Genomic DNA, 68308 nt, shown 5'->3' with positions numbered 1-68308 from the left:
AAATTGTTCCTCATGGCCAACCTGAACCTCCCCTGGGGCAGCTTGAGGCTGTTTCCTGCTATCTTGTCACCTGTTTCTTCATGAGAAGAGGCCAACCCCCACCTCACTCCAACTCCTTGTGGTAGAGGACTTGCAGAGAGCAGTGAGGTCTCCCTCAGCCTCCTCCAGGCTGAGCACCCCCAGCTCCCTCAGCTGCTCCTCCCAAGACCCTTCCCCAGCTCTGTTGCCCTTCTCTGGACCAGCTCCAGCCTCTCACTGTCCTGCTGGGAGTGAGGAGCCCAGAGCTGACCCCAGGATTCCAGCTGTGGCCTCCCCAGAGCCCAGCCCAGGAGGCTGAACCCTGCTGTGCTCTGCTGCCCACACTGCTCCTGCTCCAGGCCAGGCTGCTGGCAGCCTCCTTGGCCCCCTGTGCCCCCCGTCCCAGAGCCTTGGCCAGGTCCTTGCTGTCCTGTTCCCCTCCACCTCTGCAGGGTGACCTCTCCCCTCCAGCCCCACTGCCTCTCTTGCTGAGCTGAGGAGATGCTGGGTGCTGGGTGCCTGTCCCTGCCACCTGTGCCCCTGCCACCAGCTGGGGCCTGGGGCTTTGCTTTCCATGTTTGGTGGTGGCTTGAAAGAGAGACCAGGCTGGGACAAAGCCCTCAGAGCCCTCACCCTGCTCAGAGCCCTCAGAGCCCTCAACCCCCTTAGAGCCCTCATCCCCCTCAGAGCCCTCAGAGCCCTCACCCTGCTCAGAGCCCTCACCTTCCACCTCAAAACCCTCACCCACAAGACCCTCAACCTCAAGACCCTCACCCTCAAAGCCCTCATCACCTCCAAAGCCCTCACCCCCTCAAAGCCCTCACTCCTCCCTCAAAGTCCTCATCCTCAAAGCCTTCATCCCCCTCAAAGCCCTCATAGACCTCATCCCCCTCAGAGCCCTCACACTCCTCAAAGCCCTCACCCTCCACCTCAAAACCCTCACCCACAAGACCCTCACCCCCAAAGCCCTCATCACCTCCAAAGCCCTCACCCTCCTCAAATCCCTCACCCCCTCAAAGCCCTCACTCCTCCCTCAAAGTCCTCACCCTCAAAGCCCTCACCCCCTGCCTCCCCTCAAAGCCCTCACCCCCTGCCTCCCCTCAAAGCCCTCATCCCCCTCAAAGCCCTCCCCCCCCCCAAAGCCCAGATCTCCATTGCTCCAAGGGTGGACTGAGCTTCCTGTGTCCTCCCTTGGAAGCTCCATCAGAGCCAGGAGGCAGCACCATGGCCTGCAGCCATGCTGGGCTCCAGTGGCCACCCAGCAGGAGCTCTTCAACTCCTCCTGTCCTGAGGGCTTGAGCTTGCCCAGGGTGGGATCTGCTGCAGGCTGCTGAGGATCTCCCTGCACCCAGCAGGAGGGCTTGGAATGAGCCAAGAGCTCTGTCCTGGCTGTAGCTGCTGCTGCTTCCCCATGGGGGTGCAAAAGGGACCAGCTCAGGAGGGGCCACAAATCACCCCCAGAAGCCTCTGTCCTGCTGTTTGTCCTCTGCTCCCAGGCCCTGAGCCCCACACAGCACAAGGATGTGGCTGGGTGGGGGCCTCAGCAGGGTCCCCATGGCTCTGAGAGCCCTCAGTGGTAAACACCTCCCCAGAGTCCTCTTTCCTGCCAGCTGCAAGCACAGCCTGGCACAGGCTGCTGCCCAGGGCAGCTGCTGGGCTGAGGGAGCTCCAGGGCTGGGGGAGGAGGTGGCTGCATCCCAGCTCTGCACCCCGACAGCAATGGGAACCAAAACCCACCCAGAGCCAGGGCAGGTGTCCAGCCCTGAGCCTCCCTGGCCCTGAGCTCCTGCAGGAAGCAGGGCTGGAGGTGGTGGCTGCAAAGTGAAGACCTGGGTGAAGGTCCTCACCTGGCCCTGGGGCTTGCCCCTGGTGCATGTCTCACAGGAGCTTAGAACTGCTTGGGTTGGAAAAGACCTTCAAGACCTGAGGTCTGCCTGGAGCCTTCTCCAGACTGAGCAGCCCCAGCTCTCAGCCTGGCCCCACAGGGGAGGTTCTGCAGCCCTCTAGGCATCCCCATGGCCTCCTCTGGAGCCTCTCCAGCAGCTCCAGGTCCTTCTTGTGCTGGGGGCCCCAGAGCTGGACACAGCAGCCCAGGTGGGCTCTGAGCAGAGGGCAGAATCCCCTCCCTGTGCTGCTGCTCTCCCTGCCCTGGCTGCAGCCCAGCTCCTGGCTGCACTGTGCTGTAGTTTGTCTCTCTGGCCATGTCTGGGGCAGTCTGAGGGCATCCTGGGGTTGCAGAGGTCATGTTTAGTCCCCTGTGGGTGGGAATGGGCAAGGACCTTGTACATGAGCACCCAGAGCCAGGGCAGGTGTCCAGCCCTGAGCCTCCCAGGGTCCTTCCTGGCCCTGCTCCAGCCAGGGCTGAGCAGGAAGCAGGGCTGGAGGTGGTGGCTGCAAAGTGAAGACCTGGGTGAAGGTCCTCACCTGGCCCTGGGGCCTGCCCCTGGTGCATGTCTCACAGGAGCTTAGAGTTGCTTGGGTTGGAGAAGACCTCCAAGATCCTCCAGTCCAACCAGTCTCTAACTCTGCCAGGCCTGGTGCCCAGCCATGGCCCTCAGCACCACAGCTCTGCCTCCTCTGAACACCCCCAGGGATGGGCATTCCACCAGCTCCCTGGGCAGCCTGGGCCTGGCTTTGAGAACCCTTCCAGGGGAGAACTTTCTTCTGATGTCCAACCTAAACCTGCCCTGGTGGCCATTTCCACTTCTCCTACCCCCTGCCCCTTGGGAGCAGAGCCCAACCCCCCCTGGCTCCAGCCTGCTCTCAGGGAGCTGTGGAGAGCCATGAGGTCTCCTCTCAGCCTCCTCTTCTCCAGGCTGAACACCCCCAGCTCCCTCACAGGATTTGTGCCCCAGACCCCTCACCCCTCTGACACCAGCCTGAGCCTTGAAGTTGCCAGCTGTGCCCTTGCTGGGTGCCTGCCAGGTGCCAGCAGCCCTTGCAGGGCCATCAGAGCATCTTCTGCCCAAGGTCCTGCTGCACATCAGCCATGAAGAGCTGCTCACAAACCCAGGCCAAGCTCTGAGCACATCCAGGCAGCTCTGTCCTCCTTCTCCCCTCTGTGAAGCTGCCCCAGGCTCTGAGGGGATAGCCTGGAGACAGGTCCCCAGCTGAGGGTCTCACAGGGGGATGCACTGTGCCTGGGTCCCCCTCCCATGTCTCAACCTCCTGTTCTGCAGCTCCCTCAGCTGCTCCTCCCCAGCCCTGTCCCCCAGACCCTTCCCCATCTCCAGTGCCCTTCCTGGGATCACAGCCCACGGTTGCTGCCTACCTGTGAGCAGAGCCATGAGCCAGAGGTTCAGCTGGAGCCCCCAGAGCCTCATGCAGAGTTCAGTCATGTTCCAAGGTGGGCAGTGTGGGGACCTGCAGCTGCCACCCCCTCGCTGCTGCCAAGCCCTGGGGCAGCCCTGACCTCCTGCCTCGAGCCAGCAGCCCCCTGTGGCCCCGGGGAGGCCTCCTTCCTGCTCATGTAAATCCTCCTCCCGGGGACTTCCCCCCGGGGCAAGGTTTTGAATGTGGTGCAGACGCTGGGGCAGGCACCCGGGCCCCAGCCAGCCTCATGTGCCCAGCCTGTGCCCCTCCTGGGGCTGTGGTATGGTGGAGAGCAGCCAGGCAGAGAGGGACCTGGGGGCAGTGGTGGGCAGCAGCTGAACAGGAGCCAGCAGTGTGCCCAGGGGGCCAACAAGGCCAAGGGCATCCTGGCCTGCAGCAGGAAGAGTGTGGCCAGCAGGAGCAGGGAAGTCCTTGTGCCCTGTGCTCAGCACTGCTGAGGCCACACCTGGAGTCCTGTGTCCAGTTCTGGGCTCCTCAGGTTAGGAAAGAGGTTGAGCTGCTGGAAGGTGTCCAGAGAAGGGCAGGAAAGATGGGGAGGGGTCTGGGGCACAGCCCTGGGAGGAGAGGCTGAGGGAGCTGGGGTTGCTTAGCCTGCAGAAGAGGAGGCTCAGGGGAGACCTTCTTGCTCTCTGCAACTGCCTGCAGGGAGGTTGGAGCCAGGTGGGGGTTGGGCTCTTCTGCCAGGCAAGCAGCAGCAGAACAAGAGGACACAGTCTCAAGCTGTGCCAGGGGAGGTTCAGGCTGGAGGTGAGGAAGAAATTCTTCCCAGCAAGAGAGATTGGCCACTGGGATGTGCTGCCCAGGGAGGTGGTGGAGTCACTGGGACAGGTGAAAGAGCAGTCCCAGGAGGTAGGGAGAGGATGGGAGAGGTGAAAGCAGTCCCAGGGGGGAAGGAGAGGATGGGAGAGGTGAAAGCAGCCCCAGGGGGGAAGGAGAGGATGGGAGAGGTGAAAGCAGTCCCAGGGGGGAAGGAGAGGATGGGAGAGGTGAAAGCAGCCCCAGGGGGGAAGGAGAGGATGGGAGAGGTGAAAGCAGCCCCAGGGGGGAAGGAGAGGATGGGAGAGGTGAAAGCAGCCCCAGGGGGGAAGGAGAGGCTGGGAGAGGTGAAAGCAGCCCCAGGGGGGAAGGAGAGGCTGGGAGAGGTGAAAGCAGCCCTGGGGGGAAGGAGAGGCTGGGCCAGCTGTCCTCTGCCGCTGGAGCTGTACCCTGGGCTGATGCTGCAGAGCCCCTGCTGCCAGCACCTCTGGGCCGGGCAGGAGCGATGGGGGCTGCCCGTGTGCGTGGTGGGCAGCAGGGCTGCTGGAGGGGCCTGGGGAGGCCCTGGGAGCAGGGCACTAACTGAAGAGGCTTTGCTGTGACAGCGGCCAAGTTGCTCCCTGCCCGTGGGCTCCTCAGCACCCATGGGCTGGCACAGACCTGGTGCAGAGGGGCTCCATCTGCCCTCGGAGAGCCCTGCTCTCGCAGCAGGGCGGAGGGAGACCTGGTGGTCTGGCAGGGAGGGTCCCCTGGGCCACCCCGGGCCGCCCAGCCCGGGCGCTGCGGTGCCCTGCGGGCAGGGCAGGGCTGGTGCCAGGCGGCTGCGGCCGTCCCCAGCCCATTGCTATTCAGCAGGGCTTGGGTTTCAGCGCTGCCCTTTGCGCGCCGCGGCAGGACGGGGCCGGGGCTGCTGCTGCCTCCTCCCTCCAGCCGCTGCCTGCGTGGGGCCAGGCTGCTCGCCCGGGTCACGCCGGCCCCGGGACGAGCTGTTCCCGGCAGGCAGAGCCGCAGCCCCCGGCCGGGCCCTGCGGGGGCCCTCGGGGACGTCAGCAGCCCCCAGGCTGCTTCCCCCTGCGGCTGCGCTGACGCAGAAACCTCCTGCGCCGGCTGCTGCCTTCTGCCCCCGCTGCAGAGCTGCCCCTGGGGGGCTCCGGCCCCTCAGAGCCTGGCGTTTGGCGCCTCAGGGGGGGCTGCACCTCCTCCAAGCCCACCTCTGCCCTCGGCTGAACCTGCAGCAGCACCTCCGGGAGCTTGGGCTCATTGCTGTGAGGCTGCAAGAGGCTTGCTGGGGAGAGGATGGGATGGGATGGGATGGGATGGGATGGGATGGGATGGGATGGGATGGGATGGGATGGGATGGGATGGGATGGGATGGACCAGGTTGGAAGAGACCTTTGAGATCACCAAGTCCAACCTCTCCCCCAGCACCATCTGAGCAACTCAACCATGGCACCAAGGGCCTCAGCCAGGCTCTTCCTGAACACCTCCAGGGATGGGGACTCCACCACCTCCCTGGGCAGCACATCCCCAGGGCCAATCTCTCTTGCTGGGAAGAATTTCTTCCCAACATCCAGCCTAAACCTCCCCTGGCACAGCTTGAGACTGTGTCCTCTTGTTCTGCTGCTGCTTGCCTGGCAGAAGAGACCAACCCCCACCTGGCTACAACCTCCCTGCAGGGAGTTGCAGAGAGCAAGAAGGTCTCCCCTGAGCCTCCTCTTCTGCAGGCTAAGCAACCCCAGCTCCCTCAGCCTCTCCTCCCAGGGCTGTGCCCCAGACCCCTCCCCAGCTTTCTTGCCCTTCTCTGGACACCTTCCAGCAACGTTTCCTGCTCTGAGGGGCAGAGCAGAAGCTCTGGGTGCCAGGGCTGGGCTGGTGGTGCCAGGGCTGGGCTGGTGGTGCCAGGGGCAGGGAGGCTTTTGTGCAGGGTGGCACCACCAGGTCCTGCTGAGGATGGCAGGTCCAGCCAAGGCCTTGTGTAGGGACTCTCCATAGCTGCCCTGGAGCTAAGGGAGGGAATGCTCAGGGCAGGCCAAGGGGCAGTGGTTGGAAACTGGAGCAGGGCAGATTGAGGTTGGGCATCAGGAGGAAGCTCTGCAGAGGGAGGCTGGGGAGATGCTGGAACAGGTGGCCCAGGGTGTGCTGGAGGCTCCATCCCTGGAGGCTCAATGTGGCCCTGAGCAAGCTGCTCTGGTTGGGGCTGTCCCTGCTGGCTGCAGGGGGGTTGGACAAGATGCCCTTGGAGGGTCCCTCTCAACCTGTGAAGATTTACCCCCCACCCCCCCAGCAGAAAGCACCAAGCTCTGCAGGCTCATGAGAGACCATGTACAGTTTATTGTAAGAAAGGTACAAAGGCAAAAGGCCTCAGCTCAGAGGGGTCCTGCTCTGGGGCAGCTCCACATCACCCACGACCCCAGCAGCATGGGCTGGGGGCACAACCCGGGCTGGGAAACCACTGAGCCCTGGGAGGGATCCCAGGGACACCACTGAGCCCTGGGAGGGATCCCAGGGAAGCCACTGAGCCCTGGGAGGGATCCCAGGGACACCACTGAGCCCTGGGAGGGATCCCAGGGACACCACTGAGCCATGGGGGGGATCCCAGGGACACCACTGAGCCATGGGAGGGATCCCAGGGAAGCCACTGAGCCCTGGGAGGGATCCCAGGGACACCACTGAGCCATGGGAGGGATCCCAGGGACACCACTGAGCCCTGGGAGGGATCCCAGGGAAGCCACTGAGCCCTGGGAGGGATCCCAGGGAAGCCACTGAGCCCTGGGAGGGATCCCAGGGACACCACTGAGCCCTGGGAGGGATCCCAGGGACACCACTGAGCCATGGGAGGGATCCCAGGGACACCACTGAGCCATGGGGGGGATCCCAGGGACACCACTGAGCCATGGGGGGGATCCCAGGGACACCACTGAGCCATGGGAGGGATCCCAGGGACACCACTGAGCCATGGGAGGGATCCCAGGGACACCACTGAGCCATGGGGGGGATCCCAGGGACACCACTGAGCCATGGGGGGGATCCCAGGGACACCACTGAGCCATGGGAGGGATCCCAGGGACGCCACTGAGCCATGGGGGGGATCCCAGGGACGCCACTGAGCCCTGGGGGGGATCCCAGGGACACCACTGAGCCCTGGGGGGGATCCCAGGGACACCACTGAGCCCTGGGGGGGATCCCAGGGACACCACTGAGCCATGGGAGGGATCCCAGGGACGCCACTGAGCCATGGGAGGGATCCCAGGGACACCACTGAGCCATGGGGGGGATCCCAGGGACACCACTGAGCCCTGGGAGGGATCCCAGGGAAACCACTGAGCCCTGGGGGGGATCCCAGGGAAGCCACTGAGCCCTGGGAGGGATCCCAGGGACGCCACTGAGCCATGGGAGGGATCCCAGGGACACCACTGAGCCATGGGAGGGATCCCAGGGACACCACTGAGCCATGGGAGGGATCCCAGGGAAACCACTGAGCCATGGGAGGGATCCCAGGGAAACCACTGAGCCCTGGGAGGGATCCCAGGGACACCACTGAGCCCTGGAAGGGATCCCAGGGAAGCCACTGAGCCATGGGAGGGATCCCAGGGACACCACTGAGCCATGGGAGGGATCCCAGGGTCACCACTGAGCCCTGGGAGGGATCCCAGAGAGCCCAACCTGTGCCACTGGGTGCTCCCCAGAGAGCCCAACCCCTGCCACTGGGTGCTCCCCTGGGAGCCCAACCTGTGCCACTGGGTGCTCCCCTGAGAGCCCAGCCTGTGCCACTGGGTGCTCCCCAGAGAGCCCAACCCCTGCCACTGGGTGCTCCCCTGAGAGCCCAACCCCTGCCACTGGGTGCTCCCCTGGGAGCCCAACCCCTGCCACTGGGTGCTCCCCTGGGAGCCCAGCCTGTGCCACTGGGTGCTCCCCAGAGCCCCTGGCAGGGCAGGGGTGCTGTGCCAGGCTGTTTTGGGGTGGGGACACTCCATGAAGGTGCTTGAGGGGCCCCCACTGAGGCAGCTCACTGCAGGGACCCCTCAAGCCCCTGCTCCAGCCCCTTGTCTCACCTCCAGTGGGACATTTCCCTCTTGCTGTGGGGCCTGAAGAACCCCAGGAGGGTTTTGCTGTGGGCCCTGGGCACTCTCCATGGGATCCCAGAGTGGTTTGGGTCAGAAGGGAGCTTAGAAGTCACCCAGGGCAACCCCCTGCAGCCAGAGCAGGCTGCTCACAGCCCCAAGCAGCCTGCCCCTGGCCAGGGCTGGGACATCCCCCAGTCCTTGGTGGAGTTTTCCCAACCCTTACCCTTTGCCCATGGCTTTCCTGCCCCAATCCTCTGGCTGAGAGGGGAAGAGAGGTGAAGGAAATCCTCTTTTCCCCTCCCCCCCTTTCCCCCCTCCCCATTCCTAGCCTGGAGACCTGCAGCATTTGGGCTGCCAACATCTGCTGGGAGACCTTGACACCTGCAGCTGAAACCCTGAGAGCAGAAACCTGTGGACACTGCTGGTTTGGCTTTTAAGACATTGATTGCACTTTCTCAGTAGATAACCAAGACAAGAAGGCTGAGGAGGAGGAGGAGAATGAGCAATTAATCACTGCTTAAGGCCTAAAGCTCAGTCAGATCCCCCAAAGCAAGGTGCTAGCTTAAGACATTGGAGTTGGCTGTTGTTGGAATTCCCCTTGGTGGTCGTTTCTCTTGGCTCTCCTCGCCCTGGTTGCTCCTCTGGAGGAAGGAGAGGGCAGGGAAAAGCAAACCAAAGCCCCCAAAACCTCCCTCTCCATCCTGAAATCACAGCAAGAGTTAATTGCTTTGAAGTCCAAGGGCAGCCACCTGCCTTGGTTGGTGGCTGAGGGAGGCCATCCCCATCATGAGGCCATTCCCCATCATGAGGCCATCCCCATCATGAGGCCATTCCCCATCATGAGGTCATTCCCCATCATGAGGCCATCCCCATCATGAGGCCATCCCCATCATGAGGTCATCCCCATCATGAGGTCATTCCCCATCATGAGGCCATCCCCATCATGAGGCCATTCCCCATCATGAGGCCATTCCCCATCATGAGGCCATCCCCATCATGAGGCCATCCCCATCATGAGGCCATTCCCATCATGAGGTCATTCCCCATCATGAGGCCATTCCCCATCATGAGGCCATCCCCATCATGAGGCCATTCCCCATCATGAGGCCATTCCCCATCATGAGGTCATCCCCATCATGAGGCCATCCCCATCATGAGGCCATTCCCCCATCATGAGGCCATCCCCATCATGAGGCCATTCCCCATCATGAGGTCATCCCCATCATGAGGCCATCCCCATCATGAGGCCATTCCCCCATCATGAGGTCATCCCCATCATGAGGCCATTCCCCATCATGAGGTCATCCCCATCATGAGGTCATCCCCATCATGAGGCCATTCCCCATCATGAGGCCATCCCCATCATGAGGCCATTCCCCATCATGAGGCCATTCCCCATCATGAGGCCATCCCCATCATGAGGTCATCCCCATCATGAGGCCATCCCCATCATGAGGCCATCCCCATCATGAGGCCATCCCCATCATGAGGTCATTCCCCCATCATGAGGCCATTCCCCCATCATGAGGCCATCCCCATCATGAGGTCATTCCCATCATGAGGCCATCCCCATCATGAGGTCATTCCCCATCATGAGGTCATTCCCCATCATGAGGTCATTCCCCATCATGAGGCCATTCCCCATCATGAGGCCATCCCCATCATGAGGCCATTCCCCATCATGAGGCCATCCCCATCATGAGGCCATCCCCATCATGAGGCCATTCCCCATCATGAGGCCATCCCCATCATGAGGCCATCCCCATCATGAGGCCATTCCCCATCATGAGGCCATCCCCATCATGAGGCCATTCCCCATCATGAGGCCATCCCCATCATGAGGTCATCCCCATCATGAGGCCATCCCCATCATGAGGCCATCCCCATCATGAGGTCATCCCCATCATGAGGCCATCCCCATCATGAGGCCATCCCCATCATGAGGTCATCCCCATCATGAGGCCATTCCCCATCATGAGGTCATTCCCCATCATGAGGCCATCCCCATCATGAGGCCATTCCCCATCATGAGGTCATCCCCATCATGAGGCCATCCCCATCATGAGGCCATTCCCCATCATGAGGCCATCCCCATCATGAGGCCATCCCCATCATGAGGCCATTCCCCCATCATGAGGCCATCCCCATCATGAGGCCATCCCCATCATGAGGCCATCTCAGGGAGGGAGATGTTTCTCTTTCACCACCACCAGCAGGTTTCACATTGAGTTCTCTTAAGACAAATAGTCACAGAATCATCACAGAATCGTCAGGGTTGGAAGGGACCTTAAAGGGGTTAGGGAAGGGACCTCAAGGCTCAGCCAGCCCCAACCCCCTGCCATGGGCAGGGACACCTCACACCACAGCAGGTTGCCCACAGCCACCTCCAGCCTGGCTGCAAACACCTCCAGGCAGGAGGCTTCCACCACCTCCCTGGGCAAACCTGTGCCAGGCTCTCAGCACCCTCCTGGGGAAGAGCTTCTTCCTGGCATCCAATCTGAACCTCCCCTGGGATCGACTGCCCTGCGGGGAGCTCTGGAAGCCAGGGGGGGCTGCGAGACCCTGCTGCAGGTGTGAAGGAGTCTACCAGCAGGAGCTGAGGTTCGCTCAACGTCTAAGCTCTGGTGAGCTGAGCAGGGAAGAGCTCTCCCAAGGGAGGTGCAAAGGAAGTCCTCTGAGGCCAGGCGAGGGGGCCGGGGCCGTTACACCAGCGACTCCTTGACCACGCGCTCCCTCGTCCCTGGCTCCGGCGTCTCTGAGCCGGGCATGGGGGTGAGGCCCAGGGCGGGGGCCGCCTCCTGCGCCCCTGCCCCGCTGTTCCCATACATCTGCTGCATTTTGGTGGCCAGCAGCCCCGCCTTCTCCGGGGCGCCCTCCCCGGGGGCGTCCTCGGCCGCGCCGTGCCGGTACATGTAGGAGGCCTGCTTCACCGAGCGCCGCAGCAGGTACCTCCGGAAGGCCCTCTGGATCTTGGTGGCGCAGACCTCCTCGTGCTTCCTCTTCAGGGTGGTGGTGATGGGCTCGTAGGACACCTTGGAAGGGTTGGCCGCCATGAACTTCTCCTCCATGGTGGCCTTCAAGGCGTCCATCTCCCCCGAGTCGCCCAGCACCTCCTTCGTCAGGGCGAAGAGGATGTCCAGGCAGTGGATCTTGTCCCCGGCCACCATGGGGAGGTCCATGGTGATCAGCTTGATCTTGTTGGGCTTGGGGATCTTGAGGGGCTCCTGCAGGGTGTCCACGAAGTCGGAGAGGGTGCTGTAGGCGATGAACTGGGTGGCGTCGGGGTCGAACTTCTCCCAGGTCTCGTAGAACATCTCGAAGTCGTCCTCGCAGAGGGGCTCGCCGCTCTCCTCCGTGGCCACGCTGAAGTTCTCCAGGATGATGGCGATGTACATGTTGACCACGATCAGGAAGGAGATGATGATGTAGCTGCAGAAGAAGAAGATGCCCACCGAGGGGTTGCCGCAGTCGCCCCGCAGGGGGCTGCCGGGGTGCTCCAGGTGGGGGTCGCAGTCGGGGGGCCCGCTGTTGAGGATGGGGCTGAGCAGCCCGTCCCAGCCGGCCGAGGTGGTGATCTGGAAGAGGCAGATCATGCTGTTGCCGAAGGTCTCGAAGTTGAAGATGTCGTCGATGCCGGCCTCGTGCTTGACGTAGGCGAAGTTGGACATGCCGAAGATGGAGTAGATGAACATCACCAGGAAGAGCAGCAGGCCGATGTTGAACAGGGCAGGCAGGGACATCATCAGGGCGAAGAGCAGCGTGCGGATGCCCTTGGCCCCGCGGATCAGCCGCAGCACGCGGCCGATCCTGGCCAGCCGGATCACCCTGAACAGCGTGGGGGACACGAAGTACTTCTCGATGATGTCCGAGAGGACGATACCTGCGGGGGGCAGGGGGGCAAGGAGAGGCGTGGTTGGGTTTGGGCTCTGCCTTCCAAATGTGGCTGCAGAGTTCGAGGTAGGGGACAGGCACCCGGCAGCAGAACAAGGGGACACAGACTCAAGCTGTGCCAGGGGAGGTTTAGGCTCAAGGTGAGGAGAAAGTTCTTCACCGAGCGAGTCGTTCGGCATTGGGATGTGCTGCCCAGGGAGGTGGTGGAGTCCCCAGCCCTGGAAGTGTTCAAGAGGGGATTGGATGTGGCACTTGGAGCCATGGTCTAGCCATGAGGTCTGTGGTGCCAGGTTGGACTTGATGATCCTCAAGGTCTCTTCCAACCTTAGTGACACTGTGAGACTGTGACACAGTCTCAGGCTGTGCCAGGGGAAGTTTAGACTCGAGGTGAGGAGAAAGTTCTTCACCGAGCGAGTCGTTCGGCATTGGGATGTGCTGCCCAGGGACTCGATCTTTGAGGTCTCTTCCAACCTTAGTGAGACTGTGAGCAGGAAGGGAGAAAAATGTCACAGTCTCACAGTATCACTGCCTGGGGAGGAGAGGCTGAGAGCCCTGGGGCTGTTCAGGCTGGAGAGGAGAAGGCTGAGAGGGATCTGATCAATGGCTATCAATAGCTGAGGCCTGGGGGTCAGGAGGGAAGGGACAGGGCCAGGTTCTGCTCACTGTGCCCTGGGATAGGCCAAGGGGCAATGGATGGAAACCACAGCACAGGAGGCTCCACCTCAACATGAGGAGGAACTTCTGCACTGTGAAGCTCACACAGCCCTGGAGCAGGCTGCCCAGAGAGGTTGTGGAGTCTCCTGCTCTGGAGCCTTCCCAGCCCTGCCTGGATGTGTTCCTGTGGGACCTGTGCTGGATTCTGCGGCCCTGCTCTGGCAGGGGGGTTGGACTGGGAGCTCTGCAGAGGTCCCTTTTAACCCCTCAGAGCCTGTGACTCACCTAGGATGGAGAGGATGACCACCACGAAGTCGAAGATGTTCCAGCCGACGGTGAAGAAGTAGTGGCGCAGGGCAAACATCTTGAGCACACACTCCCCGGTGAAGATGACGATGAAGACCAAGTTGATCTTGTAGAGGACAGATGTCTTGAGCTCACTCTGGTCATCTGTTTCCACCATCATGGTCACCATGTTCAGGCAGATGAGGATCATGATGGTGATGTCAAACACTTGCTTGGTGACAAAGTCGAACACCATCCCTTGGACCTTGTTCTGCAGGCAGGGCCACGAGGGGGTGGGGGGGGAGAAGCAGAGGGTGAGGTGGGACCAGCAGACAGACAGACAGCAAGCCAAAGACACAGCAAAGAGGAGGACAAGGAGAAAAAGAAGAAGGAACCACCTTTGAAAGGGTGTAGGAAAGCTCAGGGCTGTGGCCAGTGCACAGGTCCCATGGCCCCAGAGGTTATGGAGGGAGGAGGCCCAGCACCTTGCAGGATGAAGCCCAACTGGTGGCACCATGGCCAGGAGGTGTGGGCAAAGAATAGAATGGAACAGAATAGAATAGAATAGAATAGAATCACCTATATTGGAAAATCCCTTTGAGATCATTCAGTCCAAGCTGTCACCCAGCACCATCTGATCAACTCAACCATGGCACCAAGGGCCTCATCCAGGCTCTTCCTAAACACCTCCAGGGATGGGGACTCCACCACCTCCCTGGGCAGCACATCCCAGTGGCCAATCTTTCTCTCTGTGTAGAACTTCTTCCTCACGTCCAGCCTAAACCTCCCCTGGCACAGCTTGAGACTGTGTCCTCTTGTTCTGCTGCTGCTTGCCTGGCAGAAGAGAACAACCCCCACCTGGCTCCAACCTCCCTGCAGGGAGTTGCAGAGAGCAAGAAGGTCTCCCCTGAGCCTCCTCTTCTGCAGGCTAAGCAACCCCAGCTCCCTCAGCCTCTCCTCCCAGGGCTGTGCTCCAGACCCCTCCCCAGCTTTGTTGCCCTTCTCTGGACACCTTCCAGCAGCTCAACCTCTTTCCTGACCTGAGGAGCCCAGAGCTGGACACAGGACTCCAGGTGTGGCCTCAGCAGTGCTGAGCACAGGGCACAAGGACTTCCCTGCTCCTGCTGGCCACACTCTTCCTGCTGCAGGCCAGGATGCCCTTGGCCTTCTTGGCCCCCTGGGCACACTGCTGGCTCATGTTCAGCCTACCATCAACCAGCACCCCCAGGTCCCTCTCTGCCTGGCTGCTTTCAGCCACTCTGCCCCCAGCCTGCAGCACTGCCTGGGGTTGCTGTGGCCAATGTGCAGCCCCTGGCACTTGGATGTGTTCAATCTCCTGCCTTTGGCCTCTGCCCATCTGCCCAGTCTGTTGAGGTCCCTCTGCAGAGCCTCTCTCCCCTCCAGCAGATCAACTCCTGCCCCCAGCTTGGTGTCAGCTGCACATTTCCTGCTGATGGACTCAATGCCCTCCTCCAGATCATCAATAAAGATATTGAGCAGGCTGGGGCCCAGCACTGATCCCTGGGGCACACCACTGGTGCCTGGCTGCCAGCTGGCTGTGGCACCATTCACCACCACTCTCTGGGCTCAGCCTCCAGCCAGTTCCTAACCCAGCTCAGCTGCCCTCTGTATCCACAGCTAACAATGCAGCAGGGCACAAAGAAACAGGAGGGAAAGGCTTGCCCTGAGCAGGGCTGTCAGACCCATGCCCAAGGGCACTGCCTGGATCCATGTCCCTTCTGCAGTGGTGGGAGCTGAGCTTCTCCCAACTCCAAGCCCTGTAAAAGGGATCCTCCTCCTCTCCCCCCCCAGCAGATCCAGGGCTGAAGAGCAAAGCCAAAGGAGGCTGCTTGATCTGAAGGGCTTCTGAAGCTCTTGACAAGGTCCTGTGTGAGGAGCAGCACTGGGGAGCCAGGATTTGGCTCCTTGTGCTGGCAACTGCTCTCCCCTAGAGCCTTCTTGTTCCCTGGGGGCCCCGAAGCGCTCCCTCCCTGCTGCTCTCCAGGGTGCTGCACCCAACCTACCTGGGGCCTGGGGATGGGCTTCTGGGGTTTCTTGGAGCCAAGCTTCTTCATGGCATTGTAGTATTTCTTCTGCTCCTCTGTCATGAAGATGTCTTTGCCTCCAAAGTATAAAGAGAATCACTGCTGTTAGTCTTGGCATCACCTCTTCCCACCGAGCACCTCTGACCATGGGGCACCAGGAGCATACAGCCAAGCTCCTGCCAGCCCCTGGCCCATGGCACTGACTCAGTGAATCAGAGACTCATCCAGGCTGGCAAAGCCCTCTGGGAGCATCCAGGCCAAGCAGCAGCCCAGCACCACCATGGCCTCTAAGCTGCTCAGAGGGGTGCTGGAGGTCCCATCCCTGGTTTGCTGGTTCTGGAGCCCTCTGCACCTCCTTTCTCCCCTCACTCAACACCACACCTCTGGGCTTTTCACCTCTCTGCTTCTTCCCACAGCTCCCTGAGCTGGATGGTGGATGTGGAGATTCAGTGTTCTCATCTCTCTTTCTTTTGCCCACCCAAGGGAACAGCTCAGCTTCTTGGGTCAGCTGTGACACCCCTCCCCTCCTCCCCCCACCCCAGTCACTCAGCTGTGAGGGGAGGGAAACACTGGGGCAGGTTGCTCAGAGGGGTGCTGGAGGTCCCATCCCTGGAGCCATTCAAGGTCAGACTTGCTGGGGCCCTGAGCAACCTGCTCTAGTTGGAGGTGTCCCTGCTGCCTGCAGGGGGGTTGCACAAGGTGACCTTTCAGAGTCCCTTCCTACCAAGCCCATGCTGGGATTCTCTCTTTGCTCACCATGGAGCTGGCCCTTGGCACCACCACACTGAGAGCATCACAGAAGAGTTTGGCTTGGAAAAGCTCTCTGAGCTCACCCAGTCCAACCAGCAGCCCAGCACCACCAGGGCCATCAAACCCTGGCCCCAGGTGCCATGGCCACAGCTTTCTGGACTCCACCACCTCCCTGGGCAGCCTGTGCCAACCCCTGACCACTCCTGCAGCGAAGAAATTGTTCCTCATCTCCAACCTAACCTTCCCCTGGCACAGCTCCAGGCCAGTTCCTCCTCTCCTGTCAGTAGTTACCTGCCAGAAGAGGCCAACTCCACCTCACCACAACCTGCTTCCTCCCTGCTTGCCCTTTTCTAAGCTGCTTCCCTCAGGCCAGCTCACCCCTGGGTGCTCACTGCAGCAGTGGAGTTTCCTGCTGCAACCTCCTGCTCTGCTGGGCCTCACCCTCTCCTTGCTGCCCAGGTGCTGCTGGGACCAAGGCAGCATCTCAGAGTGCTTCAGAGCTTGCTTGGCACAATCAGGATGCTCCATGGCACTCACCCACTCCTCATTTCCCTGGGCCATCAGCCCTGTGCTCCTCACTTGGAAGCAGAGGTTGGCTCTCTTCTGGATGCAGGGAAAAAGGAGGGGAGGGGGGCATGGGGTGGGAGACATCACAGTGCTGGCACAGGTGTCTGACCATGCCTGCTGTGGCACAGCCCACAGGACAGACAGATCTCATGGAATGCCCAGATCCCAGCATGCTGGGGGCTGGAAGGGACCTCTGGAGATCCTCCAGTCCAAGCCCCTGCTCCAGCAGGGCTCCCCCAGCAGCTTGCCCAGCAGCACAGTGCCCAGGGGGGGTTGGAAGCTCTCCACACCAGGAGACTCCACAACCTCTCTGGGCAGCCTGCTCCAGGCCTCCAGCAGCCTCACACCAAAGAAGTTTCTCCTCCTGCTCAGATGCAGCCTCCTGGGTGCCAGTTTGTGCCCCTTGTCCTGTCCCTGGGCAGCACTGAGCAGAGCCTGGCCCCAGCCTCTTGCCCCCCAGCCTTTAGCTCTTGCTGAGCATTGCTCAGCTGCCCTCTGGGGCTGCTCTGCTCCAGGCTCTCAGCCCCAGGGCTCTCAGCCTTTGCTGCTCCCAGAGCTGCTCCAGGCCCCTCAGCAGCTCTGTGGCCCCCCCTGGACCCTCTCCACAGCTCTCTGTCTCTCTGCACTCCGCTGCCTCCTCCCTCTGCACTCAGCAATAAACCAGAGAATCGTTTTGGCTGGGGAAGCCCTTTCAGAGCCTCAAGCCCAACCATTCCCTCTCCCTCCCAAGCCTGCTGCTCTGAAGCCCTCTGGCAGTGCTGTGGCCAGGACACATCCCCAGGCGCTGCTTGCTCCTGGGTCCCCCTGCAGGAGGCCGCTGGCAGGCAGCAGGGATTCATCCTGCCAGGGCTCCGTGCAGGCACGGCAGCCTTGGTGTGCTGGTCCCCTCCAGGCTGGGGCAGTGCCCCGGGGCACAGGGGGGCTGCAGGCCCCTGCAGGTACTCATCTTTTTCTTCTGCTGGTTGAAGTTGTCGATGATGACCCCGATGAAGAGGTTCAGGGTGAAGAAGGCGCCGAAGATGATGAAGATGACGAAGTAGATGTACATGTAGAGGTTGATCTCGTAGGAGGGCTGCTCCTCAATCTGCCCAGGAGAGAGGGGGAACAGGAGATGAAGCCCCTCCAGGAAGCATGGCCCCCAGCTCCTGGCCAAGGGGGCACTCTCTCCAGACAGGGCTGGGGGGTGGCTGCTCCGAGCCCTTAGGCTGAGTGGTCCCTGGGGGAGCAGAGAGGGAAAGGCCATTCCCAGAACCACAGAGCTCAAGGGTTGGAAGGGACCTCAAGGATCAGCCAGTGCCAACCCCCTGCCATGGACAGGGACACCTCCCCCCAGCACAGCTTGCCCAAGGCCTCATCCAGCCTGGCCTTCAACACCTCCAGGCAGGGGACAGCCACAGCCTCCCTGGGCAGCCTGTGCCAGAGTCTCCCCAGCCTCACTCTCAACAGTTCCTTCCTCCTCTCCAGTCTCAGTCTCTCCTCTCCCAGCTCAAAGCCATTGTTCCTCAGCCTGGCACTCCCAGCCCTTGTCAGAAGTCCCTCCCCAGCTCTCCTGCAGCCCACTCAGGTACTGGAAGGCTGCTCTGAGGTCTCCCTGGAGCCTTCTCCAGACTGAACAGCCCCAACTCTCAGCCTGTCCCCATAGGGGAGGCTCTCCAACCCTCTGAGCATCTTCATGGCCTCCTCTGGACCCCAGGGGGGTCTCAGCAGAGCACAGCAGAGGGGCAGAATCCTCCCTTTGCCCCTGCTGCCCACACTGCTGGGGATCAGCCCAGGCCAGAGCTGGCTTTGGCTGGCAGTGCTCAGTGCCAGCTCACCTCCAGCTTTTCCCCCACCAGCACCCCCAGGCTCTTCTCCACAGGGCTGCTCTCCAGCCCTCCATCCAGCCTGGGTTGATAGGAGGGTTGCAGGGCTCCATGTGCAGAACCTTGCAGCAGAAGGCACCCAGCTGAGGCTGTGCAGCTCAGGGCATTTCTCCACTCCTTATCTCATGTCCCAGCCAAAGCCAAGGGTGGGATGCAGGCAGCCCCACCAGCCCCAACAGGCAGTGCCTGGGGGGGTGATGCATTTGAGAGGTCCATCCCCAGCCCACCCTGAGCTCCTCCTCAGCCCCAGGTCTCTGCTCCCAGGCTGTCAGGGCCAGCTAGGGTTGAGCCATGCTTGGTGTGAGCCTTCCCTGCTGCCTCCTCACCTCCCGGGAGTCCACAGCTGCATACATGATGTCCATCCAGCCCTTGAAGGTTGCCTGTGGGGACAGAGCAGAGGGACAGATTAGCTCTCTGGGGCTAGGGAAGAGTGCAGGCTGATGGAGTTGTTCTGGGGGTTCAGCTCTGGCCATGCCTGCCTGGCCTGGGGTTCCTCAGGTGGGAATGGCAGGGGAGGGCCCATGAGTTGCATCCCCAGAGCAGCAGCAAGGCTCAGAAGCACAATCTGCAGCTGCACACCAGAGAGCAGCACAAGCTCTGTGCTGTGGCTGAGCTCAGCAGGCAGGCACTCCCCAGCACCCCAGAATCCCAGCATCATCCAGCAGGGGCACCCACAGCAGCTTGCCAAGGATCTCTCCAGACAAGGAGACTCCACAGCCTCTCTGGGCAGCCTGCTCCAGGCCTCAGCACCCTCACACCAAAGAAGTTGAACCCCCTGGGTTCCAGTTTGTGCCCACTGCCCCTTGCCCTGTCCCTGGGCAGCACTGAGCAGAGTCTGGCCCCAGCCTCTTGCCCCCCAGCCTTTAGCTCTTGCTGAGCATTGCTCAGCTGCCCTCTGGGGCTGCTCTTCTGCAGGCTCTCAGCCCCAGGGCTCTCAGCCTTTGCTGCTCCCAGAGCTGCTCCAGGCCCCTCAGCAGCTTTGCAGCCTCCCCTGGGCTCTCTCCAGCAGTTCTCTGTCTCTTGAACTGGGGAGCCCAGAGCTGGACTCAGGATTCCAAATGTGGCCTCACTTGTGAAGATTAGATGGGGAGGGGAACCTCCCATCCTACTTCCTCAAACACCTCTGTGGAGCCAGGCTGGGACAGAACAGAACAGAACAGGAATGAACCAGGTTGGAAAAGACCTTTGAGGTCATCAAGTCCAACCTCTCCCCAAGCACCATCTGATCAACTCAACCATGGCACCAAGGGCCTCATCCAGGCTCTTCCTAAACACCTCCAGGGATGGGGACTCCACCACCTCCCCAGGCAGCACATCCCCAGGGCCAATCTCTCTTGCTGGGAAGAACTTTCTCCTCACCTCCAGCCTATACCTCCCCTGGCACAGCTTGAGACTGTGTCCTCTTGTTCTGATGCTGCTTGCCTGGGAGGAGAGACCAACCCCCACCTGGCTACAACCTCCCTGCAGGGAGTTGCAGAGAGCAAGAAGGTCTCCCCTGAGCCTCCTCTTCTGCAGGCTAAGCAACCCCAGCTCCCTCAGCCTCTCCTCCCAGGGCTGTGCCCCAGACCCCTCCCCAGCTTTCTTGCCCTTCTCTGGACACCTCCAAGTCTCTCAATGTCCTTCTTAAGCTGAGGAGCCCAGAGCTGGGCACAGGACTCCAGGTGTGGCCCTAAGCAGTGCCGAGCACCGGGCAGAGCAGCGACTGTCAGCGCCAAGCCCCCTTGGAGGGGCAGCAGCTGCTTTCAGTACCTACCACCTGCAGCAGGGAGAGGTATCCCAGGCCCACGTTGTCGAAGTTGACCTTGACATTGAGCCACCTGACCTGGCTGGTGTGCAGCAGGGCCATGCAGTCGCTCTTGTTGTTGACCTCGCTGATGGGGAAGAGCTCGCCGGTGGTGGTGTTGACGCAGCGGTAGTACTTCCCTGCAAACAGGTTCACCCCCATGATGCTGAAGATCAGCCAGAAGATCAGGCACACCAGCAGCACGTTCATGATGGAGGGGATGGCACCCAGCAAGGCGTTCACCACCACCTGCAAGCGCAGAGCAGACCGTGGGGGAGCTGCCCCGGGGGGGCCGGGATGCCCCCACGGCCCCCGGCGACCAGCCGGACCCTTCCCCGACCCTCCCAGCAGCACCAAGCGGGCTCCAGCTGGGTCAGAGGCAGCTTTGCATTGACCTCACTGGTCTGGAGGGCCCTGAATCCAGCTGGGATCACAGATCCCAGGATGTTAGAGGTTGGAAGGGAGCTCTGGAGGTCCTCCAGCCCAACCCCCCTGCCAGAGCAGGAGCAGAGAACCCAGCTCAGGTCCCACAGGAACACATCCAGGCAGGGCTGGGAAGGCCACAGAGAAGGAGACTCCACAACCTCTCTGGGCAGCAGAGTGAGAAAGTTTTTCCCTCCTGTGTGGTGAACCTCAAGGATGCTTTTTGGACTTGCCTGTTAGCAAAGGACAGCAGGGACCAGAGGCTCACAGGATGTCAGGGGTTGGAAGGGACCTCTGGAGATCATCCAGTCCAAACCCCCTGCCAGCACAGGTCCCACAGGAACACATCCAGACAGGGCTGGGAAGGCTCCAGAGGAGACTCCACAACCTCTCTGGGCAGCCTGCTCCAGGGCTCTGGGAGCCTCACAGTGCAAAGTTCCTCCTCATGTCGAGGTGGAACCTCCTGTGCTGGAGCTTACATCCATTGCCCCTTGGCCTATCCCAGGGTGCACATGAGCAGAGCCTGTCCCTGTCCCCTCCCTCCTGACCCCCAGCCCTCAGATAGTTACAAGCATTTATTAAGTCCCTCCTCAGCCTTCTCCTCTCCAGACTAAGCAGCCCCAGGGCTCTCAGCCTCTCCTCCCAGGGCAGTGTCCCTGAGCAGGGAAGCACAGAACCGCCGAGGCTGGAAGAGACTTCAGAGACCCCTGAGCCCAACCACTCTCCTGGAGCTCCCAGTGCCAGCCCTGCTGCTCAGCCACCTGGGGGAGGTGACTTCTGGCTGGTGCCAGGCTGGCTGTGCCAGCAGCACCTGGGGGGGGTCCTTACCCTCATGCCTTCGAATCTGGAGAGGGCGCGCAGGGGGCGCAGCGCCCGCAGGGTCCGCAGGGACTTGATGGCTCCCAGCTCGGAGTACCCCAACCAGTTGGCTGTCAGGCTGATCAGGGAGACCTGCAAGGAGCAGCCCAAGGGATCAGCAGCACCTCAAGGTGGAAGCCAGCTGAGCCATGCTCCTGCAGCCCCTGCCCTTCCCTCTCTCCCCAGCAGCCCCCCAGGCTGGTGGCCTTCTCGTGGGACGCAGGGACCGGCGTCGAGTCCTTGGGTTCCTGGTGAGCGACCACCTGAGGCTGTCCCTGCTTCTGGGTGTGAGGGTGGAGGGGGTGGGGGCTGCAGAAACACTGCCCAGGAGGAAGGAGCTGCCCTGACACAGAGCATTTGGGAGACCCTTTGGCCCTCCACATCTCTTCTGGGGTCTGGTGGAACAGCTTGGGCTGGTTCTTGGCTTGAGCAGGAAACAGGAAGGCTTTGAAAGGCAGCCAGGGGAAGAAGTGACCCTTCCTGTGGAGGACTACTTTAAGTGATGCTCTGAGCCCTCATTCCACAGCCAGGCCATGGTCCTTTAAGTGTACAGCATCACAGGATGTGAGGGGTTGGAAGGGAGCTCTGGAGAGCTTCCAGTCCAACCCCCTGCCAGAGCAGGAGCACAGAACCCAGCACAGGTCCCACAGGAACACATCCAGGCAGGGCTGGGAAGGCTCCAGAGAAGGAGACTCCACAACCTCTCTGGGCAGCCTGCTCCAGGCCTCTGGGACCCTCACAGGGAAGAATCATGGAATCAATAAGGTTGGAAAAGACCTCAGAGCTTATCAAATCCAACCTCTCACCCAACACCTGACAACTAAACCATGGCTCCAAATGCCACATCCAATCCTCTCTTCCTAAACACCTCCAGGGATGGGGACTCCACCACCTCCCTGGGCAGCACATCCCAGTGGCCAATCACTCCCTCTGGGAAGAACTTTCTCTTCACCTCCAGCCTGAACCTTCCCTGGCACAGCTTGAGACTGTGTCCTCTTGTTCTGGTGCTGCTTGCCTGGCAGAAGAGACCAACCCCCACCTGGCTCCAACCTCCCTGCAGGGAGTTGCAGAGAGCAAGAAGGTCTCCCCTGAGCCTCCTCTTCTGCAGGCTAAGCAACCCCAGCTCCCTCAGCCTCTCCTCCCAGGGCTGTGCTCCAGACCCCTCCCCAGCTTTCTTGCCCTTCTCTGGACACCTTCCAGCAGCTCAACCTCTTTCCTAACCTGAGGAGCCCAGAACTGGGCACAGGACTCCAGGTGTGGCCTCAGCAGTGCTGAGCACAGGGCACAAGGACTTCCCTGCTGCTGCTGGCCACACTCTTCCTGCTGCAGGCCAGGCTGCCCTTGGCCTTCTTGGCCATCTGGGCACGCTGCTGGCTCCTGTTCAGCTGCTGTCAACCAGCACCCCCAGGTCCCTTTCTGCCTGGCTGCTCTCAGCCACTCTGACCCCAGCCTGGAGCATTACAAGAAGCTCATTTCCAAGAGCCTGCAGCAATCCCATCCTGCTCCCAGCCCCCCCTCGGCTACCTGTGGCTCCAGAGGTGCTCCTCAGGCCCCACTTACATCAACAATGAGGAAGTCCAGCCAGCACCAGGCGTTGGTGAAGTAGACCTTGAAGCCATAGGCCACCCACTTGAGCAGCATCTCCAGCACGAAGACGTAGGAGAAGACCTTGTCGGCGTACTCCAGGATGGTGCGGATCACCTTCTGCTGCTCGATGTAGATGTCCTCAAAGGCCTGCAAGAGGCATGGGGCTGCCTGACAGGCCTGCTCCCAGCAGAGCCCCTGCAGCCCCCAGGGCAGCCACAGCCACCCCTGCCTGCTCCCTGCCTCCCTAGGGCTTGGGGCCAGCTTGAAATGTTGTCCCCGTTTGAGGCCAGGCAGATCCTCTCTTGCCTCCCACCGGGGCAGGAGAATGAGAAGAGAACAGAACAGAGCAGAGTAGAACAGAACAGAGCAGAGTAGAACAGAACAGAGCAGAGTAGAACAGAACAGAACAGAGCAGAGTAGAACAGAACAGAGCAGAGTAGAACAGAACAGAACAGAGTAGAACAAAACAGAACAGAACAGAGCAGAGCAGAACAGAGCAGAGCAGAGCAGAACAGAGCAGAGCAGAACAGAGCAGAGCAGAACAGAGCAGAGCAGAGTAGAACAGAACAGAGCAGAGTAGAACAGAACAGAGCAGAGTAGAACAGAACAGAACAGAACAGAGCAGAGTAGAACAGAACAGAACAGAACAGAGTAGAACAAAACAGAACAAAACAGAGCAGAGTAGAACAGAACAGAGCAGAGTAGAACAGAACAGAACAGAACAGAACAGAGTAGAACAAAACAGAACAGAACAGAGCAGAGTAGAACAGAACAGAGCAGAGCAGAACAGAACAGAGCAGAGCAGAACAGAACAGAACAGAGCAGAACAGAACAGAACAGAACAGAGTAGAACAAAACAGAACAGAACAGAGCAGAGTAGAACAGAACAGAGCAGAGTAGAACAGAACAGAGCAGAGTAGAACAGAACAGAACAGAGTAGAACAGAACAGAACAGAGTAGAACAGAACAGAGCAGAACAGAACAGAGTAGAACAGAGCAGAGTAGAACAGAACAGAGCAGAGTAGAACAGAGTAGGACAGAGTAGAATCAACCAGGTTGGAAGAGACCTTTGAGATCATGGAGTCCAACCTCTCACCCAGCACCATCTGAGCAACGAAACCACGGCTCCAAGTGCCTCATCCATTCCCTTCTTGGACACCTCCAGGGATGGGGACTCCACCACCTCCCTGGGCAGCACATTCCAGTGGCCAATCTCTCTTGCTGGGAAGAATTTCTTCCTCACCTCCAGCCTAAACCTCCCCTGGCACAGCTTGAGACTGTGTCCTCTTGTTCTGGTGCTACTTGCCTGGGAGAAGAGACCAACCCCCACCTGGCTCCAACCTCCCTGCAGGGAGTTGCAGAGAGCAAGAAGGTCTCCCCTGAGCCTGCTCTTCTCCATGCTGAACAACCCCAGCTCCCTCAGCCTCTCTATCACCATGGTTGATTCCTAAAGCACCTCCTGACAGCAGTTGTGGAGGCAGTGAAGTGAGGAACCATGCAGAGGGAGCTGGAGAGATGGTGCAGATAGGTCATGGCTGACATCCAGAGCAGCAGGGGAGGCTGTAGGTGATAGCAACCCCTTGAGCCCACGGATCACTGCCCATGGTGGATGCTGGGGAGGGTTGTACAGGGGGGGCCATACTGATGCAGAGCTCTTGGAGGTCAAGGGGAGGAGGTTTAAATCCCCTTGCAAGGCACTGGGCAGACCTGAGGCAAACAGGGTTTGAAGTCAAACATCTGCCCACAGCTGTCTTCTTTTGCACAGGAGGCAGCCAGGTGAGGGCCACAGCCCCCAGTGTGCTGCCAGGGCCCTGCCCATGCTCCTGGGTTGCCATCACCCAGAGGTTTGAGTTGGTTTGACAGGTCCTAGGTTTCTGAGGCATGGAAGTTGGAGTGGAGACAGGAGCTACAGGAAAGGTGTGCTGTTCTGGGATCACAGAAGCATGGAATGACAGAGTCATAGCCTCACAGATCTCTTGAGGGTGGAAGAGATCTACTCTGCCTTAGTGAGACCTCACCTGGAGTATTGCATCCAGAGACAGCTTGGTGGCTGTGGGTCAGCTGGACCATTTCCAGTTTCTATTATCCAGTGGGGCCTGTGAGGAACTGGGGGAGCCTGCAGGACTTGCAGCCCTCTGTTGGACTCTCTTGAGTTGATCCCTGTCCAGTGCAGGAGACCTCACCTGGAGTATTGCATCCAGCTCTGGGCTGCCCAGCTCAGGAGGGACAGGGATCTGCTGGAGAGAGTCCAAGGAAGGGCTGCAAGGATGCTGAAGGGACTGCAGCACTGCCTGGGGAGGAGAGGCTGAGAGCCCTGGGGCTGTTCAGTCTGGGAAGAAGACTGAGAGGGATCTGATCAATGTCTATCAACATCCTGAGGGCTGGGGGTCAGGAAGGAAGGGACAGGGACAGGCTCTGCTCAGTTGTGCCCTGGGATAGGCCAAGGGGCCATGGATATCAACTCCAGCACAGGAGGTTCCAGCTCAACCTGAGGAGGAACTTCTGCACTGTGAGGGTCCCAGAGCCCTGGAGCAGGCTGCCCAGAGAGGTTGTGGAGTCTCCTGCTCTGGAGCCTTTTCAGCCCTGCCTGGATGTGTTCCTGTGGGACCTGTGCTGGGTTCCGTGCTCCTGCTCTGGCAGGGGCTTGGACTGGGAGCTCTCCAGAGGTCCCTTCCAGCCCCTCACACCCTGTGAGATCACCAAGTCCAACCCCTCTCCTAGAGCTCCCATGAAACCCTCTGCACCACCTCCTTAGCTTCATGAGGATGGTTGCTCCATTCCAGGGCCTCCTGCAGGGGAGCCAGGGGGGCAGGGTGGGGGGCAGGACCTACCAGGGCCCCGCTGCTGAGGAGGATCATGAAGACGATGAAGGTCTCGAACCAGTCGTGCTCCACGATGCGGAAGCAGGTGCGGCGCAGGGTCCACCAGACCCTCCCCCTCTCGCTGCTGATGTCCACATGGAGGCAGGGGAACCTCTTCACACAGCCTGGGGACGGCACAGAGAGCTGTGGGGCACCTCCTGGCCAGGCCCTTTGGCCTCTGAGGGGCCCTGCTCTGCTCTTTGTGTCCTTTCGAAGCCTCCGAGGGAGAGGCTGGAGGAGGATCCTGCTGGCTCCGAGGCTGTGCACGGGAGAGGGAAGCCCCACAGGGGTCAGCCCCCCGGGGGTAGAGTCATAGAATGGACTGGGCTGGAGGGCACCCTCCAAGGGCATCTTGTGCAACCCCCCTGCAGTCAGCAGGGACAGCTCCAGCTAGAGCAGGCTGCTCAGGGCCACAGCAAGTTTGACCTTGAACGTCTTCAGGGATGGAGCCTCCACCACCTCCCTGTGCAGAGCTTCCTCCTGATGCCCAACCTAACTCTGCCCTGCTCCAGTGCCCAACCATTGCCTCTCATCCTATCCCCACAGCCCCTCCCCAGCCTGCCTGTAGGTCCCTTTCAGATACTGAAATGCAGCTCTAAGGTCTCCCTGGAGCCTTCTCTTCTCCAGGCTGAAGAACCCCAACTCCCAGCCTGTCCCCACAGCAGAGCTTCTCCATCCCTCTGAGCATCTCTGTGGCCTTCTCTGGACCCTCTCCATCAGGCCCACATCTCTCTTGTGTTGAGGACTCCACAGCTGGGCACAGCCCTGCAGGGGAGGTCTGAGCAGTGGGGCAGGATCCCTTCTCTCCATCTCTGGCCATGCTTCAGGAGGATCTGGAGGTTGGGCTGAGCTATGTGGGCCTGGGAGTGTTTACTCTGCAAGGGTTGGCTGGCAATGGCCCTGCCACAGCCAGCTGCCCCTCTCTGCAGGAGGGCCCTGCCCTGCCCTGCCCTGCTGGGCTCCTCACCTTCAGTGAAGCACTCCTCAGGCTCGTTGCTCTCCTCAGCCTCCTGTGCCATCTCCTCCTCCTCCGGCTGTGGGGGTTTGTAGTCCACGGTGCTGCACAGGGAGGAGGCATTGTCACTGGAGAGGGGATTCTGCAAAGGGAGAGGAGGGGTCAGGCTGGGCTGCCCTGCAGCCTCCAGCCAGCCTCCAGCTCCCCCTGTCCCCCCAGAGACCAGGCAGTGCTGGGAGAGCCAGCTGCTGGCACCCCCTTGTTGGAGGCTGCTCTGAGTCCCTCTGCTAGAAGGCAAAGCCCAGAATGGAGCTGCTGAATCCCCCAGGCCTGCAAACCTCACAGGGGCCTTGGTGTCTGAGCATGCACAGTCATAGACTCATAGAATCCATGAGGTTGGAAAAGAATGTGTTAGAGCACCCCCCTGGTCTGCACCTTGGGCAGGGTTGGGCTGAATTGAGCCACCCAAACCAGCAGTGCTGATGAGGTGAGCTGGGAGCTGATGGTTGGGAGGCTCTGTCTGCACCCTGCATGTGCTGAGCAGCCCTGGGAGGCTCTTAGAGAATCAATGAGGTTGGAAAAGAGCTCAGAGATCAGCAAGTCCAACCTGGCACCCAGCACCTCCTGACAACTCAACCATGGCTCCAAGTGCCACATCCAATCCCCTCTTGAGCACCTCCAGGGATGGGGACTCCACCACCTCCCTGGGCAGCACATCCCAGTGGCCAATCTCTCTTGCTGGGAAGAACTTTCTCCTCACCTCCAGCCTAAACCTCCCCTGGTGCAGCTTGAGACTGTGTCCTCTTGTTCTGCTGCTGCTTGCCTGGCAGAAGAGACCAACCCCCACCTGGCTCCAACCTCCCTGCAGGGAGTTGCAGAGAGCAAGAAGGTCTCCCCTGAGCCTCCTCTTCTGCAGGCTAAGCAACCCCAGCTCCCTCAGCCTCTCCTCCCAGGGCTGTGCTCCAGACCCCTCCCCAGCTTTCTTGCCCTTCTCTGGACACCTTCAAGTCTCTCAATGTCCTGAGGAGCCCAGAAGTGGACCCAGGACTCTCAGCCAGCTTTAGAGGAGCTGGGAGAGGAGCTGCTCTGGAGGGGGCAGAGCCTTGGTCAGGGTTTGCTGGGCAGTGCCCCCGGAGGCACCCACCCGGTTTGCAGCTGGCACTGGCGGCCAATGTCCCCAGCCCGGAGAGGTGTGCTGGGCTTTGGCTCCACCTGGAGCTAGCCGAGGGCATGTGAGCACCCTGGGCTAGCAGCAGGCACAGCGTGGGAGGGCTTGGAAGGGAGCTCACCCGGTCCAAGCCCCCTGCCAGGGCAGGGTCAGCCAGAGCAGGCTGCATAGGATGCTCTCCAGGTGGGCTTGGAATGACTTCAGAGGTGGAGACTCCACAGCCTCCCTGGGCAGCCTGGTGCTCAGCCACCCTTAAAGAAGTTCCTCCTCATGTTTGGATGAGCTTCCTCTGTTCCAGTTTGTCCTGCCCCTGGGCACCCCTGAGCAGAGCCTGGCCCCAGCCTCCTGCCACCCACCCTTGAAGTATTGATCAGCATTGATCAGATCCCCCCTCAGGCTGCTCTCTGGGCTACAAAGCTCCAAGCCTCTCAGCCTTTGCTCATAAGAGAGATTTTCTCCCCCCCCCATCATCTTCACAACCCTTTGCTGTACCCTCTCCAGCAGTTCCCTGTACTCCTTGAACTGGGAAGCCCAGAAGTGGAGCCAGGACTCCAGATAAGGCCTCCCCAGGGCAGAGTAGAAGGGGAGGAGAACTTCAGTCAACCTCTGACCACCTTCTCCTTGATGCACCCCAGGATGCCATTGGCCTTTTGGGCCACACCAGCACATTCCTGGCTTGGGGTCATTCTCTTGCCCCCCAGGACTCTCAGCCTTCCCCAGGCACCAGCTCAGGGAGCCTACCAACTAGCACCCAGGTTCCAATTAGCATTTCACATGCTGCCTGCCAGCCTGCTGCCCACCACCCTGCTGCCCACCAGCCTGCCTCTTGGGGCAGGGGTTGAGTTGTGAAGGTGTTGGTGCACCCCCTTGCTTTGCACCTTGGGCAGGGTTGGGCTGAATTGAGCCACCCAAACCAGCAGTGCTGATGAGGTGAGCTGGGAGCTGATGGTTGGGAGGCTCTGTCTGCACCCTGCATGTGCTGAGCAGCCCTGGGAGGCTCTTAGAGAATCAATGAGGTTGGCCAATCTCTCTTGCTGGGAAGAATTTCTTCCTCACCTCCAGCCTAAACCTCCCCTGGCACAGTTGGAGACTGTGTCCTCTTGTTCTGGTGCTGCTTGCCTGGCAGAAGAGACCAACCCCCACCTGGCTCCAACCTCCCTGCAGGGAGTTGCAGAGAGCAAGAAGGTCTCCCCTGAGCCTCCTCTTCTGCAGGCTAAGCAACCCCAGCTCCCTCAGCCTCTCCTCCCAGGGCTGTGCCCCAGACCCCTCCCCAGCTTTCTTGCCCTTCTCTGGACACCTTCCAGCAGCTCAACCTCTTTCCTAACCTGAGAAGCCCAGAGCTGGACACAAGACTCAGAACATGAGCTCCACAGAATCACAGAGTGGTTTTGGTTGGAAAAGAGCTCCAAGATCCTTGAGTCCAGCCCTGAGCCCAGCACTGCCAGGGCACCACTGACCCCTGGCCCTCAGCACCACATCCCCAGGGCTTTGAAACCCCTCCAGGCATGGGGACTCCAGCACTGCCCTGGGCAGCCTGGGCCAGGCCTTGACAGCCCTTCTGGGGGAAGAAATTGCTCCTCATGGCCAACCTAAACCTCCCCTGGGGCAACAGAGCAGAGTCACCCAGAGCAGGATGGTGTCCAGGTGGGTTTGGAATGACTCAGGCTCATTTCAGTGGTGCCCAGGGCCAGGACAAAGGGTAAGGAGCACAAACTGGAACACAGGAAGTTGCATCTAAACATGAGGAGGAGCTTTAATCCTTCTTGCAAGAGGCTGTTTCCTCTTGTCCTGTCACTTGGGCCTTGAAAGAAGAGCCCAACCCTCACCTGGCTCCAGCCTCCTCCCAGGGAGCTGTGGAGAGCAGTGAGGTCTCCTCTCAGCCTCCTCTTCTCCAGGCTGAGCAACCTCAGTTCCCTCAGCTGCTCCTCCCAAGTCTTGTGCTCCAGCCCCTTCCGTGGGCACTCTCTGGGTGGGTGGTGTTGGAGCAGGTGCCACTAGATGTCAGCTGAACACAGCCCCAGAGTGCCAGAGCCAGCCAGGACTTGTGCCCTAGCTGCATGCTGAGGCTTTCCCTCACCACATGGGGGGCAGTGGGGAATGGAGGTCCTTGGGACCCCCCTGGCCAGGCTGGAGCTGTCCTCCCGTGCTCGTTGGGCTGGCATTAAGCTCACCTCTGGGCAGGGGGAGTGCCCAGCGTGCCCAGCCTGGGCTTTAGTGTGGCTGCACTGGACTTGCAGTAGGAAAATCACCAACTCTCAGTTGGCAACCACCTTGCCCAAGGGGCTCCAGGCAGGTTGGTCTCTTCTGAGCACAGCAAGCAGCACCTTTGAGGGGGGTCACAGCCAGCCACCACCTTTCCTGCCACCTTCCTGCTTAGCCTCATGCCTGAAAACATCCCATTTCCCCCAGCTGAAAATACCCCACACATCCATGATCAGCATTGTCCTCTCTTCCTGGGGGGTTTAGGTTGGCCATGAGGAACAATTTCATGCCCCAAAGGGTTGCCAAGGCCTGGCCCAGGCTGCCCAGGGCAGTGATGGAGTCCCCATGCCCAGAGGAGGACAATAACTGCTTGCTGTGCTCAGAACCTGCCTGGAGCACCTGGGGCAAGGGGCTGCCAGCTGGGAGTTGGTGACTTTCCTACTCCAAGTCCCAGTCCCATCCCCAGAGGGGGACAACAGCTGCTTGCTGTGCTCAGAAGAGACCAACCTGCCTGGAGCACCTTGGGCAAGGGGCTGCCAGCTGGGAGTTGGTGACTTTGCTACTCCAAGTGCCATCCAGTCACACTGATGCCCAGGCTGGGCACTCACAGTGCCCAGAGGTGATGCTAATGCCAAGCCCAGGACCTTGGTGTTCCCACCAGACCATCACCCTCCTGTCTGTGCCCACTCAGCTCTCCCTGGCTTGCTTGTCCCACATCTCCCTGCCCTCTTCCCAGAGCACCAAGGTGGTTGGTGTCCCAGCAGCCCTGGCAGTGCTCTCTGGGCCTCGACACTTCAGCTGTCTCCTCAGCCTTGGATCCAAAAGGCATCACTGCCTGTGCAGTCCTGCTAAGCTCCTCCATCTGGCTTCATCCCCTCCCTGCTGATGCTTTCTGAGGCATTAGCAGTGGATCCAATGTTAGTGCCCTCAGCACATTTCCTGGCATCAGATTCCTCCTGAACATCTTTGAGCCCCAGCGGAGCGCCCGGAGCCTTGCAGCCAGCCTGCCCGTGGGGCACCAGGGCCTGCTGCCATCAGCAACACCCCCACAGCCTGGCCCAAAGCAGGCCCACACCCCTGCTTGGACCCTGCCACCTCCAGCTTGAAGAGCCCCAGGTTTGGTCCACTGTGGGAAATAAGCCCAAAGGGACCCAAAACGACCACAAGGAACCCAAAATGACCACAAGGAACCTGAAAGGGACACAAGGAACCCAAAAAGGGCCCCAAGGAACCCAAAAAGGGCCCCAAAGGAACCCAAAATGACCACCAGGAACCTGAAAGGGACACAAGGAACCCAAAAAGGGCCCCAAAGGAACCCCAAATGACCACCAGGAACCTGAAAGGGACACAAGGAACCCAAAAAGGGCCCCAAAGGAACCCCAAATGACCACCAGGAACCTGAAAGGGACACAAGGAACCCAAAAAGGGCCCCAAAGGAACCCCAAATGACCACCAGGAACCTGAAAGGGACACAAGGAACCCAAAAAGGGCCCCAAAGGAACCCCAAATGACCACCAGGAACCTGAAAGGGACACAAGGAACCCAAAAAGGGCCCCAAAGGAACCCCAAATGACCACCAGGAACCTGAAAGGGACACAAGGAACCCAAAAAGGGCCCCAAAGGAACCCCAAATGACCACCAGGAACCTGAAAGGGACACAAGGAACCCAAAAAGGGCCCCAAAGGAACCCCAAATGACCACCAGGAACCTGAAAGGGACACAAGAAACCCAAAAAGGGCCCCAAGGAACCCAAAAAGGGCCCCAAAGGAACCCAAAATGACCACCAGGAACCTGAAAGGGACACAAGGAACCCAAAAAGGGCTCCAAAGTAACCCAAAAGGGCCACAAGGAGCCCAAAAGGGCCACAAGGAACCCAAATGATCCAGAAGGAACCCAAAAGGGGCAGAAGGAACCCAAAAGGGCCACAAAAGGAGCCCAAAAGGGGCAGAAGGAGCCCAAAAGGGACAGAAGGAACCCAAAAGGGACAGAAGGAACCCAAAAGGGCCACAAAAGGAGCCCAAAAGGGCCACAAAAGGAGCCCAAAAGGGCCACAAAAGGAGCCCAAAAGGGGCAGAAGGAGCCCAAAAGAGACAGAAGGAACCCAAAAGAGACAGAAGGAACCCAAAAGGGACAGAAGGAACCCAAAAGGGCCACAAGGAGCCCAAAAGGGACAGAAGGAGCCCAAAAGGGACAGAAGGAGCCCAAAAGGGACAGAAGGAACCCAAAAGGGACAGAAGGAACCCAAAAGGGCCACTGAAGGAGCCCAAAAGGGACAGAAGGAACCCAAAAGGGACAGAAGGAACCCAAAAGGGACAGAAGGAGCCCAAAAGGGACAGAAGGAGCCCCAGGCACCATCATTCTTTACACAGCACACCAAGGATGGGTCCTCCAGGAAGGGCTCCATCCCCGGGGGGGGGGCTGCGAAGCCCCCCCAGCTGCCTCCCCCACCTTGGTGTCCTCGGTGTCGGACTGGGCGCTGGTCTCCTCGTAGAGGTCGGACTCCTCGTAGAGGTCGGACTCCTCGGAGGCGATGGGCACCTGCAGGGTGAGGTTGGGGTTGTGGATGAAGTTCATGTGGTCCAGCTCGTCCCTGAAGAGCTGCTCCTTGCCGGCGCCCCCGTCCCGGCGCTCCGCCTTGGCCGCCGGGCCGCCGTCCAGGTGGTTCAGCGCCGAGCCGTCGTTCTTGCCGGGCTCCCGCTCCTCCTCGGCGGCCCCCGGCCGGCCCCTGCCCTGCCCGCGGAGCAGCGCCAGCAGGGAGGCCTGGAGGAAGCCGACGCCCCTGCTGATCCTGCCGATGGCGATCTGCAGGTTGTTCATCTCCCCGTCGTCGTCCGAGGCCGCCAGGCTGTCGGCGCTGAAGGAGCTCAGCAGCAGAGCCAAGAACAGGTTCAGCACCTGGAGCATCACAGAACCAACAGGGGTGGGAAAGAGCTCAGGGCTCAGCAAGTCCAAGCTGTCACCCAGCACCTCCTGGCCACCAAACCGTGGCTCCAAGTGCCACATCCAAGCCTCTCCTGAACACCTCCAGGGATGGGGACTCCACCACCTCCCTGGGCAGCACATCCCAGTGGCCAACAACTCTCTCTGTGTAGAACTTTCTCCTCACCTCCAGCCTAAACCTCCCCTGGCACAGCTGGAGACTGTGTCCTCTTGTTCTGCTGCTGCTTGCCTGGCAGAAGAGACCAACCCCCACCTGGCTCCAACCTCCCTGCAGGGAGTTGCAGAGAGCAAGAAGGTCTCCCCTGAGCCTCCTCTTCTGCAGGCTAAGCAACCCCAGCTCCCTCAGCCTCTCCTCACAGGGCTGTGCTCCAGACCCCTCCCCAGCTTTGTTGCCCTTCTCTGGACACCTTCCAGCAGCTCAACCTCTTTCCTAACCTGAGGAGCCCAGAGCTGGACACAGGACTCCAGGTGTGGCCTCAGCAGTGCTGAGCACAGGGCACAAGGACTTCCCTGCTCCTGCTGGCCACACTCTTCCTGCTGCAGGCCAGGATGCCCTTGGCCTTCTTGGCCCCCTGGGCACACTGCTGGCTCCTGTTCAGCTCCCTCAACCTCTCCTCATGGGGGGACAGAAGCAGCCAGCAGCACTGGCAGCCAGCACCAACGTGGTCCCCGCAGGCTGGAGTGGCAAGGACCAGCTGTGGCAGTGGAGAAGACCCTTATGGTGAGCATGGCATGGGACTCCCTCCTCCTGCTGCCCAGGCTGGGGTGCAGAGATGCCCACCTCACCTGCTGGAGGGCATGGACAAGGTCCAGCTTCTCCTTGCTCCTCCTCTGCTGGCCTGGGTGTGCCCCCAGCTGCTGGGCTCCTGCTGATCCATTTGCAAGCAATGCCAGACATTGCTTTGGACCTTCACAAAGCACCTTCCCTGTGGCTCCATCAGTGTGTGCCTTCCTTCACCCTCTCATTGCTCCTGGCTTGGCTGGTCCCCACGTGGAACTCCCTAAGGCTCCCACGGGGCTGTTTCTTGCCACCCTGCACTCAGCTCTGTCCATCCTCTTCCCAGGGACAAGCTGCTCCCTGTCCTCCCAGCTACAAGTCTTCCCCTCCTCTTTGCTGCCTCTGGTAGCTCAGACACTCAGTGACCTCCTGAGGATGTCCAACAGCCAGGTGGGAGCCTGAGCCACAGCCACAAGCTCATCCCTGTGCCCCAGAGCCCTCTCTGCTCCACGGAAGTTGATGTTTCTCAGCTCCTCTCCTCACGGGGTGTGCACCTGGATACGGCTCCCAGCAGAGCCTCTCTCCTGCTTCCCCACATCTCTCCTACTTCACCGTGCCCAGAACGTGACTGGACTCCAGCACAGCCTCTCCTGGCATGGATGGAGCCCCTGGATGCCAGCCCCCTGGAGCAGCTCCCGAGAAGGGGAGGCTGTGGAGGCGCAGGCGGCGGCCGGCCGAGCCCTCAGCTGTTGGTGTTTGTGCCTCTGGGTGCCAGCAGCACATCTGAGAAGGGAATTAGCTGCTATCCAAGGTCACTGCTGTTTCCACATGGCTCATGCCATCTGACTGAAACCTCCTCCTGAAATAAATCCCCACCGGCCCCCCCCAGCCCCCCAGGCAGGCTGAGCACACCAATTACAGCTAATAGCTGCCGCCGGCTCGGGCTGCTCGGGAGGGGAGTCCGTTACCTCCTCACCCGACTGACTTCCTCCCTTCTCCCTTAATAACCCCAAAGGAAATGCTCAAAGTGTCACCGAGCCCAAAGGACAATTGGCTGTTGCCTTACTCCCCTGCAGGGTGAGTGGGGAGAAACACAACACCCCCTGCAGCCAGGATGCTCAGGAGCTGCGTGGGACACGCTCCAGGGCTCGGAAATGCCAGAGACGAGGCCAGGAGAGCTTGGCAGGGAGGATGAAGAGGGCAGGGATGGATCTGTAGGTGACTGGGCACCAGGTTTCCCTGCTCAGCTTCAAGTGAACCCATAGCAACAGCTCAGGGGGCAGCAGGAGCTGCAGAGCTTGCCCTGAAGGTTGGGGTGCAGCCTCAAGGAGGGCAACACCCCTGGGAGGGCAACATCTGTGGAAGGACAACACCTCCAGGAGGGCAACACCTCAGGGAGGGCAACACCAAGGGTGGGCAGCACCTCTGGGAGGGCAACAACCCCAGGAGGGCAACACCAAGGGTGGGCAGCACCCCCAGGAGGGCAACACCTCAGGGAGAGTAACATCTCTGGAGGGACAACACCTCCAGGAGGGCAACACCTCAGGGTGGGCAACACCCCAGGAGGGCAATACCTCAGGGTGGGCAGCACCTCTGGGAGGGCAACACCCCCAGGAGGGCAACACCAAGGGTGGGCAGCACCTCTGGGAGGGCAACACCCTCAGGAGGGCAACACCTCAGGGAGAGTAACATCTCTGGAGGGACAACACCTCCAGGAGGGCAACACCTCAGGGTGGGCAACACCCCAGGAGGGCAATACCTCAGGGTGGGCAGCACCTCTGGGAGGGCAACACCCCCAGGAGGGCAACACCAAGGGTGGGCAGCACCTCTGGGAGGGCAACAACCCCAGGAGGGCAACACCAAGGGTGGGCAGCACCTCTGGGAGGGCAACAACCCCAGGAGGGCAACACCAAGGGTGGGCAGCACCTCTAGGAGGGCAACACCCCCAGGAGGGCAACACCAAGGGTGGGCAGCACCTCTGGGAGGGCAACAACCCTAGGAGGGCAACACCAAGGGCGGGCAGCACCTCTGGGAGGGCAACACCCCCGGGAAGGTTGGCTCTGAGCCCAGCAGCTGGAAATTGTGCTGCCCCCATGTCTTCTCCATGCATCTCCTGGAGGGGTGGATGGGTTGTGCCACGCCAAAAGTTGCCTCCAGAAGAGGGAATGTCTGCAGAGCAGCTTTTGGGGAGGGTCTCCAGGGACCCCGGCTGTGATTCCCAGTCTCTAAGCTCCTGCAGCCTCTGCAGGGTGTCCTGGAGATGCTGCAGTGGCTTCAGGGTGATTCTCAGCCTGGGTGAGCAGCTCAGAGGAGCAGGTCCCCCCGTGGAGGGCAGCATCACGAGCCCTTGTGGATGATGGGCAGCCCAGGGGGGCACTGAGCTGCTCCCCACCGTGGACCAGCACCACCCACTACAGGCTCCCCAGGAGCCCCATGGCGAGGTGTGCAGCCAGCACAGCTCTCCATGCTGCTCCTGGGACCAGGTCAAAGCTCTGCTATCACAGAGCCACAGGGCATGGGAGGCTGGAAGGGACCTTCAGAGATCACCGAGGCCAACCCCCCTGCCGAGGCAGGGGGCGCAAGCAGCTCCCGGGTCCCAACCTTCTGCCCTCGGACTGGGACTCTCCAAGCTGCCCTGCCCCAAGCTGTGGGGGTGCTCTGGGTTTCCTCTGGGGGGGTTGTTTTCGGCCCTCTGGAGGGCTGTGGCAGTGGGGGGCTGGAGCAGCCACCCTTGGTGGGGAGGGAGGGAGGGAGGCAGATAGGTTTTCAAAGCACATTCCAAAGGGCTGACACAACCCCGGCAGGGGACGGCAGCGACTGCGGCGAGCTGCCGGCGGCCCTCCCCTCCTGGCTGCTCAAGAAAGGAGAGCAGGGCCCAGGCAGGCTGCAAAACAAGCTGCAGAGCCTCCAGCCAGGGGCTGACCAAGTTTAGAAAGGATTCCACACTCGCCTGGAGCTTGCAGACCTGCAGCGCGGGTTGGAGGGGAGGGGGCTGCTGACCAGGGGGGCCTGGGTGGAAGAGACTTTAAGGTCATCAAGCCCAGCCAGAGCCCAGCATCTCCCTGTGCACAACTGTCAGGCCAGGGCCCTAAGCTGCTCATCCAAATGTCTTTGAAAGCCCTCCAGGCGTGGGGGACTCCACCACTGCCCTGGGCAGCCTGGGCCAGCGCCCAGGTGAAGGAATTGTTCCTCATGTCCAGCCTAAACCTCCCCTGGAGCAACCTGAAGCTCAGAAACTGCTTCTTGCCCTGCTTTACACAGGACCAGGTCTAGAGGAGGGAGATTGACCCTTTAATTGTGCCCCTGTGGGCATGGTTCAATGAGCCCATGGCAAAGCATAGTGCTGTACATGGCTGAGCTGGACAGCACTGATCAGAGAGCAAGGGGCAGAGCTGTGCCCCCAGCCACAACACTCCTGTCCTCCCCCTCCCCTCCAAAACACCTTTCATCGAGGCTCCATCCCCCCCTCATCAAGGCTTCAGCCCCATCTCATCCAGGGCTCCAGCCCCACCTCATGCAGGGCTCCAGCCCCTGCCCATCCAGGGCTCCAGCCCCACCTCATCCAGGGCTCCAGCCCCACCTCATCCAGGGCTCCAGGCCCTGCTTCTCAAGGGCTCCAGCCTCACCTCATCCAGGGCTCCAGCCCCCCCCCATCCAGGGCTCCAGCCCCCCCATCCAGGGCTCCAGCCCCTGCCCATCAACACTCCAGCCCCTCCCCCCATCCAGGGCTCCAGCCCCTGCCCATCAACACTCCAGCCCCTGCCCATCAACACTCCAGCCCCTGCCCATCAACACTCCAGCCCCCCCCCCATCCAGGGCTCCAGCCCCTGCCCATCAAAACTCCAGGCCCTGCCCATCAACACTCCAGGCCCTGCCCATCCAGGGCTCCAGCCCCTGCCCATCAACACTCCAACCCCTGCCCATCAACACTCCAGGCTCCCCCCCATCCAGGGCTCCAGCCCCTGCCCATCAACACTCCAGCCCCCCCCATCCAGGGCTCCAGCCCCTGCCCATCAACACTCCAGCCCCCCCCATCCAGGGCTCCAGCCCCTGCCCATCAACACTCCAGCCCCCCCCATCCAGGGCTCCAGCCCCTGCCCATCAACACTCCAGCCCCCCCCATCCAGGGCTCCAGCCCCTGCCCATCAACACTCCAGCCCCTGCCCATCAACACTCCAGCCCCTGCCCATCAACACTCCAGCCCCTGCCCGTCAACACTCCAGCCCCTGCCCGTCAACACTCCAGCCCCCCCCCCATCCAGGCCTCCAGCCCCTGCCCATCAACACTCCAGGCCCTGCCCATCAACACTCCAGCCCCGCCTCACGGAGGCCTCCAGCCGCGGCTCACCACCAGGTTGCCGATGACCATGACCATCATGAAGACGATGAGGCACATGGTCTGGCCGGCCACCTCCATGCAGTCCCACATGGTCTCGATCCACTCGCCGCAGAGGATGCGGAAGACGATGAGGAAGGAGTGGAAGAAGTCGTTCATGTGCCAGCGGGGCAGGCTGCAGTCCGCTGAGATCTTGCAGACGCAGTCCAGGTAGCTCTTGCCGAAGAGCTGCATCCCCACCACGGCGAAGATGAAGACGATGATGGCCAGCACCAGGGTGAGGTTCCCCAGCGCCCCCACCGAGTTCCCGATGATCTTGATCAGCATGTTGAGCGTGGGCCAGGACTTGGCCAGCTTGAAAACCCTCAGCTGAGAGGAAGGGAAGAGAAGGGAATCAAGGGGGTTGGGAAAGAGCTCAGAGATCATCAGTCATGGAATCAGTAAGGTTGGGAAAGAGCTCAGAGATCATCAGCCATGGAATCATAGAATCAATAAGGTTGGGAAAGACCTCAGAGGTCATCAATCATAGAATCAATAAGGTTGGGAAAGAGCTCAGAGATCATCAGTCATGGAATCATAGAATCAATAAGGTTGGGAAAGACCTCAATGATCATCAGTCATGGAATCAATAAGGTTGGGAAAGACCTCAGAGGTCGTCAATCATAGAATCAATAAGGTTGGAAAAGAGCTCAGAGATCATCAGTCATGGAATCATAGAATCAATAAGGTTGGGAAAGGCCTCAATGATCATCAGTCATGGAATCAATAAGGTTGGAAAAGACCTCAGAGGTCATCAATCATAGAATCAATAAGGTTGGAAAAGAGCTCAGAGATCAGCAAGTCCAACCTGGCACCCAACCCCTCCTGACAACTACACCATGGCTCCAAATGCCACATCCAAGCCCCTCTTGAACACCTCCAGGGATGGGGACTCCACCACCTCCCTGGGCAGCACATCCCAGTGGCCAACAACTCTCTCTGGGAAGAACTTTCTCCTCACCTCCAGCCTGAACCTCCCCTGACACAGCTTAAGACTGTGTCCTCTTGTTCTGGTAGCCTGGCAGAAGAGCCCAACCCTCACCTGGCTCCAACCTCCCTGCAGGGAGTTGCAGAGAGCAAGAAGGTCTCCCCTGAGCCTCCTCTTCTGCAGGCTAAGCAACCCCAGCTCCCTCAGCCTCTCCTCCCAGGGCTGTGCTCCAGACCCCTCCCCAGCTTTCTTGCCCTTCTCTGGACACCTTCCAGCAGCTCAACCTCATCCCTGGAGGTGTTCAAGAGGGGATTGGATGTGGCACTTGGTGCCATGGTTTAGTCCTGAGGTGTGTGGTGACAGCTTGGACTCAGTGACCTTTGAGGTCTCTTCCCACCTTAGTGATACTGTGATACTGGTGGTGACCACAGACTACTGTGATAGCTGGTGACCACCATGAAGGAGTCTGAACAAGGCCCTCTCCACCCAGGTGGCACTTGGGTGCCAGCCCCCCCCGGCAGACCTCCTCCCCAGGGCACCTACCAGGCGGAAGGAGCGCAGCACGGAGAGGCCTTGCACGTTGGCCAGCCCCAGCTCCACCAGGCTGAGGGTGACGATGATGCTGTCAAAGACATTCCAGCCCTGCTGGAAGTACTCATAGGGGTCCAGGGCAATGAGCTTCAGGACCATCTCTGCTGTGAAGATCCCTGTGAAGACCTGTGGGAAGCAGCAGCCTGTCAGGTTCACAGGGTCACAGAGTGGAGTGGCTTGGGAAAGCTCTCTGAGCTCACCCAGTCCAACCTGCAACCCAGCACCACCAGGGCCACCAAGCCATGGCCCCAAGTGCCATGGCCACAGCTTGCTGGAACACCTCCAGGGCTGGGGACTCCACCACCTCCCTGGGCAGCCTGTGCCCCAACCCCAACCTGAGCACTCTTGTAGCAAAGAAATTTTCCCTCATCTCCAGCCTCAGCCTCCCCTGGCACAATTTCAGGCCATTGCCTCTCCTTCCCCCTGATGAGGGGATGAGGCCAGGGGCAGGGGATCCTGCTGAGTGCTGCCATCCAACCTGGCACTCTGCTGCCCACAGGGTGAAGCCAAGGAAAGCCCAGAGGAGGACCACACCTATGAGGTAAAGCTCCATTGATTATAGAGGCATGGAATGGTTTGGGCTGGAAGAGACCTTTCAGATCACTGAGTCCAACCCTGAGCCCAGCACTGCCAGGGCACCACCAACCCCTGGCCCTCAGCACCACAGCTCCAGGGCATGGGGACTCCACCACTGCCCTGGGCAGCCTGGGCCAGGCCTTGGCAACCCTTTGGGGGAAGAAATTGTTCCTCATGGCCAACCTGAACCTCCCCTGGGGCAACTTGAGGCTGTTTCCCTTGTCCTGTCACTTGTTCCTGGGAGCAGAGCCCAACCCCCAGCTGGCTGCAGCCTCCTCTCAGGGAGCTGTGGAGAGCAATGAGGTCTCCTCTCAGCCTCCTCTTCTCCAGGCTGAACACCCCCAGCTCCCTCACAGGATTTGTGCCCCAGACCCCTCACCCCTCTGACACCAGCCTGAGCCTTGAAGTTGCCAGCTGTGCCCTTGCTGGGTGCCTGCCAGGTGCCAGCAGCCCTTGCAGGGCCATCAGAGCATCTTCTGCCCAAGGTCCTGCTGCACCTCAGCCATGAAGAGCTGCTCACAAACCCAGGCCAAGCTCTGAGCACATCCAGGCAGCTCTGTCCTCCTTCTCCCCTCTGTGAAGCTGCCCCAGGCTCTGAGGGGATAGCCTGGAGACAGGTCCCCAGCTGAGGGTCTCACAGGGGGATGCACTGTGCCTGGGTCCCCCTCCCATGTCTCAACCTCCTTCCCCTTGGTGCAGGGCCTGGAGGTGGAGCAGATGGCTCCTCCCCAGCCCTGCTCTCCAGACCCTTCCCCAGCTTTGTTGCCCTTTCCCTGTAAGCCAGTGCTGGGCTCTGGGGTGGGTATCACCTCTCCTGTTTTCTCCCCTTAGGTCCAGACCCAGCTGGGAGCAGCTCTGCAGCTGCTGCCCAGTGTGGTTTGTGAAGCCAGGCTGGGAGTGCTGCTGGCTGATTGCTCCTGGAGGGCCACAGGGCTGTGTGTTGGCAGGTGGCAATTAAACCCACGTTGTGTTGGCAGGGGGACCCCCTTTGAAGGGCTGCTGGATCACAGAGATTCCCAGCAGCGGGAACTGGGCTGCTCCTGGGAAGCCCCTGCCCCTGCCTGAGCCCTGTGGAAGCTGATCCAGGGTTCACACATTGCTCTTTCCCTGGGACTACAACGGCTCAGTGTTGTCACATTAGCCTGGCATGGGATCAGCAATGTGACAATTATCATCCCTGAAGCCATTCCCTGACACAGCAGCTGCAGGGGTGGCCTGCTGACAGATTTTGCCCTGGCTGTGGATCCTGTTGGGATGCACAGGTCCACACCTCCAGCCTGCAGGGACGCTCCTGCAGCAGCAGCAGCAGCAGCCGCCAAGGGGATGCTCCTCAACGTGTCACTTTGCATTCCAGCCCACAAATGTCCTCTTTTCTGCTCCTGATATCTGATCCCAGCTCTTTACAGCCCAGATATAGAATCCCAGCCTGGTGGGGGTAGGAAGGGACCTCTGGAGATCGTTAAGATCTTCCAGCCTGCAGCAAGTGCAGCAGCTTCCAGCCCTGGCACGGGTAGGGGATGTGGCTGTGGAGCAGTGGGAGCTGTTTCTCCTGCTTTCATCCCCTCCTGGCCTTTCACCAGCAAATCCCAGCATGGCAGGACATGGGCATTCCCCTGTATGACATGCTGAGGCAGCAGCCAGCTGGGCTGGGTGCTGTGGGCTGGGTGCTCTGCACCAAACCCTGCTGCTCCCTGATCACAGCTCCTTGCAAAGGTGCAGTTGAGCCTCTGTCGTTGCTGGCATCCTTTGGAGAGCCAAATCACAGACACTGAATCCCAGCATGCTGGGGGCTGGGAAGGACCTCTGGAGATCCTCCAGTCCAAGCCCCTGCTCCAGCAGGACACCCACAGCAGCTTGCCCAGGAGCACAAAGGTCGGGGGGGGTTGGAAGCTCTCCAGAGCAGGAGACTCCACAACCTCTCTGGGCAGCCTGCTCCAGGCCTCCAGCAGCCTCACACCAAAGAAGTTTCTCCTCCTGTTCAGATGGAGCCTCCTGGGTGCCAGTTTGTGCCCCTTGTCCTGCCCCTGGGAACCACTGAGAAGCTCCTGGCCCCCAAAGCACGGCCATGCCCTTGGGCACTGGGCTCTGCTGCTGGCTGCGGGAGAGGCCGGGGCTGGCAGCCGCGGGGGAGAGGCCGGGGCGGCTGGCCACGGGGGAGAGGCCGGGGCTGCTGGGTGCGGGGAGAGGCCGGGGCTGCTGTGTGCGGGGGAGAGGCCGGGGCTGGAAGCCGCGGGGGAGAGGCCGGGGCGGCTGGCCGCGGGGGAGAGGCTGGGGCTGCTGGGTGCGGGGAGAGGCCGGGGCTGCTGTGTGCGGGGGAGAGGCCGGGGCTGCTGGCAGCGGGGGAGAGGCCGGGGCTGGCAGCCGCGGGAGAGAGGCCGGGGCGGCTGGCCGCGGGGCAGAGGCCGGGGCGGCTGGCAGCGGGGGAGAGGCCGGGGCGGCTGGCCGCGGGGGGGAGGCCGGGGCTGCTGTGTGCGGGGGAGAGGCCGGGGCTGCTGGCCGCGGGGGAGAGGCCGGGGCGGCCGGCCGCGGGGGAGAGGCCGGGGCGGCTGGCCGCGGGGGAGAGGCCGGGGCTGGTGGCAGCGGGGGAGAGGCCGGGGCGGCTGGCCGCGGGGGAGAGGCCGGGGCGGCTGGCCGCGGGGGAGAGGCCGGGGCGGCTGGCCGCGGGGGAGAGGCCGGGGCTGCTGGCAGCGGGGGAGAGGCCGGGGCGGCTGGCCGCGGGGGAGAGGCCGGGGCTGGCAGCCGCGGGGGGAGAGGCTGGGGCTGCTGGCCGCGGGGGAGAGGCCGGGGCGGCCGGCCGCGGGGGAGAGGCCGGGGCGGCTGGCCGCGGGGGGGAGGCCGGGGCGGCTGGCTGCGGGGCAGAGGCCGGGGCTCGTGGCCGCGGGGGGGAGGCCGGGGCTCGTGGCCGCGGGGGGGAGGCCGGGGCGGCTGGCCGCGGGGGAGAGGCCGGGGCGGCTGGCCGCGGGGGGGAGGCCGGGGCGGCTGGCCGCAGGGGAGCCTGGGGCGGCTGGCCGCGGGCTGCCTGCAGAGTGCCCTGCTTCCAGCAACACCCAATGAACCCCTGAGGGAATCCAGAGACACAGCAGCCGTGTGCTGAGCCCCGCACCCAGCACCATCCTGCCCGGCGTCACTCAGCCGCTGGGCACAGAGAGCCCCAGCAGGTGCTGGAGCAGGGCAAGGTGGCAGGAGGGAAGCCACTGAGCTGAGCCATCACTCACTGCCCGGAGCTCTCAGGAGCCTCCTGGACTTGCCCCGGCAGCAGTGGAAATCCAGCTGGAAGCCACTGACCCCGAGCTGTGAGCAGGAGCAGCCATGGCTGGCTGGCAAAGGCAGGGATGAAACCAGGGCAGCCTGCATTTGCTGGGAGTTCCCTGGGAAAGGTGCTGAGGATGAGGATGATCATCATCAACACTTAATAATATTGGTAATTAATATGTCGATCAGCAACAATTTATTAATAGTGAACTAAATAGTATTAAGAAGAAACAATGACAAGGTTAATAAGGATGATAATGACATTAATAATGGCAATAATGATGATGATTATCATCATTGTTAGCATCGTTATTATCATGATAATAATGATAATAATGAAAATAATAAGGAAAATGCTAATAGTAAAAGTAATAATGAAAATGATGATGACAATAATGGTAATGAGAAAAGTAGTGATAAGAAAAGTAATGATGAAGATAATAGAAAAGGAGGGGGGGGAAAAAAGGAGGGGGGGGGAAAAGGAGGGGGGGGGAAAAAGGAGGGGGGGGAAAAAGGAGGGGGGGGAAAAAGGAGGGGGGGGAAAAAGGAGGGGGGGGAAAAAGGAGGGGGGGGGAAAAAGGGGGGGGGGGAAAAAGGAGGGGGGGGGAAAAAGGAGGGGGGGGGAAAAAGGAGGGGGGGGAAAAAGGGGGGGGGGGAAAAAGGAGGGGGGGGGAAAAGGAGGGGGGGGGAAAAAGGAGGGGGGGGGAAAAAGGAGGGGGGGAAAAAGGAGGGGGGGGAAAAGGAGGGGGGGGAAAAGGAGGGGGGGGAAAAAGGAGCGGGGGGAAAAAGGAGGGGGGGGAAAAAGGAGGGGGGGGAAAAAGGAGGGGGGGGAAAAAGGAGGGGGGGGAAAAAGGAGGGGGGGGAAAAAGGAGGGGGGGAAAAAGGGGGGGGGGGAAAAAGGGGGGGGGGGAAAAAGGGGGGGGGGGAAAAAGGGGGGGGGAAAAAGGAGGGGGGGGAAAAAGGAGGGGGGGGAAAAAGGAGGGGGGGGAAAAAGGAGGGGGGGGAAAAAGGGGGGGGGGGAAAAAAGGGGGGGGAAAAAGGAGGGGGGGGAAAAAGGAGGGGGGGGAAAAAGGAGGGGGGGGAAAAAGGAGGGGGGGGAAAAAGGAGGGGGGGGAAAAGTGGGGGGGGAAAAAGTGGGGGGAAAGGGGGGGGAAGGGGGGAAGGGGGGGGAAGGGGGGAAGGGGCGGGAAGGGGGGGAAGGGGGGGAAGGGGAGGAAGGGGGGGGAAGGGGGGGGAAGGGGGGGGAAGGGGGGGAAGGGGGGGAAGGGGGGGGAAGGGGGGGGAAGGGGGGGGAAGGGGGGGGAAGGGGGGGGGAAGGGGGGGGGAAGGGGGGGGGAAGGGGGGGGGAAGGGGGGGGGAAGGGGGGAAATAAAAATAGTGATAATAAGAAAAATGATGAAAAGAATAAAAAGAATAATGAAAATAATAAAATTAATGAAAATAATGAAAATTTAAATGATGATAATAATAGTGATTATAATAATAATCCTAATAATGCTGTTAATAACGATAATAAGAAAAATAGTGATAATAATACAAAATAATAAAAATAATGATGTTAATAGTGATGAAAATAATGATGATGATGATAATCATGTCAATAAGAAAAATAATGATTAAAATAATAAGGAAAATAATGAAATGGATAATGAAAATGATAACGAAAATGATGATATGATAACGATTTTGATAATGGTACTAATAAAAATAGTGAGAACTAAAAAGTGATTAAAATACTTAAAATAATGAGAAAATTATGATGAAAATGATAATAATATTATTACTAATGATGTTAATGGTAACAACAAAAATAATGATTAGAATAATGAATAATGAAAATAATAATGATGCTAATAATGATGCTAATACACTACTAATACTTTTTTACACGCTGCTGGCACTGTTGTCCCCATCTCCAAGGGGACCTCTTTGCTCCCAGCATCTCACCTGGGCCCTGCTCTGTGGCCACCCAGCACTGTGAGGGCACTGGGGTGCCAGTCAAGGCTGGCAGCAGCCTGTGCCTGACCTGGGCTGTAATGCAGGAGATGGCTCAGAGCAGCTCTGCAGGCTCATGGCCATGTTGGAATGGCATGGCATGGCATGGCATGGCATGGCATGGCATGGCATGGAGTAGAATAGAATGGAGTAGAGTAGAATGGAGTAGAGTAGAATGGAGTAGAGTAGAATGGAGTAGAGTAGAATGGAGTAGAATAGAATGGAGTAGAATAGAATGGAGTAGAATAGAATGGAGTAGAATAGAATAGAATGGCATGGCATGGAATTAACCAGGCTGGAAGAGACCTTTGAGATCATCAAGTCCAACCTCTCACCCAACACCATCTGATCGACTCAACCATGGCACCAAGGGCCTCATCCAGGCTCTTCCTAAACACCTCCAGGGATGGAGACTCCACCACCTCCCTGGGCAGCACATCCCAGTGGCCAATCTCTCTTTCTATGAAGAGCTTCTTCCTAACATCCAGCCTAAACCTCCCCTGGCACAGCTTGAGACCGTGTCCTCTTGTTCTGGCGCTGGTTGGCACGGCCAAGGTGCACCGAGTAAGGCAGAGGCTGTGGCAGGAGGGGAGCAGGAGGTGATGGATCCCCACCCCCATATCCCTTTCCCTGATCTGAGCCATCCTGGAGTCCAACCCATGCCAGGGCTGCTGTGATCAGAGCCCTGCAGCCTGCTCTCAGCAGCTGGGACCTGTTTCCAGGCTGCTCAGGCGACAGGGTGGCAGCAGAGGGCAGCTGCCCCCCGGGGTGGCTGTGAGTGGGGGAGGAGGGGAGGGATGCCCAGAGCTGCCTACCAGGTTGCCCACGGTCAGCACGTTCTCAAACTCCTCCGTCATGGGGTAATGCTCCATGGCCATGAAGACTGTGTTCAGCACGATGCAGATGGTGATGCCCAGGTCCACGAAGGGGTCCATCACCACCAGCTTGATAAACTCTTTCAGCTTGACCCACGGGGCACAGCAGTTCCAGACCAGGAAGGTGTGAGCAAATCTGTACCACCAGGGTGGGCACTTCTGGTGAGCTTCCTCCAGCTCTGAGGGCAGGAAAGAGAAGATGCCCTCAGGGTTGGCTCATTCCGGCCTCCCCTGGCAGGGCCAAGTGCTAACCTGCTCCAGGAGACCTCTCCTGAAGCCCTGCACCAGCCCTAGAGCATCTGTGGGTTTAATAGGGGGCTGGAAGGAGCCTTCACAGTCTCACAGTATAACTAAGGTTGGAAGAGACCCCAAGGATCATCGAGTCCAACCTGTCTCGATAGACCTCACGACTAGACCATGGCACCAAGTGCCACATCCAATCCCCTCTTGAACACCTCCAGGGCTGGGGACTCCACCACCTCCCTGGGCAGCACATCCCAATGCCGAACGACTCGCTCAGTGAAGAACTTTCTCCTCACTTCGAGTCTAAACCTGCCCTGGCACAGCTTGAGACTGTGTCCTCTTGTTCTGGTGCTGGGTGCCTGGCAGAAGAGACCAACCCCTTCCTGGCTACCACCACCTTTCAGGTAGTTGTAGAGGGCAATGAGGTCTCCCCTGATCCTTCTCTTCTGCAGGCTAAGCAACCCCAGCTCCCTCAGCCTCTCCTCCCAGGGCTGTGCTCCAGACCCCTCCCCAGCCTTGTTGCCCTTCTCTGGACACCTTCAAGTCTCTCAATGTCCTTAAACTGAGGGGCCCAGAACTGGACACAGGACTCAAGGTGTGGCCTAACCAATGCAGAGTACAGGGGCACAAGGACTTCCCTGCTCCTGCTGGCCACACTCTTCCAGCTGCAGGCCAGGATGCCATTGGCCTTCTTGGCCCCCTGGGCACACTGCTGGCTCATGTTTAGGCAGCTGTCAATCAGCACCCCCAGGTCCCTCTCTGTTTGGCAGCTCTCAGCCACTCTGCCCCCAGCCTGTAGCTCTGCCTGGGGTTGCTGTGGCCAAAGTGCAGCCCCTGGCACTGGGAGTTGTTGAATGCCATCCTGTTGGCCTCTGCCCATCTGTCCAGTCGATCGAGGTCCCTCTGCAGAGCCCTTCTGCCCTCTAACTGACCAACATCTGCTCCCAGCTTGGTGTCAGCTGCAAACTTGCTGCTGACTGACTCAATGCCCTCATCCAGACCATCAGTGAAGATGTTAAAGAGGCTGGGGCCCAGCACTGCTCCCTGGGGCACACCACTGGTGCCTGGCTGCCAGCTGGCTGTGGCACCATTCACCACCACTCTCTGGGCTCAGCCTCCAGCCAGTTCCTAACCCAGCACAGAGTGTTGCTGTCCAAGCCAGGGGCTGACAGCTTAGCCAGCAGTTTACAGTGGGGGACAGTGTCAAAGGCCTTGCTGAAGTCCAGGCAGACCACATCCACAGCCTGCTCCACATCCACCAGGCAGTCACCTGATCATGGAAGGAGATCAGGTTGGAGAGGCAGGACCTGCCCTTCCTAAATCCCTGCTGGCTGGGCCTGAGCCCTTGGCCATCCTTCAGGTGCAGTTATTGCCCCCAGGATAATCTGTTCCATCACTTTCCCTGGCACTGAGGTCAGGCTGCCAGGCCTGGAGTTTCCGGGTTCCTCCATCCCTTCTTGTGGATGGGGACCACCTTGGCCAGTTTCCAGTCACCTGGGACCTCTCCAGTGAGCCAGGACTGGAGGAAAATGATGGAGAGCGGCTTGGCCAGCTCATCTGCCAGCTCTCTCAGCACCCTAGGATGGATCCCATCTGGTCCCATGGACTTGTGAGTGTCCAAGTGGCTCAGCAGGTCCCCAACTAATTCCTCATGGATTTCCAGGGCCTTCCCACGGCCATGCATAGGGACCTCACCCCCCAAAGCAGATCAGCCAGGGAACTGGGGGTCCAATCCTGCTCTCAGCACCTGGGCAGGAGCTGAGGTGTCCCTGCCACGCTGAGGTTGCAGGGGCAGCCAAGGGCACTGCTCTGGGGCAGCCAGAGGGGTTGGTGCCTGTTCTCGGGGAGGGCAGGGATGAGACTCATGGAAGGGTTTGGGTTGGAAGGGACCATTCAAGGCCACCTAGTCCAACCCCCTCGCAGTCTGCAGGGACTCCTTCAGCTGGAGCAGGTTGCTCAGAGCTCCAAACAACCTGACCTGCAGGGGTTCCAGAAGTGGGGCAGCTCCCACCCTTTGCTGAGCCTGAGGTGCTCTCTGCTGAGCTGAGACAGCAGCTCCTGGGTTGCCACTCAGCAGCTCTCTGTTGACTCCAGCTGACTGCACCCCCATCTGTTGGCTTCAGATGGTGAACTGCTGCCTCCAGGCACCACCCCAGTGAGCTGGGCTGCAAAGCCTTGCCTGAAGATCACTGCACTGACCCCACAAGGAGACCCCAAACCCAGAGCCATCCCCTGCGTGGGGCTGGAGGTTTGGGGCAGCTGTTATCAGTGCTGAGCTCCTCACCAGCACCACAGCCCCTGAGCTGACCCAGCCAGCACAGCCCAGAGCCATCCCTTGCATGGGGCTGGAGATCTGGGGCAACTGTTATCAGTGGTGAGCTCCTCACCAGCACCACAGCCCCTGAGCTGACCCAGCCAGCACCCACAGCCCTCACCCAGGACCTACCTTCCACAGCGTTGGAGATGACACTGATGGCACTCCCCACCCTGTTCTCAAGGCCTGGCCCATCTTGATTGCCCACAGTGAGGTGGTTGTGGTCTGATTTCTCTGCCTCATGGGTTGGGTTGAACTAGGAGGAGAGGAATCCCAAAGTCATTTGGCTTGGAAGAGACCTCTGAGATCATCAGCTCCAGCTGGATGAACGCAGAGTGCTGCAGGCTCCTCTGTGCACTCAGAGCCAGGGCATGGGCTGGAGAGACCTTGGGGTACAACAGGGGAACTGCTGGAAGGCAGGAAGGCTTTAGGAGCAGACCCCCAACACGGTGGGCACAAGGCTGTCCTTGCAGCAGGGCTGTTGGGGTGGGCAGGGCCGGAGCCAGGCACGTACCTTGATCACGGTAGCAGACCTCTCCAGCTTGATCTTGGGGATCACTTGCCCGTTGCAGTCCTTTGCCTTGTCCTGCTCACTGTTGAGGTCTGAGTTGTGCTCATTCTCAGGAGCCACGCTGCTGGGCAGGGAACTGCTGCTGGGCAGGGAACTGCTGCTGGATCTCCTGTCCTGCAACTGCAGCAGCCCCAGGCCCCATCAGCTGCCTGCCCGCAGCCGCCGGCAGCTTCCCGCAGTCGCCACGGGGCACCAGGCTATGGAGGGGCTGAGTCAAGCCCCAGCACCTCCTGAGCAGGACTTTGTGAGCCCCAAATCTGCTGCTGCAGGACCTGGGCAGCAAACTGAGCCCCTCATGAGCAACAGGGAGGGGTAAATTTGCAGTAGCTAAGCAGAAGTTGCCAACCTTTCCTTCTCACTTGCACCCTCCCATATGAAGATCTCCCTGCCCCTGCTGCCCACCCTGCTGAGCACCAGCCCAGGACAGGGCTGGCAGCTCATGGTGCCAACTCATGTCCAGTTTTTCACTCACCAGCACCCCAAAGTGCTTCTCCACAGGTCTGCCCTCCAGCCCTTCACCCCCACAGCCTGGACTGATACCAGGGATTGTCCCAACCCAGCTGCAGAACCTTGTGCTTGGCCTCGTTAAACCTCATGAGGTTCCCTCTGCTCCTCCTCCTGGCCCTGCTCTGGACACCTTCCAGCCCCTCCAGATCCTTCCTGGCACAGAGGCTCCAGAGCTGGCCCCAGAGCTGCAGCTGTGGTCTCAGCAGAGTGGAGCAGAGGGGCAGAATCCCCTCCCTGCCCTGCTGGCCACACTTCTCTTGCTGCAGCCCAGGCTCTGCTTGGCTCTCTGGGCTGCAAGTGCTCCCTGCTGGCTCCTGCTGAGCTTCTCCTCCCCCAGCACCCCCAAGGCCTTTTCTTCAGGGCTGCTCTCCAGCCAGTCCCTGCCCAGCCCAGTGCCTGGGATTGCCCTGCAGGACCTTGCCCTTGGTCTTGCTGAACCTCCTGATGTTCCCCTGGCCCCAGCTCTGCAGCCTGCCCAGGTCCCTCTGGATGGATCCCATGCCTCAGGGGTGTCACCTGCACCACTCAGCTCGGTGTCATCTGCAAACCTGCTGAGGCCACTCTGTGCTTTGATGAACTGGGTGGAGATCAGGCAGCTCCAGAGACCGCCTGCTCCACCAGCAGCTCTGCCTGCAGCCTCTCTGCCCATCTGCAGGGGTGCTGGGGGTAGCAGTGAGGCCAGACCCCCACAATCCCAGCATCTTAGAATCATTAAGGTTGGGAAATGGCCTTGAACTCATCTAGCCCAGCACTGCCATGACCACTAAACCACATCCCACATGTGTTTGGAGCTCTTCCAGGGATGGTGGCTCCATCACCTGCCTATGCAGCCTGTTCCAACATCCTACCACTCTTGCAGTGCTCAGGCAATGTCCTTCAGCTCCTGCAAGGACACCAAGACCTCCCTGGGTCAGATGCAAGGTCTCTCAAGCCCTCTCCTGTGTCTCCAGTGCTGGCCAAGGGCAGATGCTCTGCTGATGCATTGAGCTTTGTGCCACTGCCCTTTCCCTCCCAAGCACTTCCTGTGTACCCTGATGACAAGCAGCCCCTGGGGGCTCTCTGCCAGCTTTCCTGCTCCTGAGGAACTGCAGGGAGATGGTTTGCTGGTTCTGGAGCCCTCTGCACCTCCTTTCTCCCCTCACTCAACACCACACCTCTGAGCTTTTCACCTCTCTGCTTCTTCCCACAGCTCCCTGAGCTGGATGGTGGATGTGGAGATTCAGTGTTCTCATCTCTCTTTCTTTTGCCCACCCAAGGGAACAGCTCAGCTTCTTGGGTCAGCTGTGACACCCCTCCCCTCCTCCCCCCACCCCAGTCACTCAGCTGTGAGGGGAGGGAAACACTGGGGCAGGTTGCTCAGAGGGGTGCTGGAGGTCCCATCCCTGGAGCCATTCAAGGTCAGACTTGCTGGGGCCCTGAGCAACCTGCTCCAGTTGGAGGTGTCCCTGCTGCCTGCAGGGGGGTTTCACAAGGTGACCTTGCAGAGTCCCTTCCTACCAAGCCCATGCTGGGATTCTCTCTTTGCTCACCATGGAGCTGGCCCTTGGCACCACCACACTGAGAGCATCACTGAAGAGTTTGGCTTGGAAAAGCTCTCTGAGCTCACCCAGTCCAACCAGCAGCCCAGCACCACCAGGGCCATCAAACCCTGGCCCCAGGTGCCATGGCCACAGCTTTCTGGACTCCACCACCTGCCTGGGCAGCCTGTGCCAACCCCTGACCACTCCTGCAGCGAAGAAATGGTTCCTCATCTCCAACCTAACCTTCCCCTGGCACAGCTCCAGGCCAGTTCCTCCTCTCCTGTCAGTAGTTACCTGCCAGAAGAGGCCAACTCCACCTCACCACAACCTGCTTCCTCCCTGCTTGCCCTTTTCTAAGCTGCTTCCCTCAGGCCAGCTCACCCCTGGGTGCTCACTGCAGCAGTGGAGTTTCCTGCTGCAGAGCTGAGATGCTGCCTCCCAGCCTGCTGGGGCAAGTGAGGCAACCTCCTGTTCTGCTGGGCCTCACCCTCTCCTTGCTGGCCAGGTGCTGCTGGGACCTGGAGCTCCCCTGGCACAGTTTCAGGCCATTTCCTCTCCTTCTATCACCTGATCCAAGGGAGAAGAGACCAACCCCCACCTCACTGCAACCTCCTCTCAGGGAGCTGTGGAGAGCAATGAGCTCTCCCCTCAGCCTCCTCTTCTCCAGGCTGAGCACCCCCAGCTCCCAGACCCAAGGGCAGCTTGTTGCTGCCTCCTCTCTTTCCCCACCATTTCCAACCCCCCTGGTGCTGGCCTCTACCCTTTCCACCAACCATCCTCTCTTGCTCCTCTTGCTGCTTCTTCAGCTGCTCCATGAGCTGCTGGAACTCCTCCTCCTTCTGCTGCTCCTCCAGCATTGTGGCATCATTCTGCTCTGCATAAGCCATGGCCACTACTGCCAGGATGAGGTTGATGAGGTAGAAGGAGCCAAGAAATATAACCACCACGAAGAAGATCATGTAGGTCTTGCCTGCTGCTCGCAGTGTCTGTGGGCAAGGAGACACCACCTCAGCAGGGCACCACCTGGGGCATGTTCCCAGAGCTCTCTTCCCCCAGGGCACCTTCCCAGCCGGGGCAGGAGCTCCCCAGCCCCTTCCCAGTCCGGGGCAGGAGCTCCCCAGCCCCTTCCCAGCCGGGGCAGGAGCTCCCCAGCCCCTTCCCAGCCGGGGCAGGAGCTCCCCAGCGCCCTCCCAACCGGGGCAGGAGCTCCCCAGCCCCTTCCCAGTCTGGGGCAGGAGCTCAGTGTTTTGCTCCCACCTTGCCCCAGGGCTGCTCATTGCCCACTTGAGGTCCTTGCAGTCCATTCCACTTGGGTTAGGACTTGTGGATGCAGCCAGAAGCCTTGGCAGCCCCTCCCCAACCTGGTAGCCCAAGCATGTGTGGAGCTGGGAGCAATGCCTCATCAGGGACTTGTTTTGCTGTGGCAGGGGCTGCTGTCTCTTAGCCTCAGCTCCTCAGGTCTCAGCCCTGGGCCAGGAGAGGCCATTTTCTGCCTCTGGCTCTGGCCACAACCCTTCCCAGAGGTCACTTGCAGCCTTTAGCTGCAGGCTTGCTTTTATCTGCACAGCCTCTGGCCCCAGGCCCATCTGGGGCTCCGTGGGGCTCTGGGAAGCACTCTGCACCGCTCAGATTGGGGGTGGGCTGCATGGGACCATGCCCCAGCTCTGCTGAGCCTGCTTAGAGCCACGAAGCCCAGCACAGACTGCCAGTCAAGGGGCTTCTGAAGCTGCCCTGGAGGAGGGGCAGGAGGAGCAGGGGCAGGGGGGACACACTGTGTGCTGCCTACCAGCTGGAAGAGGTTCTCCCAGAAGTCCTGCGTCATGAGGCGGAAGAGGGCCAGGAAGGCCCAGCTGAAGGTGTCGTAGCTGGTGTAGCCATAGTTGGGGTTCCTCCCAGCCTTCATGCACTGGAACCCTTCTGGGCACTTCCTGCCAAAGGAGCCATGGGGGCAGCTGCCATCAGCACTGGCACTGCCCCTCCTGCACCCACCCTCGGGCCTCCAGCCCTGCAGGGGCTGAGGTGCTTCAGCACCCTCAGACCTTCAGCACCCTCAAGCCTCCAGCCCTGCAGGTGCTGAGGTGCTTCAGCACCCTCAAGCCTCCAGCCCTGCAGGTGCTGAGGTGCTTCAGCACCCTCAAGCCTCCAGCCCTGCAGGGGCTGAGGTGCTTCAGCACCCTCAAGCCTCCAGCTCTGCAGGGGCTGAGGTGCTTCAGCACCCTCAAGCCTCCAGCCCTGCAGGGGCTGAGGTGCTTCAGCACCCTCAAGCCTCCAGCCCTGCAGGGGCTGAGGTGCTTCAGCACTGTCAGACCTCCCCACCCAGGCTGACCCAGCTGCACTGTGTGGACTGGTCCCCACCTTCCCCAAAGCTGAGAGTCAGGATGCCCAGATCCAATCCCTCCCCAGCATGATCCAGCTGGGATTCAGGGACTCACAGAATCAGCCAGCTTGGAAGAGACCTCCAAGATCCTCAAGTCCAACCTATCACCCAACTCTAACTAATCAACCAGACCATGGCACCAAGTGCCTCATCCAGGCTCTTCTTAAACACCTCCAGGGACACTTCCCCCACCCCCTCCCTGGGCAGCCCATCCCAGAGGGCAACCTCTCTCTCTGGGAAGAACTTCTTGCTAAAACCAAACCTAAACCTCCCCTGGCACAGCTTGAGACTGTGTCCTCTTGTTCTGGTGCTGCTTGCCTGGCAGAAGAGACCAACCCCCACCTGGCTACAACCTCCCTGCAGGGAGTTGCAGAGAGCAAGAAGGTCTCCCCTGAGCCTCCTCTTCTGCAGGCTAAGCAACCCCAGCTCCCTCAGCCTCTCCTCCCAGGGCTGTGCTCCAGACCCCTCCCCAGCTTTCTTGCCCTTCTCTGGACACCTTCCAGCAGCTCAGCATCTTTCTTGTTCTGAGGTGCCTGCAGAGTCACCTTCCCAGCCCCAGTCTGGTCCCACCTCCTGGTCCCACAGTCTGCAGTGGGTGTCTCATCCTCTCCCACCCCTGTGAGCTCCACTCACCCAGCATCACTGCTGTTCCCACAGAGCAGGGCATCCAGAGCTCCCTCCAGAAAGTAGAAGTTGGCTTCACAGTTGGGCAAAGAGCAAGAGAGAAGTCAATCAACAATCAATCACCACAAACATTGACTTTTAGATCCCTGGCAGCTCCTCAGTGGAGGGGCAGGGTGGAGGGGCAGGGGGCGCAGAGGGGCAGGGGGCGCAGAGGGGCAGGGGGCGCGCAGCAGCGGCGGGGCAGGGGGCGCAGCAGCGGCGGCGGGGCAGGGGGCGCAGCAGCGGCGGCGGGGCAGGGGGCGCAGCAGCGGCGGCGGGGCAGGGGGCGCAGAGCAGCGGCGGGGCAGGGGGCGCAGAGCAGCGGCGGCGGGGCAGGGGGCGCAGCGGCAGGGCAGGGGGCGCGCAGCGGCGGCGGGGCAGGGGGCGCGCAGCGGCGGCGGGGCAGGGGGCGCCGAGCAGCGGCGGGGCAGGGGGCGCGCAGCGGCGGCGGGGCAGGGGGCGCAGCAGCGGCGGCGGGGCCGGGGGCGCGCAGCGGCGGCGGGGCCGGGGGCGCAGCAGCGGCGGCGGGGCCGGGGGCGCAGCAGCGGCGGCGGGGCAGGGGGCGCAGCAGCGGCGGCGGGGCAGGGGGCGCAGAGCAGCGGCGGGGCAGGGGGCGCAGAGCAGCGGCGGGGCAGGGGGCGCAGAGCAGCGGCGGGGCAGGGGGCGCAGAGCAGCGGCGGGGCAGGGGGCGCAGCAGCGGCGGCGGGGCAGGGGGCGCAGCAGCGGCGGCGGGGCAGGGGGCGCAGCAGCGGCGGCGGGGCAGGGGGCGCGCAGCGGCGGCGGGGCAGGGGGCGCAGCAGCGGCGGCGGGGCAGGGGGCGCAGCAGCAGCAGCGGGGCAGGGGGCGCAGAACAGCGGCGGGGCAGGGGGCGCAGAGCAGCGGCGGGGCAGGGGGCGCAGAGCAGCGGCGGGGCAGGGGGCGCAGAGCAGCGGCGGGGCAGGGGGCGCGCAGCGGCGGCGGGGCAGGGGGCGCAGCAGCGGCGGCGGGGCAGGGGGCGCAGCAGCGGCGGCGGGGCAGGGGGCGCGCAGCGGCGGCGGGGCAGGGGGCGCAGCAGCGGCGGCGGGGCAGGGGGCGCAGCAGCAGCGGCGGGGCAGGGGGCGCAGAACAGCGGCGGGGCAGGGGGCGCAGAGCAGCGGCGGGGCAGGGGGCGCAGAGCAGCGGCGGGGCAGGGGGCGCAGAGCAGCGGCGGGGCAGGGGGCGCGCAGCGGCGGCGGGGCAGGGGGCGCAGCAGCATTTACCTTCATCGTTGATGTAGGCCTCGAAGTCGAAGGTGCTGTTGGCGGTGAAGTTGGAGGTGAAGTTGGCGGCGAGGTCGTCGGTGAGGTTGGTGGTGCCGGCAGTGGGCAGGCTGCTGGGCAGGCTGCTGGGCAGGGTGGCGTTGGGCAGGGTGGCGTTGCCCAGCTCCAGCAGGGGCTGGTCGAAGGGAGGCCACCGCACGCACTTCTGCCGCAGGTTGCCCATGAAGAGCTGGAGGCCGATGAGGGCGAAGACGCTCAGGCAGAAGACGGTGAGGATCATCACGTCCGAGAGCTTCTTCACCGACTGGATCAGAGCCCCCACGATGGTCTTCAGCCCTAGGGCAGAGCAGTTCCTCTCCCTGCTCACCTGCTGGCTGTGCAGAGCCTGCTCTGGCCGTCCCCAGCGGTGCTGGCGCTGCTGGCATCACCCGGCTCAGCCCACGTGCTGCCACCCTTGGAGCGGGGCCAGCCAAGCCTCCCCATGCCAACCTCAGCCTGCCTATCAGGGGGCAAAGCCCACCCCAGGGGGCCTCAGGATGTTAGGAGCTGGAAGGGACCTCTAGAGAGCTTCCAGTCCAAGCCCCCTGCCAGAGCAGGGGCAGAGAACCCAGCACAGGGCACCCAGGAACACATCCAGACAGGGCTGGGAAGGCTCCAGAGCAGGAGACTCCACAACCTCTCTGGGCAGCCTGCTCCAGGGCTCTGGCACCCTCACAGTGCAGAAGTTCCTCCTCATGTTGAGCTGGAACCTCCTGTGCTGTAGTTGATATCCATTGCCCCTTGCCCTCCCCCACCCTGGTGCCATCCATTCCTTTGCACTATTATCTGACCTTGTTTTGGGCACAGCCCACCAGAGCAGCCCCACCTGCTGTGGCACACAGAGGAGCTGTTTGCCAGCCCAGCTGGAAGATGCTGAGCACTGCTCTGAGCTCCACTGAACCCTCTGTGGTCCAGCACCCACAGGTGCTGCTGGCCCATGGGTGGTGGGGGAGCCTTGCTGGTCCCTCCAGCCTGGTCCCTTCAAGCTGGAGAAGGCTCAAGGTGTCCCAGGGAAGGTGACCAAGAGACATCTGCACTAGGCATGGGGATTGACTCATCTGTCCCCCCCAGCATGGCCATTTCCTCCACAGGGGAGGTTCACCCACAGGTGCCCAGTGGGCTTGTCATGGAATCATAGAATCAATGAGGTTGGAAGAGACCTCAGAGCTCATCCAGTCCAAGCTGTCACCCAGCACCTCCTGACAACCAAACCATGGCTCCAAGTGCCACATCCAGGCTCTTCCTAAACACCTCCAGGGATGGGGACTCCACCACCTCCCTGGGCAGCACATCCCAGTGGCCAATCTCTCTTGCTGGGAAGAACTTTCTCCTCACCTCCAGCCTGAACCTCCCCTGGCACAGCTTGAGACTGTGTCCTCTTGTTCTGGTGCTGCTTGCCTGGCAGAAGAGACCAACCCCCAGCTGGCTCCAACCTCCCTGCAGGGAGCTGCAGAGAGCAAGAAGGTCTCCCCTGAGCCTCCTCTTCTGCAGGCTAAGCAACCCCAGCTCCCTCAGCCTCTCCTCCCAGGGCTGTGCTCCAGACCCCTCCCCAGCCTTGTTGCCCTTCTCTGGACACCTTCAAGTCTCTCAATGTCCTTCTTAAATTGAGGGGCATGGAAGGTGTTCTCATCACCCATGGATGATGATGCTGGTGCTGAGCTTCCTCACGTGGAGGAGTTCTCCAGAGTCACATCCAAAGGTCCTGTGATGAATTGGAGCCCTGGCACCATGCCAGTTCTCTCCACCTACCATTTAGGTAACACTGCTCTCCAAGGGCTTGCCTGTGAGCATCACAGAGTGGCTCAGGTTGGGAGGGACCTCAGAGATGATCTACTCCAACCTCCCCATCATGGGCAGGGACAGCTCTCAGCCAGACTCGGCTGCTCAAGGCCCCCTTGAGTGTGGCCTTGAACACCCCCAGGGAGGAGGCAGCCACAACCTCCCTGGGCAGCCTGTGCCAGACTCTCACCACCCTGGGACTGAAGGACTTCTCCCTCAGCTCCAGTCCAACCCTGCTCTGCCTCAGCTCCAAACCATTCCCCCTGGGCCTGGCTCCAGACACCCTCAGGGAAAGTCTCTCTGCAGCCTTCCTGCAGGATCCCTTCAGGTCCTGGCAGCAGCTCTGAGGTCCCCCTGGAGCCTTCTCTCCAGGCTGCACAGCCCCAGCTCCCTCAGCCTGTGCTCCCAGCAGAGCTGCTCCAGCCCTTGGATCACCTTTGTGGTCTCCTTTGGCCTCTCTCCAGCAGCTCTGTGTCCTCCTTCTGCTGCGGACAGCAGAGCTGGAGGCAGGATTGGAGCTGAGGTCTGAGCAGAGCAGAGCCCAGGGGCAGAATCCCCTCTGCTGCCCTGCTGCCCACCCTGCTGTGGCTGCAGCCCAGCACACAGCTGCCTGCAGGGCTGCAGGAGGCCACTGCTGGCTCCTGGGGAGCTGCTCAGCACCCAGCACCCCCGAGGGTGCTGCTCTCAACCCACTCTGCACCCAGCCTGGATTTGTGCCTGGGGTTGTCTGTGATGGGAAACCACTGAGGAGAACCTTTCTGGAGCAGCTTATTTTTGCAGCTGCTATTTCTGCAGAGCCTCTCAGGGCTGTGGTATTCCAGAAAGCAGGAGCTAAAAGCAATTTTTAGCCTGTTGGATGGAGGCAAAAAAAACCCCCACCCAAGCCCCAAACCAACCCAAACCCTTCTCATGCAAAGATGAGCCCCAAAGAGCTGGGAACTGCAGGGCCACAGCAATTTATCCTCCACCAGAAAGGAGCCTTTGAAGGTCAGCCTCATGCTTCTTCAAGAGCTTCCATGAACTTGCACCAGCTGCTCCCAAAGGTACTGAAGTGGCACCAAAGTTGGCCCACAGCCCTCAGAGGGGGCTGAGAACGTGGTCCCAGCACCACAGCCTGGATGCCTGGGGTGCTGGCAAGCCTTCCCCACGTGGCTCTTGCACTGATGCTCATTGAATATCTCAACTCTAGCACCACAGAGGTCAGTAGCTGGCTCCAAGGACCAAGCAAAGCTTGGGGTATCCAAGCCCATAAGCTCAAGGTGAGCACAAGCCCACTGAAGGCATCTCCAAGGAGCCCTGGAAACTCCATGCCCAGCTGCCTGGGGGCTTTCCCTGGCCAGCTGAGTGAGAGTAACTCATTTCCAGATGGAAAATCATCAGGATGTGACCTGGATAGGCTGCCCAGGGAGGCTGTGGATGTTCCCTCCCTGGAGGTGTTCCAGACCAGGCTGGATGAGGCCTTGAGCAAGCTGGGCTGGTGAGAGGTGCCCCTGCCCATGGCAGGGGGGTTGGAACTGGATGGTCTTTGAGGTCCCTTCCAACCCAACCCATTCTGTGCCTCCATGAATCTATGACTCAAAAGCTGGAGGAGGTTGGGAGACTGTTGCTGAGCATCAGACACCTTCTGGCCTCTGTTTTCTCCTAGAGCTGACAAAAGCACAAGGAAAAGCTCTAGCCTTCAAAACCTCCAGGGAGGTGGTGGAAGCCTGTGTTGGGTTGGACTGAGCTGGAGTGAATTCTCCTTTCAGGGGCATGAGAGGATCTGCCTGGCCTCAAACCAGGACAAAGCCTCATCCCTGGAGGTGTTTGCAGCCGGGCTGGAGGTGGCTGTGAGCAACCTGCTGCAGTGTGAGGTGTCCCTGCCCATGGCAGGGGGATTGGAACTGGCTGAGCCTTGAGGTCCCTTCCAACCCTGACAGTTCCGTGATTCTATGCCTGGTAGTGTCTTGCATCAGGGAGACAGCTGGAGAGGTGCTGCTGGTGCCCAAGGGGAGGTGGGATGGAGCTCACACCTCTGCCTGCCCCTGCCTGTGCTGCCCCACTGCAGAGACGTGCCCAAGGCCAAGCCCATCCCCTCCAGCCAGGCACCACCAGCCCCAGCCCCATCCCACTGTGCAGCCAGGCTCTGGTCCAGCTGGGGCTGGAGGGTGCCAGGATGGCCAGGAACTGCCATGCAGAGTTTGACTCCTGCAAGTGAGAGCAATGTCCCTGCCAGCAGCTGGGCTGGGCAGGGCAGCGAGTGCCAGGCAGGAGGAGAAGCATCTGAGCAACCTGCTGCAGTGTGAGGGGTCCCTGCCCATGGCAGGGGGCTGCAACTGGATGAGCCTTGAGGTCCCTTCCAGCCCTGAGAGTTCTGTGATTCTATGACTTGCTGTGAGCTGTGGGGAAAGCTGAACTCAAGGCAGGGGAAGGCTTGGAGGGGAGAGCCCTGGAGCCCCACCTGGGATCACGGTGATGGTTTTCAAGGCGCGGAGGACGCGGAAGGTCCTGAGAGCAGAGATGTTCCCCAGGTCCACGAACTCGGTGATGTAGCTGCAGGACAGGAGAAGGGAGGGCTTCAGGAGCTCTGCCAAGCACCTGGCCCTGTCTCTCAGCCTCCTTCCCAGGGTCCCCCTCCAGCCCAGCCCCCCAGACTCACGCCATGGAGATGACCATGAAGTCCAGCCAGTTCCACGGGTCGCGCAGGAATGTGAAGTCGTCGATGCAGAAGCCTCTGGACAGCACCTTGATGAGCGACTCAAAGGTGTATATCCCAGTGAAGGTGTACCTGGAATGGCAATGCTGGCTCAGGGCTCTGCCCACCTGGCTCCAAGGGCCAGCTCAGGGGCACAGGTTTTGTCCATAGCTGCCTGTGGGACCATCTTGGGGAGCTGAGTTCGGAGTCTCAGAGTCACTCAGAACTGGCAGGGCTGGAAGGGAGCTCAAGGCTCAGCCAGCTCCAACCCCCTGCCATGGGCAGGGACACCTCACACCACAGCAGGTTGCTCACAGCCACCTCCAGCCTGGCTGCAGGGAGGCTTCCACCACCTCCCTGGGCAGCCTGTGCCAGGCTCTCACCACCCTCCTGGGCAACAACTTCTTCCTCACATCCAATCTCAATCTCCCTACTTCTAGTGCTGCACCATCCCCCCCCAGTCCTATCCCTCCCTGACACCCTCAAAAGTCCTTCCCCAGCTTTCTTGTAGCCCTCTTCAGATCCTGGAAGGCCACAATGAGGTCTCCTGGGAGCCTTCTCCTCTCCAGACTGCTGCTGGGTTCTTGGGGTGCTTCAGCACCGAGGGAGGTTTTCACCTCACCTCATGAAGCGAGCTGGGACATCTTGAGGTCCTTTTGGTGACTCTTCAGCAGCACCTCTGGTCCCTGCTGGTGTCCCAGCAGCACCAGGCTCTGTCAAACCCTGCTGGGATCTGCCTGTGCAGAACCTCAGCACAGTGCTGGATTTGCCCCTTCTCATCTGGGCTGCTTGTCCATGCTGCCAGGCCTGGTGGAGCTGCTCAGCCTCCTCAGGCTATCACCACTCATCTAACCCAACCTGCCCTGCACTGGCCTCCTGTCACAGAGACCCTTGGGCAGCTCTGGAGAGAAGACTGAGAGGGGATCTAATAAGTGTCTATAAACAGCTGAGGGCTGGGGGTCAGGAAGGGACAGGGACAGGGACAGGCTCTGCTCACTGTGCCCTGGGATAGGGCAAGGGGCAATGGAGGGAAACTCCAGCAGCCTTCTCCAGCTTGAAGGGACCAGGCTGAAGGGACCAGCAAGGCCACCTGGGCACACTGCTGGCTCATCTTCAGCTGCTGTCCACCACTACCCCCAGGTCCCTTTCTGCCTGGCTGCTCTCAGCCACTCTGCCCCCAGCCTGTAGCACTGCCTGGGGCTGTTGTGGCCAAAGTGCAGCACCCAGCACTTGGACTTGCCCAGTGCCATCATGAATTCCCATGCCTAATGTAGATGTCACTTGGTCACCTTCCCTGGGACACCTTGAGCCTTCTCCAGCTTGAAGGGACCAGGCTGGAGGGACCAGCAACACTCCCCCACCACCCACAGGCCAGCAGCACCTGTGGGTGCTGGACCACAGAGGGCTCAGTGGAGCTCAGAGCAGTGCTCAGCATCTTCCAGCTGGGCTGGCAAACAGCTCCTCTGTGTGCCACAGCAGGTGGGGCTGCTCTGGTGGGCTGGGCCCAAAACAAGGTCAGATAATAGTGCAAAGGAATGGATGGCAGCAGAGTGGGGGAGGGCAAGGGGCAATGGATATCAACTGCAGCACAGGAGGTTCCAGCTCAACATAAGGAGGAACTTCTGCACTGTGAGGGTGCCAGAGCCCTGGAGCAGGCTGCCCAGAGAGGCTGTGGAGTCTCCTGCTCTGGAGCCTTCCCAGCCCTGTCTGGATGTGTTCCTGTGGGACCTGTGCTGGGTTCTCTGCCCCTGCTCTGGCAGGGAAGATTGGACTGGAAGCTCTCCAGAGGTCCTTTCCAAGCCCTCACACCCTGTGAGCTGAGATGCTGTGAAACTCTCCCACTCTTTGCAATGCTTAATGGAGACCCTGGACACCACTTCTGGGATGGAGAGGGCATCTGCTCATGGCACCTTCCCTCCCCTGAAGGTTGCCTGGATTCCAAGATGGTCCTTCCCCCTCCTGAGGATGGCCCAGCTGGGGTGAGCCTGCATGGCTGGGGGAGGAGGCAGGAGGCCTGCAGGGACTTACTCCACGTTCTTGGACCACGCTGGGGGGTTGCTGAGCGTCATGAACACGCAGTTGGTGAGGATGGTGATCATGATGAACATGCTGAACAATTTAAACCCTGGTCAAGGAGAAATGCTGTGGCTGCTGCCCAGGCTCCCCCCTCCACATTCTTGCAGAGCCAGGCACCCTGCTCCTCTTGGCCTGGCTTTCACCTTGCTCCTGTGCCCTGCCCTGCCCTTCCTGTGGCTCTGCAGGCTCAGTTCTGTGCTCACACTTTGCCCTTGGTCCTCCTGCTCCCTCACATGCTTCTGGCTCTTCCCCTCCTTTTCTGCTCCCCTCCCTATCTCTGTGGTGCTGGCTCTGCCTCCCTGCTTGTCCCCTGGGCTCCTTCCTCTCCATCACCTCAGGACACAGCTTTCCCTGTTTGTCTGACCCCTCTGCCACAAACATCTCCTCTTTTTTTTCCATCCTACCTCCTGGCCACCCCCCCTGCTGCCAGCAGAGCTCTGCTGGGAGCACCTCCCCCCCACCCTAGTGTCCCTCTTGCTCATGAGCTCCTTTTCTGCCTTCCCATCTCTGCTGGTCTCACATCAAGAGCCTCAGCACGGCCCAAGTTGCCTCCTTCCCTGTACCCCAGGGCCCTGGTTGCTCTGCCTTCTCTCTCCCAAATCATCCTTTGAGCTTCCCAGTTCACCCTCTTCCCAGATGGGCTGGGATGCCCTGGCCTGTAAACATTCTCCTCCCTTTCCTCTCCAGCCCTCAGAGCCCTTCAGCCTCTCTCTGGGAAGCTCCATCACTCAGGGCTTCAAGACTGAGCTCTTAATGCCCCCAGGGTGGCCAAAGCCTTCAGGAAGCCTCTCCCTGGGACGGGCCCCAGGCCGTGGGGCAGGCTGGGGGCCAGCCCAGGAGATGTGCTCCCCACCCCATCCCCAAAGACATCTCTCAGCCATCTCCCAGGGCTGTCTGCACCCTGGGCAGCAGGGTCTGGCCCGGCAGGGGACAAGGATATGAGTGGATCAGCACCCTGATGGCTCCTCTGCGGATGGGGTGGAAGGGACCCAGCAGGTAGAGGGCAGGGGTGGCCGAGAAGCGGAAGATGGCTTTGCCTTTGTTGAGGACTATGAAGGTCTGCAGGGGAGAGAGAGGGAGATGGTCAGGCCCCCTGCACGCCCCCAAAGCACCCCAGGAGGCAGCTGCCCCCAGGAGAGCCGAGACCCCCGCCCGCTGCGGGGCTCCAGAGGCTCGGGACCTGGCCGAGGGGCAGCGGTGCTGCTGCTGCGGAGGGGAAGCAGCCCCAGCAGGCTGGGGCTGGAGATGGCCAAGATGGGCTGGGAGGAGAGCCTGAGGCATGGTGGGAGGGAGGGCCAAGCCCACGCCTGTGTGCTGGTCCCCGGCGCCCGGCCTGCCCACGGGCCAAGCCCTGCCCCTCACCTTCTTGTCCTTGTAAAAAGGGTCCAGGTCCTCCAGGGGGGTCCCAATGAGCTCCAGGGGTGGGTCGCCGTAGATGAGGGGCAGGTTCTTGCCAGCCTCCAGGTCGCTGCTGGGCTTGATCTCCTCCTCCTCGGGCAGCTCCACCTGCTGCCTCCTTATGCGGAGCGCCTCGGCCTCGGCCCTGCGCCGCTCGATGGCCGCCAGCGAGGCCGGGGTGAAGGGGCGCAGGAGCTCGGGGCCCGGGATGCAGGGCAGGCCGGCCATGCTCTCATTCTGCTCCCAGGGCGCCTCTGCCCAGCCTGGGGGGACACAGCCCGTCAGCAGGGGCTGCCGGCTCAGGCCAAGCACACAGGGTGGGTTGGGGTGGTGGTGGGAAAACAGCCGCGGCTGGGTTGGGAGGGAGCTCAAGGCTCAGCCAGCCCCAACCCCCTGCCATGGGCAGGGACACCTCACACCACAGCAGGTTGCTCACAGCCACCTCCAGCCTGGCTGCAAACACCTCCAGGCAGGAGGCTTCCACCACCTCCCTGGGCAGCCTGTGCCAGGCTCTCACCACCCTCATGGCCAACAACTTCTTCCTCACAGCCAATCTCAATCTCCCCACTTCTACTTCTGCTCCATCCCCCCCAGTCCTATCCCTCCCTGACACCCTCCAAAGTCCCTCCCCAGCTTTCCTGCAGCCCCCTGCAGATCCTGGGAGGCCACAATGAGGTCTCCTGGGAGCCTTCTCCTCTCCAGCCTGCACAACCCCAACTCCCTCAGGCTGTGCTCACAGCAGAGCAGCTCCAGCCCTCTGCTCCTCCTCCTGGCCCTGCTCTGGACACCTTCCAGCCCCTCCAGATCCTTCCTGGCACAGAGGCTCCAGAGCTGGCCCCAGAGCTGCAGCTGTGGTCTCAGCAGAGCAGAGCAGAGGGGCAGAATCCCCTCCCTCCACCTGCTGCTCTTGTTGCAGCCACTCCATCTGCTCTGGCTGGGCAGAGGCCCCCAGCAGTGCTGGGCTGGCCCTGGGGTTGTTCTCCAGGGTCTTTCCCCAGTCCATGCCTTTGGGGGGGAACTGCAGGCAGCAGAGCTTCACCCAGCTCCTCAGGGTGATGGATGCGGCTTGGAAGCATCCCACATTCCTGCTGGAGCAGTTGGCTTGGGCCACATTGCAGCCAGAGGGACAAAACACACCCAGAAGTCTGTTGCACCTTGGGCAAGCAACATGAGAGGCTCCAAGCATGAGGTTCCTCAGCCAGAGGAGCTCAGAGGCCTGGGAGGAGAGGCTGAGGGAGCTGGGGTTGCTTAGCCTGCAGAAGAGGAGGCTCAGGGGAGACCTTCTTGCTCTCTCCAGCTCCCTGAAAGGAGGTTGGAGCCAGGTGGGGGTTGGTCTCTTCTCCCAGGCAAGCAGCAGCAGAACAAGAGGACACAGTCTCAAGCTGTGCCAGGGGAGGTTCAGGCTGGAGGTGAGGAAGAGATTCTTCCCAGCAAGAGAGATTGGCCACTGGGATGTGCTGCCCAGGGAGGTGGTGGAGTCCCCATCCCTGGAGGTGTTTAGGAAGAGCCTGGATGAGGCCCTTGGAGCCATGGTTGAGTTGCTCAGATGGTGCTGGGTGAGAGGTTGGACTTGATGATCTCTGAGGTCTTTTCCAACCTGGTTCATTCTATTCTACTCCACTTCACTGCACAGCTCTGAGAGGCACAGGTCTAACAGGCAGTGCTGGGTGGCTCTGCTCCTGAGAGGAAAGGGTTAAAGTCTCATCTTGGCCCCAAAAGCCAGGCAATAATGGCACTTTCTAACGTTACAGAGATCAGGATGTCTCCCCAGACAGGAATAGGATGAGCCATTGGGGAGAGATAAGGGTGGCTCCACCAAGCAGCTGAGCATCTAAAAGGGTTGAAAGGAGCAAAGAACAGGGAAGGGTAGAGAGAGCAAAGTGGGGAGCAGGCTGCACCCAGGGGCCCAGGCTGCCTGCTAAAGAAAGGGCTTCCTAGAGACCAGGAAGGTTCTTGCTTTGAGACACCTTCCCTCAGCTTCTCCTCTATACCTGGTGGGTGAGGAGTGCCTGCAGAGCAGCCTGCAGGAGAAGGCCTTGGGGGGTCAGGTGGTGACAAACTGCCCAGGAGCCAGCAATGGTCCCTGGCAGCCCAGAGCCAGCTGAGTGCTGAGCTGCAGCCAGAGCAGGGAGAGCAGCAGCACAGGGAGGGGATTCTGCCCTCTGCTCAGAGCCCCCCTGCAGCACTGCCTCCAGCTCTGGGGCCCCCAGCACAGGAAGGACCTGGATCTGCTGGAGAGGCTCCAGAGGAGGCCACAAAGATGATCAGAGGGCTGTAGAGCCTCCCCTGTGGGGACAGGCTGGGAGAGTTGGGGCTGTTCAGCCTGGAGAAGAGAAGGCTCCAGGGAGACCTCAGAGCAGCCTTGCAGTACCTGAAGGGCTCCAGGAGAGCTGGGAAGGGACTCTGGTCAAGGGCTGGGAGTGCCAGGCTGAGGAACAATGACTTTGAGCTGGGAGAGGGGAGACTGAGACTGGAGATGAGGAAGAAATTGTTGAGAGTGAGGCTGGGGAGACTCTGGCACAGGCTGCCCAGGGAGGCTGTGGCTGTCCCTTCCCTGGGGGTGGTCAAGGCCAGGCTGGCTGAAGCTGGTGGGAGGTGTCCCTGCCCATGGCAGGGGGTTGGAGCTGGATGATCTTGAAGGCCCCTTCCAACCCAACCCATTCTGTGAATCCATGGATCTGTTTGGCTCATGACCAGCAGCCTGTGGCAGAGCAGAGCCCAGAGCCCTGGAACACAAATGGAACCACAGAATTGCTGGGGTTGGAAGAGACCTTTAAGATGATCAAGTCCAAGCAGCACTCCCAGGTCAGCACAACTGATGCTTTGCTGCAATAGATTCAAAAGGTTGGTTGGGTTGGATGGGGACCCTAAAGCTCCTCCAGTTCCAGCCCCCTGCCATGGGCAGGGACACCTCCCCCCAGCCCAGCTTGCTCCAGGCCTCATCCAGCCTGGTCTGGAACACCTCCAGGGAGGGAACATCCACAGCCTCCCTGGGCAACCTGTGCCAGGGTCTCCCCAGCCTCACTCTCAAGAGTTTCTTCCTCATCTCCAGTCTGAGCCTGCCCTCTTCAAGCTTCAGTCCATGCCTCCCCCTCCCCCAAAGCAGCATCCTGCTGCCACGCAGCAGCTCCTCCATGCACTGAAACTTTCCAGGCTGCTGCTGAGCACCTGCCCCTGCCAAAGCCTCAGGAGCAATAGTCCCCAGGGCCACAGCCCTGCCACGCTGAGAGCTGGAGGGCTTCAGACCCTTGGTAGCTGGGCAGCACTGGCCATGCCTAGCCCTGATGGGAGCAGAAGGCGCTGCCTGGTTCCCGTGGTGACTGCAGAGCCCAGCAGGCAGCTCCTGGCAGAGGTCGATGGGGAGCGGCGCAGGGAGCTGCAGCTGAGGCTGCAGCAGGCTCCTGCTAGCTGAGGGCAATCCCCACCTGCCAGATGTGCTTTCTGCTGCTGAGGGCAGAGCCCAGCCTGCAGCACAGCACTCTGGGGTGCTACTGCTCACCCCCACACCACAGCCAGCCCCAGGGACACAGCAGTGCCCAGCCCTGCCTGTAGCATCTGCTGGGCAGGCACCACCTTCGCCAGGGTGTCTGAGCAGCCCCTTCCTGCCCCTGCCTGATGGGAAGCAGCTCCATGGAAAAGGACCTTGGAGTCCTGGTGGAGAAGAAGTTATCCATGGGACAGCAATGAGCCCTGGTGGCCAAGAAGGCAATGGGCTCCTGGGGTGCTTTCAGAAGGGGGAGGCCAGCAGGGCAAGGGAGGTTCTACTCTGCCCAGATCACATCTGGATTACTGGGACCAGTTCATGCACCTATGGTGGGGAGCAGCTCACCCTGGGGACTCAGAGCTTGTTGATGTTGGAGCAGGGCCAGAGGAGGCCACAGCAGTGGCTGGAAGCCCTCTGCTGGGAGCCAGGCTGAGAGAGTTGGCCTTGGGCAGCCTGCAGGAGAGAAGGCTCCAGGGAGACCTTCTGGTGGCCTTGCAGTGCTTCAAGGGCCCAGCAGAGAGCTGGGGACAGAGCTTTGAGCAGGGCCTGATGGGACAGGACAAGGGGGGCTGGTTGGAAAGGGCAAGAGGGAGCTTGAGAGTGGAGAGAAGGAGAAAGGTTTGGCACTGAGGGTGGGGAGAGCCTGGCCCAGGCTGCCCAGAGAGCTGGGAGCTGCCCCATGGCTGGCAGCAGTGCAGGGGAGGTTGGTTGGGGCTGTGAGCAGCCTGCTGGGGCTGGGGCTGTCCCTGCTGGCTGCAGGGCTTGGACTGGGTGACCTTTGGGGGTCCTTTCTAACCCAAAGCACTCCATGGCTCCCTGGATTTCCTTGGCAAGAAGGTTTTCACAGCTCTACCATCACAGGTCATGCCCAGGCTCTGCAGGGCTCCAGCCCCTCCAGCAGCCCCCTGCTCTCCAAGGCTTTGGTGCCTGGGATGCTGCATGGTCCACATCTCTCCTGCAGCCTCCCACTGGGTGCTGCCCCTCCAGCCCCCCAGCAGTGCCCTGTCCCCAGCCTGCAGTCCCCATGGAGGTGGCTTTGCCTCCAGCTGCCAGCAGCGATCAGGGCAGGGCTCAGGTTTCTGCAGCCCCATGACTCTGCTCATTCCTGCCCCCA

The 68308-nt window shown here is 60.8% G+C and overlaps 2 protein-coding genes across 2 annotated transcripts in view; both read right to left on the bottom strand.

The window, feature by feature from the left end:
- The window catches only part of CD79B (CD79b molecule), a 12926-nt gene extending 9570 nt beyond the window's left edge, over positions 1-3356 (bottom strand). The window contains exon 1 of the mRNA XM_054176622.1: positions 3290-3356. Coding sequence (XP_054032597.1) covers positions 3290-3356 — 67 coding nt within the window. The remainder of the gene's footprint in view (positions 1-3289) is intronic.
- A 7517-nt stretch (positions 3357-10873) lies between these two features.
- SCN4A (sodium voltage-gated channel alpha subunit 4) lies at positions 10874-63989 on the bottom strand. The gene is made up of 25 exons (XM_054176621.1): positions 63675-63989; positions 63245-63371; positions 62265-62361; positions 60201-60329; positions 60003-60094; positions 55745-56080; positions 54477-54540; positions 53253-53394; positions 52240-52452; positions 49383-49559; positions 49001-49124; positions 46252-46490; positions 39566-39739; positions 38068-38424; positions 32511-32957; positions 26705-26834; positions 25708-25862; positions 22850-23023; positions 21260-21382; positions 19979-20257; positions 18552-18605; positions 17310-17447; positions 15026-15130; positions 13002-13272; positions 10874-12051 (listed from the first exon to the last, which is right to left on the bottom strand). The coding sequence occupies exons 1-25, from the start codon at positions 63936-63938 to the stop codon at positions 10874-10876; spliced, it is 5589 nt and encodes a 1862-aa protein (XP_054032596.1). The 5' UTR covers positions 63939-63989.
- Positions 63990-68308: the final 4319 nt, after the last annotated feature.

The sequence above is a fragment of the Dryobates pubescens genome, chromosome 36, assembly GCF_014839835.1.
Source record: "Dryobates pubescens isolate bDryPub1 chromosome 36, bDryPub1.pri, whole genome shotgun sequence".
NCBI lineage: Eukaryota > Metazoa > Chordata > Aves > Piciformes > Picidae > Dryobates > Dryobates pubescens.
Note: the sequence above shows the minus strand (reverse complement) of the source record. Positions and strands in the feature narration are given on the sequence as shown.

Bases quoted from the DNA above. Each gene is read 5' to 3' on its own strand.
- SCN4A (XM_054176621.1), bottom strand. From the start codon at position 63,938: ATGGCCGGCCTGCCCTGCATCCCGGGCCCCGAGCTCCTGCGCCCCTTC. The intron at 26,835-32,510 runs GTGGGGGAGGCA...CTCCCTTTGCAG, and splicing joins CCGACACCGAGGACACCAAG to AATCCCCTCTCCAGTGACAA. The intron at 23,024-25,707 runs GTAGGTCCTGCC...TGCCTCTTGCAG, and splicing joins TCCTCAGCAGCGGGGCCCTG to GCCTTTGAGGACATCTACAT.